We start from the raw sequence: 72,089 nt of genomic DNA, 5'->3' as shown, positions 1-72,089 counted from the left end.
TCACCCATTTATCCCCGTACGTCAAAATCATTTAGAGTAAAACAAACCTCTGTCCTCGATGCAACCACTCTTTGGTTTTTTTGACGAACTAAAACCAGAAACAAAGAACAGGGGGTGAGAAAGTGATAGTGTGGGTGGTCCGATGGTGATGATTAGGTCAGACTGCGAGATTGTATTTAGATGCCGACTTCATCTCTGCCTTCTTCTGGTCGAAAATACATCAGCCATGTTGTAGATTCATCTTGGAACCATCATAGTTACCAACATCTTCAACCTTCATCAATTGAATCAGATGACCATATCACCATCATCATTACACATCACTATTTGACCTTCACACCACCAATGATCATCATCATCATCTTGAGCATCGACCAACGATGTTGATTCAGAAGAAAGAAGGAGTTACAACTGATCTTGAGAGAACGGGACCATCAAATGAACTTAGAGTAAGAGGAAGGGGCTCCCATTTTTGGCGGGTGTGGATTTATTTTTGAGAATGGAAAGAATGGGACACAAGAAGAGAAGAGGGATTCAATTTCTTCTTGTTTCTTTGCTAAGATATGTACGACACAATCACACACATACACACAGGTTTTGTGATACCTTAGGTATTTTTCTCTTCACTAGTTTGTGTTTCTCTTGGTGTGTGCTTGTATTATGGTAATGATGAAATATAATGGAAATGGTGGAATGAGAGTTTTTTGAATTTGGGTATCTTCTTCCAAATTAGGGAAGATGGTGGGTGGGAGAGAGAGAGAGAGAGAGAGAGAGGTGGACCCCCTTATTTTTTATTGTTTAAATAAATAGAAAAGATATTAGATTTTAGAAAATGAAAGAAAAATAGAAAATAAACACCCCAAGGGTATTAAAGTCATTTCAGTTTACCGAGGGACCAAATCCGCAACGAACCTAGCTCAAAAGGACCATGAAGCCAAAAAAATCGAAGTTTGGACTAAACCTGTGAAAAAATACATACCATAGGGACCATTTTTGCAGTTTTTTCTAATTTAAAATAATAGTATTATATTCAAATTAGGGTTTCTAGAGTTTCCTAGTTCAGCTATAAATATGGCCTTAACCCTCCACATTTTCAGCCACTCCTTCTCTCAAAATAATAGACGAAAATCTCCTATCTCCTCAACGTAATGTAATTGCTAGGTTTTGGGTACAAACCATTAGATGCACGGGATTTCTGATGCTAGCTTCCAAGTCAATTCAAGAAGGATTTATTTGATTATTTATTATAATAATCAAGAAGGTATGTAAACCTTAAACCTTTTATGATTTTCGATTTTACTAGGTTTACATTAGGGTTCTTGATGTTCAATAGATTATAGCATTCAATAGTGAAAACATATATCCAATTAGGTTGCATGTGAACTTAAGAGTTAAGTTATTTTTCGCCACATGAATTTTTGTAACCTATAAAACCTATCACATATTTGATGGCAGCATAACGCTCGTCAAACAACTCGATCATAGCGGTCTTGATAGACCCAAACATCTTTGGGATCGCCTCCCTAACTTCCATAATCACCTGAGTAGTGATCACCTCACGGATCACTTCGTCACCCAAACATGTCCTCTCTGGGCCATCAGTACCTGATCTTGAATCTCTTGTAGTCACCATACTAAAAAATAAACTGGAACATGTCAGAAAATCACATTATATTCTAACACATCACTACTCTATCAGTCATTCCTCGGAACTCGTTACTTCCTCGATACGGGTATGGGTCATGTGCTTCGAGTAGTACGGGCACATACTACCTTCCACACCTACCCGTATTTGTCTCGGAGGATCACCAAAAATTTAATGGCCACCAGGCCCCAAGCAACTAGGATATGTCTACATACTATACACACTCACTCAAGAGTAGCTATCAATTCTTTACTTTTGCTAGCTCACTAATAACCATACTCAACTCATGAACCCTTCACTAACTCTACAGTCGCCTTGTATATGCTAATCATAGATAATGTTCGATTTGATAAAAAGTCAAATAACTGATTCTACTCTAAACCCACAACCAAAAAAGAAATAGGAAATAAGGCTAAATCAAGCATGCCCAGGCTATAAATCTTAGTTATATACAATCATGATGCATACACCAAGCCACTACAGTCATAATGTTAGATTCAAATAACATAACAGGAAATCCCCTATGCTATCAGGCATAATAAATCAGGAAATTTTATCATACAATTAAAGATCCCTATCCTATAAATTAGCATGCAGTTCTACATACATATATCACCAATATACATATAACAAGTGTGAGTATCTTGGGGAATAAATTTTCCTTGAGCTCCAGCCGATTGTAGACATCATATCCTCTCCTTTTATTATTTAAAAGTTATTTATGAAAAATCTTTTACAGATCCATAGTTTGAGTCTGGAATCACACAAGTGTTCATCTAATTCCCTCAAACCAGAGCTTTGATACCAACTTGTAATGTCCCAAAAACCAAGATAATTTTTTTTCATTTTTATAAGACATTTTCATAAAATCCATAGAATAAACAAACATTGTTACCAAAACAAAACCATAGAAATCGGAGTATCAAAATCATCTCTCAAAACATAAATCAATAGGAGGATGTGTACGATCACGCCTTCGCCTTGCCCTGATCATCTAAAATATCTAAAAACATATAAACCCACAACTATATGTTAAAGCTTAGTGAGTTCTCTAAAATACCCCCACACAACAATACACATACACTACATGCACACCAGGCCTACAACACAAGCTTGGACCAACTCCTGAGCCTAAATCATAAAGTTGGATCGCTCCTGAGCCTACAACATATAGTTGGACCGCTCCTAAGTTTGTTGACCTACAAAATAAAGTAGTACCACCTCAACCCAACCACACTATGTCGACATATGCACCAAAAAATAACAAGCAAGCACATGTAATCATAGCAGATCTACCAGTCTAATAGATCACTATAACATAACAATATCCTACATATAAGGACACATAATGAAGTATAATAGTATAGTGAGAAAACTCACTTCGTAAGCTATCAGATTTCCATACAGCCCAATAGAAAGCAAGAACTGGTACTACGAGTCACCTATTCATCAAATCGAGACAAATTCTCAATCTACGGCCCTAAATCCCCCAAGCTTACCCAAAACTCAACTTGGTCAAAAGTCAACGGTCAAAGTCAATGTAACATCCCAATTTTCAAGACCAAAAATTTCATTTTTAATTAAGTAGCTTATAAAATTGTTTACTAAAAACCATCATCGATATCATAACATCCCATAAATCAAATGTCATAAAACATGTCGTGGAATAATAATAGTGTCAGACAACAATCCTAAGAACATCATAGTGCGGAAACCGTGTGTGTGTGATGCACTGCTACCATGCCGGCTCCTTCCCATGAAGTCCTTGAAAGAATAATCTTCATTCCTTCGAATGAGAATTCTTCGATGCTCACGGACGAGGCTTTGACTCAGAAATTTTTGATACAATCTCCATGAGTCTCATCTACACCTGGATTCACTTTTCAATACAAAACAAAACTAAAAGAAAAATTAGTACACGAAATAAAACAGAAACAAAAATATTTTTGGACTTTTGATTTTCTTGAACAAAAAGTAAAACAGAAATAACACTATTTTATTTTTTTTTTGATTTTGAATATTCTGATTTTTTTTTAATTTTAATTCTCCCCCTAAATTTGTGCATAGAGGAAAACTATGAACAAATTTAAGAAAAATAAAATGATATCTAACTTTAAGAGTGGTTTGGGATCAAGGTTTTTAGACAGCCTTTATCCGTTTATCAGTACCTCTCCCTTCATGAATATATCTGGTCAATTTTCGGTATTGTGGTCCACTTAAACATGAGAGATTGTGACAAAATTAGGACATACTATAAGTGACAAGACAATGTGATCCTAAGTTCCTAGATAATATTCCTTAAGGATCATTCAGCTGACGACGACCAAAGATATTGTTGTCCACCTAAATTGAGCAGCGAGATCTACAGATAATCTGTATGTGTTCAATTTTAATTGTACTAGAACGTGTTTCCCGCTTCCTGATATGCTCCAGCTATTAAGGACTTCCAGAATACTCCTTACACCGGGTGAGCAGACAATTATTAAGAGAGAATATAGATTTAGAATGCATATGCTGTACATCCAGGTCGGATCTCTTCCAATCACGCAAAGGATGAAACATATGACTAACTGAGGTTTTTAGAGGGATTGAGAAGATAATGGTGCATATACAGTGTACCAGGTCGGATTTTGAGTCACACAAAGGAGACAGTATATGGCTAACAGACATAAAGAATTGCATAGAGAGAAGATGCAGAGAGATAGAATTGCATATGTTACAGTCCAGGTTGCATCTCTCGATCACTCAGAGGAGGCAACATATGACTAACAGACAGAAAGAAAGAAAATAACCTTCTACAGACCTAATTTATTGGAATTCTCCAGTCACCCATCCAACCGGAATTAAGGATAGAATCCGCACATCGAGGAAAAGTGAATCCACAATTTTAGATACGGGTTCATTAGTGTGACCGGTAGATTCTCATGTATGTCTCCCTGCTCAACCTATCCGAGTGTCGTATTGTCAGGCTAAACGGATCTAACTAGGTCAATGTTTGTCAAGTCCTTGAATTCATTAAGTTCAACTCTCCCTAGTAAAGTCCATTTAAAATCTTTTGAGCCTACCAGTGCATCGAACACAGAGCCTAGACAATTCAGATTCAGTCCCTTACACAGATTCAGATTGCCTGTTATCACATGATTATATCACTTCCCAAAACATCTCCCTCAAGCACATTCCATAACCAACATATTTTTGATTTTCTAATTTTCTAATGTTTCTGGATTTTTTAAAATTTTTTTGTTTTGTTTTTATTTCTCCCCCTAAATTTGTGCATAGGAGAGAAACGTAAGTAAATGTGCAAATTTAAACTATCCTAAAACAAAAATTGGTCTTTAAAACAAATCAGCTTAAGAAAAACTCAGGAGTATAGAGAAGAAAATTCAAACCGTAAGTCACCGATTGAATTTGCATCCAGAAGGTCTGAGAACAGCACGCGTAATCTCAAAATAGATCCAAAAATTCTTCACATTGTTAAGCACTAACCCCATGAGTGATCCCTTCCTTTCTTCCCTTCCCGCAAAAGGACACATACTCTCAAGCAAAGGTCAAAATGTTGCACAGTTGAGAGATGCCTCCTATCATGTGCCTGGAGCAGCCACTACCAACAAACTGAAGTCTGATGATATGCCTCCATAGCTGCTCCGACACAGAGCGAGATCAGTTGGTCTTTGGAACCCATCCCATTTTAAAACTGGGTCGACCTTTGTTATCCTTGCACGGTACTCTCTCCCATGACATATCTTGTTTATCACAAACAAAAGATGTAGAAATATTAGAGTCATTAGGTGCTTTGGGAGATTGAGCCTTTGGAATCCATCTATAGTCGGGTTTAACCCATTTCTTGCTCGATCCGATGGGTGCATCGGCACTTGATTTGGAACTTGAAGTCGGCTGCCGATATGACTTTGACCTAACCGGTCTTGGCTTCACAGGAGCATCTCTTGAACTAGACTTCTTGGCCGACATTTCCTTCTTGCCCTTGGGATTCAGATTTTTGGCCTTGTGGGTTTGATTATTGGCCTTCTGCGCATTCCAGTCACCATCGTCTGAACGTGACCTTGAGGGATTTCTGTTGGAGTGTCTCCCTTTTGGTGCGTTCTGCCACCCTTGTGCGTAGTAGGGAACATATGCGCGATTTAGACAGTTTTTGGCAATGTGTCCAGGTGTTCCAGAGTGAAAACATGTCTTTTTCTTCACTGTGAAGTTGTTTCTTCCTGCCCCTGGTGGCGTATCCATGCATTGTCTCTTGCGTTTCCCACACGCACAGTTACAACAGGCACTCTGCTTCACTAGAATTGGTGGCCTGTATTTCTAAACGGCAGGTTGATCTGAAGCAGCTGAGTTCGAAGCAACAGATTCAGAGTTCAAGGAGATGTTGGTTTGTTCAATGGTTTTCTCCTTGTTCTCATCTTCTGCTACTTTACTATCAGACACACTCTCTTCAGCTACTTGCTTGGATTGATTTAAGGATTGACCTGCAAGGGAAGTAGAAACGTTAGTATTTTCAACATTAATAAATCATCCTTAAACAAAACCAGATGGCTTGCCATAAACCATGAATGGTTTGTTGGCAATCTCCTCTTTAGACAAAGGTTGATACTGATATGTATGATTAAAAGGAGGAGATACATTATCATATCCTAAACCCTTTTTTTGGTTTTGTTTGAACTGCAGGCAATGGTCAATCATATTGGAAACTACTTCGCTTGATACATCAAATTTTCTAAAGTCAAAATCAGCAGTTTCAGATTTGCCCTTTAATGATTCAATTTCAGCCACTAGTTCAGTGTTATGTTTCATTATATAGTCATAATTTTCGCATTTATTACTATAGTCTTCTTGAAGCCTCCTAAAGTCTTTGGTTTTTGCTTCTAGTTCAGCCTTTAGGGGTTTCTGTCCTTTCCGGAGTTAATATCCTTCATATCTCAGGTCCTCAACTTCTCCTTTTAATAAATCAATTTGTTCCTGAAGAAATTTAATCGTAGTTTCACAAACTGGGGTACATGTAACTTCAGTGACCGGAATGTTTTCAGAACTCATTGTTTTTCTACACTTCAAAGCATCAAGTTCTTCAATTACATCAGCAAGACTAAGATGATTTAGATCTTTTGTCTTCTTGATGATAGCCACGTTCATATCCCATGATTTCGGAAGTGAATTCAGTAGCTTTTTGTTTATCTCAAACTTAGACAAGAAGATCCCAGCTATATTCATCTCAGTAGTAAGTGTAGTAAATCGTTGCAACTGAGTTTCGAGGGTTTCTCCAGGGATATAATTGAAAATGTTGAAATTTTGTCTTAACATATCCTGACGACTCTCTTTCATGTTTTCAACTCCCTTGTAGACCTTAAAAGCCATTAAAAAGCACAACTAGAATCTAAAATAAAACTTAAAAGTCAAATTTAAAAAGTCAAACTTGAAAAAGTCAAACTTGAAAGTCAAACCGAAAAGTTAAATTTAAAATTTTTTAAATAAAAACGAAAAAGTCAAAGTTTAAATTCAAGGGTCAAACTTGAAATAACAAAAAGTCAAAAAAATTAAAATATAATTTTTATTATTTTTATTTAATTTATTTATTATTATTATTATTATTATTATTATTATTATTATTATTATTATTATTATTTTAATTTTGATGAAAAAAGAATTTAAAATTAAAAGGAATTGAATTTTGGGTTAAAAGTGTCAAATTTGGAAAGTTGAAACCGAGAATAACGGGTTATAATTTAAATTTCGAAAGATTGTAACAAGTGATCAGGTAGCCGACTTGGATAAGGCGCTGGGTTGTTGAATCAGAGGTCTTGGGTTCGAACCCGGCACCACCAAATGCGCTTCTAATTTTTTATATGTGTGAAGCGAGGCGAGGAACTAGCTGCTACGAGGACCTGGTGCGAGGATGAGGTGTTGGCAGCAAACTCGGAGGCCGCAATCTCGGACAGCAAGCTCCGGGGCCATAAACCTCGGACCGTAAACCGAGAACAGTAAGCCCGGGCCGTAAACTCCGGACCATGAACCTCGGGCCGTGAACTCCGAAACCCTAGCCGCCGGCCGCAAACTCCGCCACACCCTCACAGGTTTCGACCAAAAACACTGATTTTCGACTTTGAAGCTCCAAAACTCGATCAAAAACCTTTTTTTATGAAAAACACGAAGAACAAACCCACCATATTTTTTCAGAGATCTATCCAAAAATGCAAAAATATTTCGAAAATAAGATCAAATAATGCTCAAAATCTGACAAAATTGACTGATACAACCAAACTCCGATACCAATTGTAAGTCCCTAATTTGCCTGTGTCTCAATCAGATCCGTTTGATGGTGTGCAATCCCAATCAAACAGATAATGTCATATCAAATAGAAGAGAAGGAGAAGAATAATAATATGAATCTCAATGTATTGATAAATAGAATGATGATCCGGATACAAGAGATTCACACACACTAACACACACTTGTTCTTCTCTCTATCTAGGCCGTACACTCCTTCTTGTTCATCAATCTCTACTCCTCACCCTAACACCTATATATATACAAGGGGAACATGGGCCGTAAATAAGTTTACGGCCGTAAACCTGTTTACGGCCATAAACACAACCGTAAGCACGTATGCGACCGTAAACACCAAGCCGTTTACGATCCAAGACACAAAAATACATTTTCCTAGAAAAGTAAAGTATAAACCATATTTTTGACCCAATAGTTGTGACTTCATTTGAGGCTTCCACACTATTGGGGCTAAGTTCTTAAGGCCAAATACATCAAGACCTCCAGCCACACAGAAAGGTATGTTACACTATCTAGTATTTTATGTAGTTTGTATGACAATTGCATGCTAGCTATAGGTTCAATACCTTGGAAACCATTTGCATGTATAATTAGTGAAAACATAGATCCAAGGTATTTAGGGTTGATTGTGCACCATAGGATGTTGTATTATACCAAAACCCAATAGTGGTATCAGAGCCTAAGTCTGTTTTCAATTATACTTGATGCAAACTGATTTTTCGAAGCCAAGAATCTGTTAGGACCTGAAACTCGACAAATTCTGGAGGAAAACTCAACGAGTTCATGTATTAGAGCATGAATTCGACGAGTTCCATGAAGAACTCGACGAGTTTGTCTCCTAGAATGCATATCTTTGTGCTTTTTGGCTGGAATTGGACTAGGAACATTACCAAAAGCTGTTTTTGGACTTGTAAACCTATTTTTGATGTGGTAATGTTCATACGAATCCAATTTCAAAGATAATTGTCAATAGATTCATGTTTTGTATTAGTTTAAAGTGTTATGCTAATTACATGAAAAAGTTTGATTCCAATTATCTTGTTCATATGAGTTGCTTAGATTAATAGAAAAGGTTGATTGATTATGTGTCTTTGATCCATTTTAGTCTAAGAATTGATTCTAAAATGTGTTTGTGTAACTTGTCCTCAAGTTACATGAAAAGTCACATTAAAGTTTCTTAAAACTCATAAAATTTGGCAATGGTTACAAAATGAAGAGTCTTGTCCTCATTAAATGGTTTTATGACTCCATAACTTGTCTTCAAGTTATGGAGGATCAAGAGTCACTTCATTAAATCATTAAAATGTGTAACCTTAATTAGTTCTATAAGTTACAAAGAAGAAGAGTTACAGTCTTTTACAGTTTAAAGTCTTCCATAACTTGTCCTCAAGTTATGGAACTTGAAGATTTTTTTTAATTAAAACTACTTTAAACACATAAGTTATGGAATTAATTAATTATGAATTGTTCAAAACTTATCCTCAAGTTTTGGAGGTTTTAAAGTTTCCCCCATGAATACTTTAGTTCCAAGTTATCCCTTAGAGTTTTAAAAGTTAAAATTCAACCCTTATACTATTATAATATTAATAGTTAATACTTATATATGTATAAGAACAAAATTAGTCTTACCGTTAGTAGGCCTCATTCACGAAGCCAGTCTATAAGGGGGGTATAAGGTTACTGCCTATAAAATGGTAGTTTAATGGGTGTCCACTCTCTCCCACCGCTTCCTTGACTGGTGGAGAGTCGTTAGCCGAACGGGTAGGAAAGGACTATAATTCTCCCTTCATTAAAAGTATAATGATAAATACTAGGTAACTAAACATTAATAAATTCCCAATCTTAGTTACTTAGGAAAATGTGAAATGGTGCTAACCCATGAAATTACACTTTGCACCTTTGTTAAGTCGGTAGTGGAGCGTGTGTGGTTAACCGGCACACTAACTTGGGACTGACAATGTGTCGCAAAGGGTGGCTTAAGTTTTATCATAGATCAGTGGAGCGTGTGTGATTAACCAGCACATCGATTAGGTGATAAAATTAAGGGTACCAAGTCAATTTGCATGGTTATTCACACCTTGTTTGTGATCCTTGGCATCCCAGTCACAAACTTGAGAGGGCACAATCGAGATTCAAACATGCCATTGAAAGTTAAATGTGTCTCAAAAGATCTAGGAGTTTCAAATCCAATTAAGACTTAATGAATAATTTCATTTTTCATGGTGGAAATTGGTAAATCGTCATTTACCTACCTTCAAATATTCTATAGCTTGGATTACAGCATCCCTCTTCCAAGTTATAAAATAGTTTGTTGAGTCCTAGCCTTAATATTTCATATTGGGTGTTATATTAAGGACTTTAAATCAACTAAATTGAATTTCTCCCTTATAGATGTCTAGTTTAGACAGCTATGGTCTTCCCAAATTTTTAGGAACAAGCTTCCTAATGAAGATGATATCCCAAAAGGCAATCAAGGTGAAAGACTAATCCCTTTATTGAGCACTAATGGGATTAGAAATCATACTTCATTTCCTCCACCTCCTTCAATTATTCTCCCTATCCCACAAGTTTCAAGACTTGAATAGTTCCAAGTCACTCAAACCCTATTGGAAATCAAAGTCTATATGTGCTTAAATCTTGGAGATTAAGTCACATATTGACAAGCCGGGAGAGTCAGGTGTCGAAGTCTCAAGGTAGCTGGCTGTTGACTTGGTCCTTTAGTCACTCCCTGATGACAGATCACGACATGACCCTTTAATGATCTTATCTATTTGTTTGGTGCTGCTGAATCAGCAATGATTTGGAACACTGGTAAAGAAAATTTGGTTAGAAGATCAACTTCCCAAAACTTCATGGACATCGACAATGGTGACACTGGAAATCCAAAAAAACTTTATCTTTCCAATTGAAAGGGATCGGCCATGGTCAAGTCGTTTGACCTAATGGTAAAGAGAAAGGCTAAGTCTGTGATAGTCCCGTATATCATTTCCAAAGATTCCATATGTTTCATTTTTGCCAATAGGAGGGGCATTGGTTGCGAAGCTGCCGAATTTACCTGAAACCTCATAAGGATGGTAAAGACAAAAGTTTGACTCTACTTCAGGTAAAGTCCGTTATCTAACTATATTAAGTATCTTTTGGAGATTCTTAATACATGATGTAATGTAATTACATTTTGATGTTTTTGAAGAATCAAAGGAAGCTTAAAGAAAAAGGTGTGTTGATTCTGATCACATGGTTCGATGACCAGAATTTTGAGCCGCTGCATAAGAGTTATGAAATATTGCTAGGAATAGATAACAACAAGTTTTCATATGAATTTGCATTGTAAGGATAAGTTTTTCCGCAAAGTTTTAAAATAAAAGAAAACTGGTTTTGATTTTATTTATTTTAAGTATCCTTACAATGGCATTTGTGAAGAAAAAAGAAAAGAAAAGAAAAAAATTGTTGTTTATATGCTCCCATTGATAAGCAATATTGGTAAATGGATTTGATTCTGTCATTTGTGGTAGTGTCGTAATTTACCAAATAAGGAAAGATTCTCATCACCCAAAGTTCAGTTGGATAGAAACTTGGAATCATGCAACTTGTATTGTATGATGAATGAGAATCTTTCATCTTTGGGAAATTAAGACTAATTCCTTGTTCACATGTATATGTGAGTCAAGTGAAGGACAAAAGGATCGGGTACACTTGGGTGTGCGCTGATCAGGTCCACCACAAAGACTATTCGTCATGATTTACTAAAGTTTAGTAAATATGGTTATGATTACAAGTTTAAGTGTAATTCTGAAACATTAGAAAGGTTTCAATGTATGACATAATGGATAAGAAGAATCAAATAAGGCAGGAAGACAAAAGTTTCTCCAATCTGAAGAGATGGGAGAATACTTGAGTATCTTGTTTTATGATTATCTTAGTGATTATGAAACCATATCACAATTGATCCTCTAAGGACACCTTAGTGCATTTGTTTGACTAAGGAGATGAATCATGAATTGTTGAAATGGTTAAATCAAAAGATAAATCGTACTTCATTCCAAAATCAAATCTTAGAGTAATACTCCAACAATGAGCCTGAAGTGACTTAATCTTTAGAAAGTTCATAACACTTGTCAAATGTAGAGTAAGATGTTTCCTATTCTTGTACATTTGAGATTGGTAAGTTGTGATGTTTTGGATAAAACAAAGACCAACTAAGACTAATTGTGAGAAGTGTTTAACTTGATAAGAATCCGCACTAACTCTTGAATATTTGTTTTGTCAAGGAATGGTTCTTGACAAAGAGAATCTTATATGTCAAGAGGACAGTGGGAGTATCGAGATAGTTTCAAGACTAATCAAGAGTTTTGTTAATCACTAGCCCACGACTTGAGGTCTGTAACCTATCGCGCTGACATATTCTTATTTCTGTGTCTATTCCAGTAAAAGTTGACTATGCTTGTGAGTTTTATGATTTCTCAATTGTTTGCATAACAACCCGGAAGCAATGGTGTGCATTTTGCTACCAGGTGGCAAGAAATTAAGATTGAACAAGTTCAGTCCATTTGAATTTGGTTTTGTCACTAACATTGTCTTGTGATTATGGTTGTGACAAATTCACATGGATAGGAACACTTACACCATAAAATCTAAGTGTCATAAGGTTTCTCTTTGATTCATGAAAATGATGGTAAGGAAACTCTTTCACTAAGTAGATTTTAGGAAGATAGCAAGTGTAATATTTGCATTCTCAAAGTCGTTAGTGGAGCGCGTGTGGTTAACCGGCATACTAACATAGACTTGTGAGAAATGGCAAAGGTCTAAACAATTGAGATTATGATTATGGCATCCCTTTTCATAGTTCTAAAATTGTTTAGACACACATGTAAGCTATCTAAGGAAAGTTGTATGATTTTGATAAAGTCTTATCAAAACAATCACGTATCAGAAATCTGAACTTTGGTAAGAAAGTCAATATAGTATTGATTTCAAGAAGTCCAACTGATTTCTGGATACATGTCAGAGCTAGTGGGAGTATAAGTGTTATGCTAATAATCATCATGTTGGTGGGAGCATGATTATTATGTTAAGTGTTGCAAGTTAGCAATGTTAATTATAGAAAACAAAAGTTTCAATTCGGGTTTGAAAAGTTGTTTTGCTATAATTAAGGGAGATGATTTTATAATTCATTCCAATTCTACAAGCTTAGATTGAGATTTTAATCAACTTTAGTCAAGGATATATATGAATGTTATGTTGGAATGGTTCAATATAAGGAAATTCTATATATGTTGCATTCTCAAAATTCAATTATTATTACGGAATACCTCTTCATAGTTCGAATTATGAGAACATGGCAAATAAAATTTTTTATAGCATGAATCGTGTCCCATATGCTTCGGATATAGGATCGATTGCATGTGCTATAATATTTATCCATTCTAAATTTTCCTAATGGTTAGGGCATTAAAAGGGGAAAAGGGATTAGAACTAGATATGACTAAAATGATTAAGCAATTGTCGAGGAGAATTTGAGGTTTATCAAAGATTGGTTACTCATGGACAAAGAAGTATAGAGTAAGAACCATATTGACATATTTTGAAAAGAGGCAACTCTTGTTCAAAAGTGATGGTCAAACTGGGAATATGGAATTGTTTCCATAGGTGGAAGTTATTCTTTGAATCTGTGTAAGATTAAAGAACTTAATGCAAAAAAGGACGTTCAAAGGAATGTACTTTGAATCTGAGACTTCATTTCCGTGGAATTGCTTTCCATTGGAATACCTTGTAATGTTTGTTGCCAAGTCTTTGTGACTTTTGTGCATATTCATTACAAGAGGATCATTGCATATAATTTTAGAATCTGACAAGATTACGGCAAATGATAAGAATTTGGTGTTCTTACATTTATTGTAAAGGGTTTGGGATTGTGAAGCGAGCATCATTGAAATGCTGTCAATCGATCTGTTTCAAAAAGAGAGGACCACATGTAAACATAGTGTGCATACTTGGAGTATGGCATAGCTATTGTTTGGACGAACATAGTGTGCATGCTTGGAGCATGACATGGCTATTGTTTCAATTCAAGTATTAAGTTGATTAATCGAAACATGAATAATGAGTAATCAATATGGTGCTTAGATAAAAGGGTTTTTATTTACACTCAAGAGTTTGGGGCCATATAGGATTAAGTATTATTCTTGTGTTTCACTTTGCATGTTTTGACTTCCAGAATAATTATTTTATTCAAACCATCCACAGTCGGTCATATGTTGGAAGTAGATATGAATCAAGACTGTCGTGTATCTGGCTTGTAAGATTTGTCTAAGGTGCATTAGACATAGCAATGGTTGCTACAACATTCATGAGTGCTCATAAGTTCTAAGTATTGGATTCAACCCATGCTCATTTGAATCGCTTCATGGATTTTATCACGAGTGAATCATGAAACGGTAATATCTTATTTTCTTCAAACCTAGAGATATGAGTTGTTACTATGAATTGGTTGTACATTGATTGCACGAAAACGCATTCGATAACTTGATGTTATAAAACGTGCCTTTGAGTGTGATTCAACAAGTAGTAGAACAAGCCATATGAGTCGAAGTTTATCCATTCCTTTTACCTTCGGGATAAAAGTGATATATGTGGGCCCCTCGATGATTTGGTGATGACAAAATGTAAGTGCTCGGCCGGGCCTGGACTGATTTGATTTTTTCAATTAGTCAGTCGTCATAAATCGGAAATCGAGAAACAACAAATGGACAGAGAGAATGATTAAAATCCATGTCTTAGTCCATATGATATATATAGAATGGAGGAATATATGATCCCTTATCTAATGGACATGTCATTGATTTGTTCAGAGTTCGACAACGGCTTTAAGAGCTACGACTGCTAGTCAGATTTTGGAGTCATACACAATAATACTTTTAGACTTATCCAAGTGGGAGACTGTTGGATTAGGTGTTTAAGCCCATAACTATTATTGGTATGTATTCGACCCGAGAGTAGCATGGTCCATTTGGGTTGCATATCATCAGGACAATTTGTTAGGATGGATTTTTGAGAGAAGAGGTTATATATGATTTATTAATATATTATAAGTTCTAATATATTAATATGAAATCATATGTTTTAATCAGTATTGATCAAGAATTAATTTGGAATTAATTTAGTGATAAAAAGAGACTAATTAAAACTATGGGGACTAATTATGGTAATTAGTTATATTTATATGTGTTGGGCTTATGATCCATGTTGGACCAAATTTATGTATGGATACATAAAGAGTTGGGCCACATGAACCATGGATCATAAACTCCATGGATATGGGTTTGGGTTATACCCATGACTCTTAGAATTCAACACATATAAATACATATGTTATGACCTAAAAACCGCCATTTTTTAGTGTGTGTGCATGTTCTTGGAGTTCATGAAGGTTTTAGAGTGCATGGAGATTCTCTCTCAAGTCCTACCTTTGTCCTTGATGTGTTGAGACTTCATTTGAGGCTTCCACACTATTAGGGCTAAGTTCTTAAGGCCAAATGCATCAAGACCTGCAGCCACACAAAAAGGTATGTTACACTATCTAGTATTTTATGTAGTCTGTATGAAAATTGCATGCTAGCTATAGGTTCAATACCTTGGAAAACATTTGCATGTATAATTAGTAAAAACATAGATCTAAGGTCTTTAGGGTTGTATGTGCACCATAGGATGTTGTATTATACCAAAACCCAACATTTACGTCCAAAATGTAAATCCAAGTCCTTTAAGACCTCGTAATCCATAAAGTCACAAACTTTATGTGCTTACATGCATGTTTGGGGTCAAAAAATGATTTTTGGTCCTTTAACAAGCTTTATGACCAACAAACACTTGCATGGTTGTGACTTAACCATCAAGGTCCGATTTTTATGACTCTTAACGCCTCTAAGAGCCCAAGAGGACAGCTCTTATGATCTGAAATCATCAATATGCAAGAAGCTTCAACAATGGAGTCCAAAAGTGACATTACACACTCATGTACACAAATCTAAGCATGCAATGGTCAGGTTTGGAACTTGATACCTCAAAAGAGTTAAAAATGATGCCAATCTCCTGGATCTATAAACTCCTCTTGAATGCTTGCCTCTTCCACAACCTCCTATTCTTCTAAGAACACCAAAATCACACAAAGACGCTATCAAATGGAAAAAATACACAAGAGTGGGTTAGGGTTTTCGAGGTGGCTGCTTGAGGGTGATAGGGAGACTGGTCCAAGGACATAAGGTCCTTTAAATAGGGATCAAACCCTAAAATTTAGGGTTTAGGACCTGCGCGCGTACGTTGGGCGTACGTGCATGGCCTCCCCACCCAATTCTCTTGAGTACGTTGAGCATACATGTCATGGTACGCCCCGCATAATGCCCTTCTCAGCCCAATTCTTGAAGCCCAATTATCCTGGCCCAAACCAAAACAATCCATTATTCAATAAGATAAATAATATTAATACATGGCAAATCCCGGATGTTACAGTCAAGGTCAAGAATCCAAGGTCTCATATTCGGTCGCCAAGGCGTGTTCAGGCTTCTGCCACATCGTGGTGACCTCAAGACAAAATAGCCGCAGGTTTGCTTCTCGTCACGTCGTGGAGGTCAGTAATCCACGCCGTGGGAGCTGCTCTAGCCAACTTAATTCATTAAGCACTTAATCCTTTCATCCACTTATTCATACTTTCTAGAAGAATTTCTTACACCTAAAGGATCATAAAATTTGATGCTTTATAGACATGCATGTCTTATGCAAGTCTTGAGCTCAAGTTAGGGAGCAAATGGTGAAAAAGATGTCAAAACCTCATGTATGAGTTCAAACTCTACCAAACTTCAGTTCTAACATCTCTAACCACAAAGGAACTCTTATAATCCATAAATTTGTCAACTTTATGGAATCCTAACACTCTAACTAGTCTAAACGTGGAGAATAATGCATGAAAGCCTAGATCTAGGCACATAGAATCGTAAAGCTTGGAGCTTGAATACTCACATAGGTCCAAAGTATGTTCTAGAAGATGATTATGAGGCTTGTAAGCTAGATCTATTCACCAAAAGCTCTTCTTTCTCCTTAAAGATACAAAAAACACCCCCACAATCTTCCCTTAAATAGGAGCACAAACCTCGAAATTAGGGCTTAGCATAAGATGGTCCCCACGTCGTGGCTAACATATTGTCACGTCGTGGCGCACACTCAAATTGTGTGTTTCCATCGGTTAACGTCACGTCGTGGTACTATCATCACCACATCGTGGCCATCGAAAATCCTTTCTTTTTGAACTTGAATGCCATAACAACAAAAGAAGTATATACCTAGAACTTGGTGTTACACCGAGAGAATCAACATACCAACAACCAACCATGCACTTTGATAAGTATTTTTAAATCGATGTATATACTTCGATGGAAAAAGATCACTATGAGGATTAAAGAGCTTTGGATAGAGACTCATTCAAAATAGGACAAACCCATAGACCATAACCTCCTCAAATTACAGCCCACCAAATGAATTTTGAAATCAGGACAGGATAAGACAGAACCAGATCCAGATGAATGCCATGTCGAGCTCCAAATCTAAATACATCACCACCTAAAATAGCAATTAACTATATATATTTAGTTACCTATAAATAGCAATCAAATTCGGGTCTTCGGTAATGGGATTTTCTTAAAGGGGAGATAAAAAAAAGGTCGTATCTAGTCAATTACTAGATAATCACAAAAGGAAAAGAGTAATCATATATATGAATATGTCCATTCGATTTTAATTAAATGATATATTATTATTCAAATATGTCTATTTCATTTAGATTACCCATATATGATTATCGAATAGTCATGTATGAACAAAAAATCACAAGATCTCTAATTTTTTAAATTCTCAAGTGGACTTTCCCCTATATTATGCCATATTTTTTTGGTTATTTTAAAAATCATTTTAAATCAAATTTGAACAAATGGCTTATTTAACTGCATAAATTCTGAGTTTTTAAACTATATATATAAGTATTTATAATTAAAAAAAAGTCACATGATGTCAACTTATGTATATCAACTTCATACATACTTATAAAGCTAGCATTTTTCCTTGAACCTCATGCATTTGAAACTCCCATAAAAATTTGCAAACACCTCATGCATTTTAAACTTCCTATTTTAATGAATACCACTCAAAAGTCTCTTAATAATGATTAACAATTCAAAGGTTTTATAACTTATATAATATATTTAATAAATAATTAATGGATACTCTACTATAAAAAGGTCAATCTTTTTGAGTAGACACACAAATACAAATCACATACAAAATTCAAAATGAAAACAAGTTTAAAGTTTTTTGTGTTGGTTTGAGGGCTTTGAACAATTTTTCGAGCCATGTTATTATGTTGAAGTTTTTAATTTGTAAGTTTGTTATTTACTAATTCTTTTTTATATTTTGTTGATTTAAGTATTCTTTTAAGAATATCATTGTATGTTGTGGTTGAAGTTTTAATGTAAATTAGATTAGATTCATGTTATCGATCATATGTTATGGAAGATGATATATAATATTTAGTTAACTATTGTATACATGTTTGTATGTTCATGTTGCTTCAAAACAATAATTAATTAAAAATCATGGATATGTCATATTATCCATATTATCCATGTAAGCTTTTTTAAAATGCAAATTGTCTATCTTATCACATTTAGCTATAAATAAATTGTATTTTAAATGAACATCATTATTGAAATTAGAAAATGATCGCATAAGTACAAATATAATTAATCCATAATAATAATTGTTAAAAATAATACTAAGTAGATAATTATATATAATTCTATTAATGAGGAATGTGGGTTGATGTCAATGAATATTATTGTTCAAAATAATAAAGATTATATATATATATATATATATATATATATATATATATATATTAGTGTAAAAATATTATCTCAATGTTAATGTCGATAACATAACCATTTTAAACATATATTTTTCAATATTTTAACAATATATTTTTAATCTTCGCTGTGCAACGCGCGAGAATTCGTCTAGTATAAGTGAAAGTTTACGTGGATTGACCAGTCACACACATTGGATAAAAAAACTAAAAGATACATGGCAACTCTAGATTATGCCTACCGACATACATCAAAATATTATGTTAGACTAAGAAGCCTAGTCAGATACATAAATATTGAGACTCTTAAAGAAAGTAATTTACCATCTTAAGTCTTACTATTTTCGTCTCGACGGAACGGGGGAGTCACCTATCATTATTTATCACAACTTATAGTAATGGCTTCATGTACACCAGAAAACATCCCAACATGAGAATAGTGCTTCGATGACATATTGGTGCTATAAAAGTTGATCAAATTCTTCAGGAGGCGAGTTGATCGGAGACCCATGCCGTTTCATGAATATATGTCTATTATTAAAAGTTCTTGAAAATTATTATTTTATATGAAATTAAAGGTATTACAATGTATAATATTATCTAAACGTAATCAAAATTTAGAATTTTATAACATGCTCCAAAACTAGTTTGAATAAATTAGAAGTTTTCTATATTAAATAATATTAAAATCATCATTTTTGAAAGTTAAAGGTTAACGTAATTCTAAATACATCGAAATATGTTGTTGATGGATTTTATTGAAAATATTATGGCTCAATATACTTATATATGGTTATAGTTTATTTCTTTTTATTAACACCGAAAGGAATAGAAAATATGTTAAGAAATGTAAATCATTCGGATTTCATGCATTGTGATTTTAAAAAAATAGAAGGGTAAATTCGGTATTTTACTTTATAAGATTATGAGCTGAAAAGATATCACATGACACCGAAATAATTCTTTTATTAGGTTGGTAGATGAAGATGAAGATGAAAATGAAGATATGATTATGATTTTAATAAATTCCAAGAAACTAGGTTATCAACTTAAATGTTCAATAGTCATGATATTTTATAAATAACTTATTTTTATGTTATTTCAAGTAAAATTTTGCGGTAGTGACATACATTGTAGCAAAAACAAATACTTTTAGTAAAATGAATAAAATCTACAAGTTCAATTACTATTTATAAAATCAAATGATAAAATGGTAATACATCATATTTGAATGTATTGTACCGTGTTGTTTAACCATTCTTATAAAAGACATGAACCAAGATGATATAAACCAATAAGCATGAGGCGTGTCACAAAAAAGAAATAAAAAAAGGTTTGTAAACGACTAAACGCATGACAACTAATTCTGTGTGGTTCCTTAAGAGAAAGTACCAAACAAGCACTCACGCCAACACTACCAAAAGTGTCTCATGATGAAACAAATAAATGATTGTGCAAATTTTGTAATACTCTGGTTGATATTTTATATTGAAGATTTATTAGTTGTATTTATATTGTTACTATAGGACTATAAGTTAACAATATATAATAGTTATAAGATAATTAATATTATTTTGCAACGATAGACAACCCCAAAAAAAAAAGTTAAGCAAATTCAAAACAATAAACATATTTTATATTATTAATATGTTCAGTGTCAATGTCGGAGGAACCGTATATGTTTTGCCTTCTAAATTCGAGATTTCAGTTATTAATCCGGACATAGACAAATATTACTAACTTGGTGAAATAGTCAACCATTCAATATATATATATATATATATATATATATATATATATATATATATATATATATATATATATATATATATATATATATATTAGTTTATAACCCGTGAGAACCACGGTTATAAAATTAATTAAACTATTATAGTGAGAACTTAAAATTATCAATCAATTATTTCAAATAAATTATTAAGTAAGAGATATTTTTTTAGTTATATAAAATTATAATTGTTAATTTAAATAAATATGTGAAATTACATCACTTTATAATTTGTATTAATTTTAATTTAATTTTTATTCTAATGTAATTAAATTAATGTAATTAGAGTGAGAAATTTAAATTTTAAAATTTAAAATTGAGAATTAATAGCTTGATAAATGACATGCATTAATGAAGAAGCCTAATAGGGTAACACATGACAAAAGTAGAATAAAATATGCATTAATTAGGAGGCTTAATAGGATGATACATGTCAAAAGGACATTAAAACTATTCTTTTATTAGAATAGGGATATATATATATATATATATATATATATATATATATATATATATATATATATATATATATATATATATATATATATATATATATATATAAAAGTTAAATTGAATAATAAGCATTGAGAATAAAAAAATTATTCTAAACCACATATTTATTTTTTTACCTTAAGATAATATTCACATGGAAATATAAATTTAAATATATTTAAATATAAATCCATAAACTATCATCTCATCATCAACCACCATCTCTGCCATCGGAGCTACCACACCTCACTACCGCCGATATATATATATATATATATATATATATATATATATATATATATATATATATATATATATATATATACCGGCGGTAGTGAGGTGTGGTAGCTCCGATGGCAGAGATGGTGGTTGATGATGAGATGATAGTTTATGGATTTATATTTAAATATATTTAAATTTATATTTCCATGTGAATATTATCTTACGGTAAAAAATAAATATGTGGTTTAGAATAATTTTTTTATTTTCAATACTTATTATTCAATTTAACTTTTATATATATATATATATATATATATATATATATATATATATATATATATATATATTGAATGGTTGACTATTCACCAAGTTAGTAGTATTTGTCTATGTCCGGATTAATAACCGAAATCTCGAATTTAGAAGGCAAAACATATACCAAATGGTTCCTCCGACATTGACATATTGAACATATTAATAATATAAAATATGTTTATTGTTTTGAATTTGCTTAACTGTTTTTTTTGGTGTAGTTACTTGTAACACCCCGAATCCTGGATAAGAAATTAAGAGTTATAATGCACTTTGGAGGAACTACTCGATGAGTTGGTTGGTCCCGACTCGTCGTGTAGGGGTTGAGCTGGCCACGCGGGTTATGAAACCTGCTCATCGAATCGAAGGGTTGGACTCGACAAGTTGAGTATGTATTGAGAAAACCCTAATTTTAGGACTTGCACCCTATTTAAAGGTCCTTAAGCCCTCATTTCTGCCTCCCTGACCATTTAGACACACTAAGAGAAACCCTAGACGAGCTGTAGCCGTTGTGAGAGAGAGAAAGGCTAAAGATCTTGTGTTCAAGTTCATTTTTAGAAGAGGGTTGAAGAGCAAGAAGGTTTGGAACGAGAAGAAGCTTTGGATCCAGTGTTCTTTTGGTGCTAGCTTTCAATTGGAGGTTAAAAAAAGCTTTCTCATTGATCATTCCTTTTGTTAGATCTCTTTCTCAAGACTTTTAGGGCTTTATCCTATCCATCTTTTGGTTTGGAGTTGTTGAGCTGGTCATGGAAGTTAAGACTACTGATCTGAGCTATATGAGTCCCTATAAGCACAAAGATTCGAGCATTATCAAGCTTTGGGCCCTATATGCCATGCATGAACGTAAAGGTTGCAACTTTACGTGATAATTTTGTTGGGTTTTGAGCATTCTAACACTCCTATGGTGTATATGCAACCCTATAAACCTTGGATCTATGTTTTCTCTATTATACATGCAAATAAGAACTTTCCAAGGCTTTAATCCTAACTAGCATATTATGAAGTTCTTATACTACAAAGTACTAGTTAGATGACATACCTTTTGATGTAGCTTGATGTCTTCAAGCTTTAAGAGCTTAGCCCCAATAGTGTGGAAGCCTCAAGTGGAATCACAAATCACCAAAACACCTTGGAAGACTTTAGAGAATATAGATACTTGGTTCTCTCTAGTGAAATTGGCTAGCCCTCTTAGTGTACCCACACTAGTGCCCATTTCACCAACCAAGGACATCCTTATATAGTGTGGAGGATTAGGGTTAAACCCTAATACCCATGACCTTTCATTTCTTAGGATCCATGGGTTAAACACTCCATGGACTATCCATGAAAGCTTAGCCCAACCTAAATGAACCTGGCCCATTCCATATATATATATAAGAGTCCATATTTAATTAGTTCATTTTGATCACTTAATTAATTCTAAATTAATTCTTGATCAATACTAATTAAATAATATGATTCCATATTAATATATTAGAACTTATAATATATTAATATTAATCATAAACATACTATTCTCAAAAGATTATCCATATAAATTGTGTCGGTGAAGTGCATCCCAAATGGACCATGCCGGGTCGGGTTAAGTACATACCAAATATAGTTATGGACTTAGACATTAATCCAACAGTCTCCCACTTGGATAAGTCTAAAACTATTATTGAGTATGACTTCAAAACCTAACTGGCAATTATAGCTCTTAAAGCCGTTGTCGAACTCTGATCTTGTCAACAAACTTGTCCATTAGATAAGGGATCATATATTCCTCCATTCTAGATATCATATGGACTCAGACATGGATTATAATCATTCTCTCTGTCCATTTGTTGTTTCCCGATTTCCGATTCATGATGATTGACTGATTGAACAAATCAAATCAGTCCTGGCTTGGCCAAGCACTCACATGTATCATCATTAAATCATCGAGGGGCTCACAGATATCGCTTTTATCCCGAAGGTAAAAGGAATGGATAAACTTTGACTCATATGGCTTGTTCTACTACTTGTTGAATCATACACAAAGGCACATTTTATAACACCGAGTTACCGAATGCGTTTTCGTGCAATCAATGTACAACTAACTCATAGTAACAACTCATATCTCTAGGTTTGAAGAATATAAGATATTATCGTCTCATGATCACTCGTGATAAAATCCATGAAGTGATTCCAATGAGCGCGGGTTGAATCCAATACTCAGAACTTATGAGCACTCATGAGTGTTGTAGCCCTTTGTCCAACACCTTAGACCTCTACAAGCTAACCCATGACAGTCTGGATTCATATCTACTTCCAACATATGACCGACTGTGGATGGTTTGAATAACTTAGTCATTCCAGAAGAATAACCTAGTTTATTCTAGAAGTCAAAACATGCAAAATGAAACACAAGAATAATTGAATCCAATATGGTCTCAGAACTTATGAATACAAATAAAACACCTTTTATTTATCACCATATGATTACACATTATTCATTGTATACTGTTTCAGCTATCAACTTTATTCTTGAATTTAAAACAATAGTTGTCCCATGCTCCAAGCATGTACACTATGTTTTCTAAACACTAGTCATGCCACACACCAAGTATGCATACTATGTTTGTCTATGATCTTTACTTTGTGAAATAGATCAATTGAGCATAACTCCAATGATCATCTTTTCACAGTCCCAAACCCTTACTGCAAATGCAAGAATTCCAAATTCATGCCATTTACTGAAATCTGTTAGATTCTAAACTTATATGCATTGATCCTCTTGTAATGATTATGCACAAATTCAACCAGACTTGGCAACAATCATTACAGAGTATTCCAACGGAGATCAACTCCTTGGAAACATCCTTCTTGCATTAAGTTTCCTAATCTTACAGATTGAATACTTTCTAACTTTTAACCATTTCCATATTCCATTTTGACTATCACTTCCGAACAAGAGTTGCCTCTTTTCAGACTATGTCAATATGGTCCTTCCAAAGTCAACACCATACTTCCAACTGTCCTTGAGCAACCAATCCTTGGTAAACCTTAGATTTTCCTCAAAAATTTCTTAATCATTTTAGTCATATCCAATTCTAGACCTTTTCCCTTCTTAATGCCCCAGACATTTGGAAAATTTTAGAAAGGATGAATATAGCACATGTAATCGATCCTATATCCGAAGCATATGGGACACGATTCATGATGTCTCACATAAAGACTAAAACAGTCTTTTGCTATAATATTTCCATTTCTATTTGCCAAGTTCTCATAATTCAGATTATGAAAAGGGATTCCGTAATCATAATCGAATTTTAGAACGCAAATAATGAACCCATACATAGAATTTCCTTATGTTGAGCCATTCCAACATGAAATTCATATATATATATATATATATATATATATATATATATATATATATATATATATATATATATATTCTTGACTAAATAGGATTAAGACCTCAATCTAAGCTTTTAGATTTGAGATGAAGTATAATTTCCTCTCCCTTAATTATAGCAAAACAACTTTTCCCAATTGAGACCTTTTGTTTTCTATAATTAACATTGCTAACTTGCAACCTTTATCATGCTCCCACTAACATGATGATTAATAGCATAAGACTTATGCTCCCACTAGCTTCGACATGTACCCAAGAATCAACTGGACTTCTAGAAATCAATACTTTATTGACTTTCTTACCAAAGTTTAGATTTCTGATACTAGATTGCCTTGATAAGAATTTATCAATATCATATACCTCTCTTAGATAGCTCACATGTGTGTCTAAACAATTTCAGAACTATGAAAAGGGATGTCGTAATCATAGTCTAAATTGTTTAGACCTTATGCCATTTCTCATAAGTCAATGTTAGTGTGCCGGTTAACCACGCACGCTCCACTAACGACTTTGAGAACTACAAATATCACAATTGTTATCTACTTAAAATCTACTTAGTGAAAGAGTTTCCTTACCATCATTTTCATGAATCGAAGAGAAACCTGATGAAACTTAGATTTTATGGTATATGTGTTCCCATCCATGTGAATTTGTCAACACCATAATCACACGACTAGGTTAGTGACAAATCCTAACTCATATGGATTGAACTTGTGCAATCTTATCTTCTTGCCACCTGACAGCTCAAGGGCCTGCCATTGCTTCCAAGTTGTTGTGCAACCAATTGAGAACTCTAAGAACTCATATGCAAAGCCAACTTTAACTGGAATGGGCACAGAATATGTCAACATGATAGGTTATAAACCTCAAGTTGTGTGTTGGTGACGAAATAGAGGTTTTTGTTCTTGATTACTTCTTGAACCCTTTCAGGATCTTTTAGACTCCCACTGTCTCCTTGACCTATAAGACTTTCTTGTCAAATATTCAAGAGATAGTGTGGATTATAATCAGGACATACACTTTCACAAAATTGGCCTAAGTTGGTCTTTGTTTTATCCAAAACATCACAACTTACCAATTTCAAATGTACAAGAGTAAGAAACTTTTACTCTTACATTTGACAAGTGTTTTAAACCTTCTTTAAGACATGTCACTCAAGTTACAATCTTGGAGTATGACTCTAAGAATTGTTTTGGAATGAAGTATAAGTCCTCTTCTTGATTTAACCATTTCAACAATTCAAGTTCCTCTTCTTAGTCATAAGAATGCACTAAGTTTTTCCTTAGAGAACTAATTTTGATATGGTTTCTTAATCATTAAGATGATCACAAACATGATACTAAAGTACTCTCCCATCTTTTTAGATTTGAGAAACTTTTATCTTTCTGCCTAAGTTGATTCTTCTTATTCGTTCTGCCTTACATTGGAACCTTTTCCAATGTCTTAGAGTTACACTTAAGCTTGTAAGTATAACCATATTTACTAAACTTAAGTAAATCATGACGAATAATCTTATCGATCTTTTGTGGTGGACTTGACCAGTGCACCAGAATGTGTACTCGATCCCTTAGTCCTTCACTTGACTCACACATCCATGTGAACAAGTAATTAGTCTTAATTTTCCAATACTTGAAAGTTCTCATTCATCATGCTATACAACTTGCATGATTCCAAGTTCCGGTCCAATTGAAACTTGGGTGATGAGAATCTTTCCTTATTTGGTAAATTTAGACACTACCACAAATGAAAGAATCAAATTCATATTTCCAATATTGCTATCAATGGAATCATATAAGCAACATCTTTTCCTTTTTCTACAAATGCCATTGTAAGGATATTTTAAAATAAACAAAATAAAACTTTTTTCTTTTATTTTTAAAACTTTGCGGAAAAACTAATCCTTACAATGCAAATGTATATGAAAACTTGTTGTCATCTATTCCTAAGCAATCTATCATAACTCTTAAGCACGTGCTCAAAATTCTGATCACTGAACCATGCGATCAAAATCCATCTTCGCGATCAGAATCATCATATACTTCCTTTAAGTTTCTTTACTTTTCTTTGATTCTTAAAACATCAACATGTGACCCAGCCACATCATGTAATAAGAATCTCCAAGTAGGAACTTAATAGAGTTAGACCATGGACTTTACCTGAAATCAAGTCAAACTTATTGACTTTATCATCCTTAGGTAAGTTTGGCAGATTCATAACCAAAGCCTCTTCCTTTGGCAATAGGAATATATGGATCCTTAGGTAATAGTACATGGGACTATCTCAGACTTAGCCTTTCTCTTTACCATTTGGTCAACCAAGTTGACTATGGTCAATCCCTTTCCATTGGGAAGAGAATGCATTTCTGGATTTCCTGTGTCACTATTGTCCCTGTCCATAAAGTTTTGGGAAGTTGATCTCCTAATCAAATTTGCTTTACTAGTACACTAAATCATTTCTGATTTAGCAGAACCAAGCAAATAGATAAGATCATTAAGGGTCTTGTCATAGTCTATCTCATAGGAGTCCCAAAGGAACTCACTATGTGTCTTAGAAAGTGATTGAACCACTAACTTTCTCAAGACTTTGACACCCAACTCTCTCGGCTTGTCAATATGTGACTACATCTCCAAGATGTGACCACACATAGACCTTTACTTGCCAATAGGGCTTGAGTGACCTTAAAATTTTCAAGAACTTGTGGGTTAGGGAGAATAATTGGAGGAGGTGAAAGAAGTGAAGTTCCAAGATATTTGGGAAGATCATAGATGTCTAAACCAGACATCTTTTGGGAGATATTCAAGATAGTTGATTTAAAGTCCTTAATATAACACCCAATATGAAATATTAAGGCTAGGACCTAACAAACTATTTTATAACTTGGAAGAGGGATGCCGTAATCCAAGCTATAGAATATTTGAAGGTAGGTGAATGACGATTCACCAATTTCCACCATGAAAACGAAATAATTAATTAGGTTTTAATTGGATTTGAAATTCCTAGATCTTTGAGATTCATTGAACTGTTCAATGGCATGTTTCAATCTCGAGTGTGCCCTTCAGGTTTTGTGACTGGGATGCCGAGGATCACAAAACAAGGTGTGAAGTAACCATGCAAATTACTGGGTACCCTTAAGTGTTTACCCCTCAATCGATGTGCCGGTTAACCACACACGCTCCATCGATACTATGATAAACATTAAGTTACCCTTTGCCTACCTTGTTAAATACGAGTTAGTGTGCCGGTTAACCACACACGCTCCACTAACCGACTTAAACAAAGTGCAAAGTGTAATTTCATGGATTAGCACCTTATTCACATTTTCCTAAGTAACTAAGATTGGGTATTATTAAGAGTTTAGTTACTTAGTATTTATCATTAATACTTTTAATGACGGGAGATTTATAGTCCTGTCAAACCCGTTCAGCTAACGACCCTCCACCAGTCAAGGAAGCGGTGGGTGAGAGTGGACACCCATTAAACTACCATTTTATAGGCAGTAACCTTATACCCCCCTTATAGACCGGCTTCGTGAATGAGGCCTACTAACAGTAAGACTGACTTTACTCTTATACATATATATATATATATATATATATATATATATAAATATTATTAACCTATAATATTATAAGGTATAAGGGTTGAATTTTAACTCTTTAAAATTCTAAGGGCTTAACTTGGAATTAAAGTATTCATAAAAGAAAACTTTTCAAATTCCAAAACTTGAGGGCAAGTTTTGAAACTATTCAAAACTCTTGGATTTTCATAACTTATGAGTTTTAATTAAAGTATTAAAACTTTTAATGAAGAGACTCTTGGACATCCATAACTTGAGGACAAGTTATGGAGCCATAAAAACTATTTATAAGAAAAGACTCTTCATTTTTTATAACCTAAGGCATTTTTATGAGTTTTTAAGATTCATAAATGTGACTTTTCTTATAACTTGAGGACAAGTTACAAAAACACATTTTATGAACAACTTTTAGATTAATTTGGATTGAAAACATCTAACACATATTTTTCATTAATCTAAAAATAACTCATAAAACAAGGAAACATAAAACTTTTGGTAATCCATAACTTATGGAGTTAAATGTTTGTTTTATGATGAAACTTTTCATGTTCCATAACTTAAGAATAAGTTATGGAATTCTTTAAAACATTAACACCAAATTTTTTTAACTCCATAAATACCTTGAATCAATTTTTTTTAAACCTTTTCATATCCATAACTTATGGAGGTTTCAAAAAACTCTTTAGATCAAACTTTTAAAATTAATAAAATAATCATATCATTTTATCCTTTACTAAATTTGACCTAATTCAAATCATATAACAAATGATTCAAATTTTACAAATAATTAGTTTTTCACAAAAAAAAAAGTAATTATCTTAAAATTTGACAAACGTCATGTTTTTTTTTCCCTTTTTTCAACTTTGAAAATAAAACATTTGCATCAATATAACAGAAAACAACCCATTTCTCTGATACCACTGTTGGGTTTTGAGCATTCTAACACTCCTATGGTGTACATGCAACCCTATAAACCTTGGATCTATGTTTTCTCTATTATAAATGCAAATAAGAACTTTCCAAGGCTTTAATCCTAACTAGCATATTATGAAGTTCTTATACTACAAAGTACTAGTTAGATGACATACCTTTTGATGTAGCTTGATGTCTTCAAGCTTTAAGAGCTTAGCCCCAATAGTGTGGAAGCCTCAAGTGGAATCACAAATCACCAAAACACCTTGGAAGACTTTAGAGAATATGGATACTTGGTTCTCTCTAGTGAAATTGGCTAGCCCTCTTAGTGTACCCATACTAGTGCCCATTTCACCAACCAAGGACATCCTTATATAGTGTGGAGGATTAGGGTTAAACCCTAATACCCATGACCTTTCATTTCTTAGGATCCATGGGTTAAACACTCCATGGACTATCCATGAAAGCTTAGCCCAACCTAAATGAACCTGGCCCATTCCATATATATATATATATATATATATATATATATATATATATATATATATATATATAAGAGTCAATATTTAATTAGTTCATTTTGATCACTTAATTAATTCTAAATTAATTCTTGATCAATACTAATTAAATAATATGATTCCATATTAATATATTAGAACTTATAATATATTAATATTAATCATAAACATACTATTCTCAAAAGATTATCCATATAAATTGTGTCGGTGAAGTGCATCCCAAATGGACCATGCCGGGTCGGGTTAAGTACATACCAAATATAGTTATGGACTTAGACATTAATCAAACAAATTTATCCTTAGGAGGCTAGATCCAGAGTATGAGACCTTATTTCTATCTAAAATCATTTGAATGAGGAAATGGACAGAATAGACTTGACGAGTTGGTCAGCAGACTAGACGACTCGGTTAGGGTTTACCCGATGGTTTGGGCGTGCGACAGACTTGACGAGTTGATGAGATAACTCGACGAGTTGAGAGGGTTTTTTCCCGTCTTTGGATTCAGAGTGGACTCGACGAGTTGATGAGACAACTCGATGAGTAGGTAGGGTTTTGCCTGATCTTTTGGATGTTGCATGGACTCGACGAGTTGCCTAGCAACTCGGCGAGTAGAGCCGAGTTTTCGCGATTTACTGAGTTCTGAAGGACTCAACGAGTTTATGAGCTGTACTCGGCGGGTTGAGTCAACATGGACTGTTGACTTGGGTGTGGACTTCTGTTGACTTTTTGAGTTGGATTAGTTTTGACTGTTGACTCACATTGACTTTACGGTTTCGGTCAACTGTGGATATTGGAGGCCATGGAGGGGCGGAGATTTGACTAGCAGCTTGAGTGCGGGATACTTTTCTTTACTCTGTGAGGTGAGTCTTCTCACTATACTTACCTTAAGTGGTAATTTGTGTGACCAGAGGGTCATGTGTGCTTATAATGAGTATTGTGATATTATGCATTATATCTTTGTGATTTATGCGGTATGTTGTTATATGCTTCTATTGAGTTAGGACTGGAGGATCGAAACTGCGTTGTGAGACCGAAGGGTCCTCACTAAGATACTAGGACTAGAGGATCTGGCCCAGGCTGTGGGACCGTAGGGTCTTCACTGAGACACATGACCAGAGGGTCCTTATCGATACATAGCCATGAGAGGCTAACTATTTGTGTGTGTGGTATTTTGGGGAACTCACTATACTTTGTGCTTACCGTGTTGTGTGATATGTGTCTCAGGTACTTTTTAGGATCGCGGGAAGGCACCGACTTGATTGTATAGATGAGATGGAGTTATGTTTTGAGGATCCTGGATTTTTATTTAACGATTATGGATGTGTGTTTTGATAAATTGATACTTTGGGGTTTTTATGAAATGTGTTAATGATAATTATGAGATTTTAAAATGAAAAATTTGTTCGAAAATTTATGGTGTTACAAGTTGGTATCAGAGCCTTGGTTTGAGGGATTCGGATGTACTCTCGGGTATGTTCGGACTCAAACTGAGGATTTAAGAAAATTTTTTAGAAAAGAAAGTACTTTCTAAAACGAGTAAGAGTTTAAAGAGAAAATGAGTTAGAGCAGTGTGTACAATCAGCCAGAGCCCGAACAGTGATTTTCCAAATTACCCTTACTTATTTGTGTTATGAGATGTAGATGAGATGTTAGGGATGCATGCTAGAGGATATGCTAGGTATTTCATATTTAGGTCTAGAGGTGCCTAATTTGTGATGTCTTAGCCTAGGGAATGCTATTGATTGACATTATCTGCTATTTGCTCTGTGTATGTGCGAAGTAAGAGTATCTAGCAAGAATCTTTTAGAGAGAGCTTTGAGTAGAGGAGTAGTCTAGGGGAGATACCTAGATGTGCATTTGAGGAATCTACTGAGAGAGTAAAAAGATACCTACGAGAGGTAAGGTTGCCTGAGTTCGGTAATGCCTTTTAGATTTGCGGAGAGAGCGAGTGGAGTTGTGTGCTAGAGGGGTTTTATGTGTTGGTGGAGGTGATTCAATGCCCGAATGTTGCTTGCTTTGTGCTTTGTGGAACTCTTGATGATGGGAGATGGCTACTAAGTGAATATGACGATATTCAGGAGGTAGATGGATGGCATCATGAGGTGTTCTTCAGCAGTTGATGGCAAAGAAGTGTGAGAACCTAGGAAGAGCCTAAGGAGATACCTTAGTCAGATGAGTACGCTGATAGAGGAGAGTATTCACTGGAGAGCGACCATGTGCAATGGAATTGGTGATCGAGAAGGTTGAGCAGCTATTTAGGAAACTTGGGACGATCCGTGTGGAAAGTATGGGTAGATGTGGAAAGTAGTATGGGCCCGTACTACTGAAAGCATAGGACCCATACTCGAAACAAGGAGGATCCCAGAGGTTCCAAATAGAAGGTAGTATGGAGATAACAAGGTTGGGTACCATGATTCATAGCAGAGTGTGTTGCAATATTTACCAGTTATCCGACGATGGGTATTCAGACTAGGAATGGATATGGTAAACTGTGGGGCCAGAGGGGCATGACGGTTGAGTTTCGATAGAGTGTACCTTGTGATGAGATTGAGTTTAGATCCCAAGGAGTTGATTAGTGGGCAGCCAGTTGGAGTCGCAGGACTTGAGGAAAAGTGGAGGTGATACGTTGAAGAGGATTACGGTCTGGGTTGAGTGATGGACCGATGGTTGATACGCTGCATTCTGTGATGAGAATTATACTATTCCGCTTCTCGAGTGAAGCAAACGAGATAACGAGTTTCCGGTTCCAGAGTTTGGAGGTAACCCCGAGGGGTAGCACATAATTGCGATATTTTCACCAGAGTAATTGTGGTATGTTCGCTGCGAGGTATTTCCTATATCGTGAGAGAGTCACCCGTAAGGACTGAGATGGATGAGCACAAGGAGATGTCTTAGTTAAGTAAGTCATACTTTTTAGTAGCAGTTCCAGGTGATCAAAAGGAGTATATCGGGGCGGTGGCCCTCACTGTCTACGTTGTGTATCGACTGTGTGAGTGAGGTCTCTTGCTTCTATGATGATCCATGCGATGTAATGTTGGTTGAGAGATCGGGGACGGGGTATGTGATAGTGCATTATTTCCAGATCGAGAGTCGTGACTAATTCGGGACAGTTTGGATTGAAGGCTTTTGAGCATTCTAACACTCCCAAGGTGTTCATGCAACCCTAGAAACCTTAGATCTATGTTTGTCTAAAATATATGAAAATTTTGATTTCTAAGATTCTTAATCCTATCTAGCATACATGGGGAACTTTAAACATAAAATATAGCTAGAAATACATACCTTGTAGTGATTTGGATTCCTTTAAACCTTGTGAGTCTAGCACCCGAAGTGTGATGCCTCAAATGTCTCACACAACACCAAATGCACATGGAATAAACTTTGAGAGATATGTAGAACACTTAGAAACTGGCTTGCCCTCTCTAGTTCTCTTAGATGCCGATTTTGGTGTGTAATATGAAGCTTATATAGTGTGTTATAATTAGGGTTACACCATGTAAACCCTAATTGGCATGACCTTTCATTTCCATGACCCATGGGTTCTATAACCACCATGAAGCATCCATGGAGCATCCTATGGGTTTTAGCCCAACTTGATGATCCATGGAGCTTTAGCCCACTATACAAGTATGAGTGATTTACACAATCAACCCATATATTTAATTAGTCACCTTTTGATCACTTAATTAATTCTAAATTAATTCTTGATCAATACTAATTAAATAATATTATTAATATATTAAAACTTATAATATTTTAATAAACCATAAATGTTATTTCTCTCATTTTAGTCTATCCAAATGCATGATGCCATGCAACCCAAATGGACCATGCTAAACCGGGTCAAGTACATACCAGAAATAGTTATGGACTTAGACACCTTATCCAACAGTCTCCCACTTGGATAATTCTAATAAGTATGACTGCAAGTATGACTTCAGGAACCGATCAAGAACCGTAGCTCGTTCAAGGTCTCTACGAACTGAGATACTGATGATACGCCATTTAAGATAAGTGATCATATAATTCTATGTTCTAGATATCAGCCGGACAAATACATAGAACAATGTCTTACTTATTATCCAACAGTTTGTTCCTCGATCTCTGATTTGTTTTACAAAGAACTTAATTAAACACATCAACTGAGTTATGACCGGGCCCGATACATGGGTCAAAACAAAATCATCGTCGGGCCTAGATATCGCTTCTAATCCAAAAAGGAACAAATAAACTTCGACTCGTATGCTTGTTCTACTACTTGTTGAATCACACACAAAAGTACATTTTATAACATCGAGTTACCAATGCGTTTTCGCACAATCAATATATAACCAACTCATAGGCAACAAGTCATATCTCTAGGTTTGAAGGCTTATATGATATTACCGTCTCACGATCACTCGAGATAAATTCCATGAAGTGATACCAATGAGCATGGGTTGAATCCAATACTCAGAACTTATGAGCACTCATGAGTGTTGTAGCCATGTCCAACAACTTAGACCTCTACAATCAACTCACGACAGTCTTGATTCATACCTACTTCCAACATATGACCGGCTGTGGAGAATTCGAATAATATGATATACCAAACATAATTATTCTGGAATTCAAAACTTGCAATAGAAATATAGTAAACGATTGAAAAAATATAGCAACACATTACTCATAAATAAACACAACTTTTATTCATCATCAAATGTCAACTACACTTTACAAATTTCAGAGCTATCTAACTACTAAAACTAATATCATCCTTCAGCCCTATGCGCCTCGCATGCTGGAGATGCTTAACCCTATCCAGTCCCTTCGTGGGGGGATCTGTCGGGTTCTCATCTGATGATACCCTCTTTGCCATGAGGTCTCCTTCTTCTATTCGATGTATAATGAAATGGTATTTTCTGTCGATGTGTTTAGATCTCCCATGATCCCTTGGTTGTTTTGTTAAGGAAACTGCACTTTCACTATCATAGAAAATTTACATAGGCTTCTTTATAGCTGGTACAACTCCAAGGTCTCCAATGAAGTTCTTTAGCCATATAGCCTCCTTTGCTGCCTCGCTTGCTGCTATATACTCTGATTCGCAAGTTGAATCATCCACTGTCTCCTGCTTGGAACTTTTCCAAGTAATTGCTCCTCTGTTTAAGGTAAAGACCCAGCCTGACTGAGAACAGAAGTTATCCCTATCAGTCTGGAAGTTAGCATCACTATACCCTACAATTCTCAAGTCATCACTCCCACCGAGGGTAAGGACCCAGTCCCTAGTCCTCCGCAGGTACTTGAGGATATTCTTTACCGCGGCTTAGTGAGCCTTTCCAAGATTCCCCTGATATCTGCAAACCATGCTCAAAGCAAAGGCTACATCAGGACGAGTACAAGTCATAGCATACATGATCAAGCCTATAGCAAAAGCATAAGGTACTCGACTCATTTCTGCTATCTCAGCCTCGGTACTCGGGCTATGAGTCTTACTCAATCTGGCGTTACTCTAGATGGGTAACTCTCCTTTCTTGGAATCATGCATGCTGAACCTCTTCATCACCTTATCCAAGTAGGTACTCTGACTAAGTCCAATTAGTCTTTTACTCCGGTCTCTCAGAATTATTATCCCTAGAATATAGGCAGCTTCTCCTAGGTCTTTCATAGCGAAACACTTCCCAAGCCAAGACTTCACTTCCTGCAAGGTTGGGATGTCATTTACTATAAGTAGCATGTCATCCACATACAGTACCTCAAAGCTAACTATACTCCCACTAGCCTTGGCATATACACAAGATTCATCTTCACTCCTCGAAAAGCCAAACTCTTTCACTTTCTCATTGAAACAAAGATTCCATCTGCGAGGTGCTTGTTTCAATCCATAGATGGATTTCTCAAGCTTATACACTCTATTAAGGTATTCTATACTGACAAAACCCTTTGGCTGACGCATGTAAACATCTTTAGCCAAACTTCCATTAAGGAAGGCGGTTTTGACATCCATTTGCCATATTTCATAATCATGAAGTGCAACAATGGCTAACAGAATCCTAATAGACTTAATCTTTGCTACTGGTGAAAAGGTCTCATCATAATCAACTCCCAGAGTTTGAGAAAATCCCTTAGCAACCAGCCGCGCCTCGTAGGTGTGTACATTACCATCTATATCGGTCTTCTTCTTGAAGATCCATTTGCACCCAACTGTCTTACGACCTGATACATTGTCAACCAAGTTCCAAACTTTATTGTCATACATGGACTGTATCTCGCTGTCCATTGCCTCTTTCCATTTAGCAGACTCGGGGCCTGCCATGGCTTCCGCATAGCTGTTAGGTTCGTCCAGACTAACCAATGTCTCATCACTGATAAGTGTCTCACCTTCCGCAGTAATATGGAAACCATAGTAATGCTCAGGTGCATTCCTAACTCCCGTGGAACGCCTTAGAGGTACAAACTTGTCAATTGGATCAACAGAGTTTCCTCCTTAGGTTGACTGCTAGGGTTTGAAGTTCCTTCACCACTTGACTCTTGACTTTCTTCAAGGTCAATTTGCCTCCCACACTTTCCTTGGCTTATGAATTCTCTCTCTCTCGAAAGACACCCCTCCTTGCTACAAAGACCACATTCTCACTGGGTCTGTAGAAGAGGTAACCAAAGCATTTTTGTGGGTAGCCGATGAAAATACACCTCTCACTTCGAGGTTCGAGCTTATCATGAGTCTCACGCCTCACGAAAGCCTCGCAACCCCAAATCTTGATGTGGTATAGACTAGGAACTTTTCCAGTCCACATCTCATGAGGAGTTTTGGCAACTTTCTTTGTAGGTACTAGATTAAGGATATAGGCGGCAGTCTCTAAGGCATACCCCCAAAATGAGATTGGTAGCGAAGCTTGACTCATCCTCGAACGAACCATGTCCAAAAAGGTTCGATTACGCCTCTCAGACACACCATTCAATTGTGGTGTCCTGGGAGGTGTCAATTGTGAGACAATCCTACATTCCCTAAGATGGTCGAGGAACTCTGTACTAAGATACTCACCACCACGATCGGATCGAAGCATCTTAATGTTCATGCCCAATTGATTCTCGACTTCTTGTTTAAACTCTTTAAACCTTTCAAAAGTCTTTGACTTATGCTTGATTAAGTAGACATATCCATATCTACTATAATTATCTGTAAAAGTCACATAATAACGATTAGGATCCGTTGTGGCAGTTTTGAAGGGTCAACACATATCTGTGTGCACTAGATCCAACAAACCTTCACCCCATGCACAAGAGCTAGTAGAGGGTGACTTTGTCATTTTTCCAAGTAAGCACGATTCACAACTATCATATGACCTTAGGTCAAATGACTCCAAGACTCCATCCTTTTGGAGTTGGCCTATGCGTTTCTTGCATACATGTCCAAGACGACAATGCCATAATAATGCTTTATCCAAGTTATTGTTAGAAGAAGTGTCAATAAACAACACATTATTTCCCTGGTTATCTACAACAGACATAGCTTCACACACACCATCACAAGGTAATGCTTTAAAATAAAGAACATTATTAAAGAAAGGATATATTCCACCAATTTCATTATCAAAAGAAAAGGTAAACCCTTGTTTGTACAAAGCATGAAAAGAAATAATATTTCTTGCCATTTCATGTGAGTAACAACATTTATTCAAATCTAATGTAAACCCACTACTTAGCAACAAAGAATAAACTCCAATCTTGGTGACAGGTGAAGCTTTCTTCTTTCCCATGATCACGTTTATCTTTCCATGCTCCACATTCTCACTTATTCTTAGTCTTTACAAATTAGAACATATGTGAATTCCACAACCTGTATCAATGACCAAAGAGTTAGAATAGGATGATTTATTAGACAATATTATGTAAATACCTACATGGGTGGGTTTTACTTCCCCATCCTTAATATCTTGCTAGTACTTTGGGCAGTTCCGCTTCCAATGCGACTTTTCATGGCAATAGAAGCATTTAACCTCTTTTGGGTCAGAAGAAGGAGTGACGAAACCTTTCTTGGATCCACTTGAAGAGGAGCCATCAAGGGTCTTACCCTTGGTACCCTTCGAAGGGCTCTTCCTCTTCTCCCCTCTACCATTCCCGATTGCCAGGACAGGAGCGGAGTTTGTAGTAGGAGTAGGACTGGTAACAACCGACTTACCTTCAAGACCTGATTCAGCGGTCTTTAGGAGTCCTTGAAGCTTGCTGAGGGTAACTTCCTCCTTGTTCATGTGGTATGTCATGCGGAATTGGTCATAACACGAGGGTAAGGAGTGAAAAATGATATCTATTGCCAACTACTCGGGGAAGTTCACATTAAGTTTCAGCAAACGGTCCACATACCTTCATCCGGGTTGTTATCATGGAGAAGATGATTTAATATCGCTCTTGAAGAGAACTCTGATGGTAGCGGTCCATCAAATCATGGTGCATCTCAAAAGGATAGTAGTCCTCATAGGACTTTTAGAGCTCGACTGTCATAGTGGCCAACATGATGCATGCCACTTTGGTAGCATCTCTTTCATGTGTCCAGAAGTCAGCGATCTCCTGAGGGGTAGCAGTGGACTCATCAATTTCCTTCAGCTCCTTATCGAGGACATATTCCTTTTCCTCATAGCGAGTAACCATCCTGATGTTCCGGATCCAATCCATAAAGTTGGAACCATCAAAGATGACTCTCCTATAAAGGTTCATGAGAGAAGGAGCCGGTAGGGTTAGAGCCAGAAACATCATTGTTGGTTGACATCTGAAAAGAAGAAAACAAGTTCAGATTAGATATAAAGATAGTCCTTACTAAAACACCCAAATGTAATATTAAGGCTAGGATCCAATCACAATATATTATAACTTAGAAGAGGGATGCCGTAATCTAAGCTATAACATATTTGAAAGGTAGGTGAATGACGATTCACCAATTTCCACCATGAAAACGAAATATAAATTATTAGGTTTTAATTGGTTTTAGAAACTCCTAGATTCTTTTGAGATTCAATGAACTTTTCAAAGGCATGTTTCAGTCACGAGTGTTCCCTCAGTTTTGTGACTGGGATGCCGAGGATCACAAAACGAGGTGTGAAGTAACCATGCAAATCACTTGGTACCCTTAATGTTTATCACTCAATCGATGTGCCGGTTAACCACACGCGCTCCACCGACCTATAATAAACCTTAAGTCACACTTTACCTACCTTGTTATGTCCAAGTTAGTGTGTCGGTTAACCACGCACGCTCCACTAACGACTTAAACAAAGTGTAAAGTGTAATTTCATGTATTAACACCTTACTCACATTTTCCTAAAGTAACTAAGAATAGGAATTTATAAAAACATGTAGTTACTTTATAATAATCATTATACTTTTAATGAGAATTTTAAGTCATTGTCCTACCTGTTCGGCTAACGACCTCCACCGATCAAGGAAGCGGTGGGTGAGAGTGGACACCCATTAACTTATGAGTTATTAAAATGAAGACTCTTCATTTTTTGTAACTTATGTGTTCTTTTAATGGATTTAATACAAAGTGACTTTTGGTTATCCATAACTTGAGGACAAGTTATGGACTCCATTAAAACACATAAAGATCATGAATTAAGCATTAAACAAGTAATTCCTATGATCTAACAAAAACTCATAAAAACATGAATATTCATATAGAAATTTCAAGAACATACGAACACATATAATCACGGAATTTTGATATTAGCCATTGTAAATGGATTACAATAATCATTACACCATCTAAAACAAGTTTTAAAACACCAAAACAGTTTAGGGTAATGTTTCTAGTCCATTTCCAGCAGCAAAAATTGAAAATCTGCACTCTTCATGCCCAACTCGTCGAGTGCAAGAACTGACTCGCCGAGTTGCTTGAAGAATCACTTGGACCCGTCGAGTCCCCCCACGGACTCGGCGAGTCCCCTGTGCAGACAACAAGAAATTCGACTTTTTTTCAGTATTTTGCATCAAGTATCAAACAAACAAGCCTAGGCTCTCATACCACTAAAGGGTTTTGAGCATTCTAACACTCCTAAGGTGTTCATGCAACCCTAGAAATTTTGGATCTATGTTTGTCTAAAATACATACAAAATTTGATTTCCAAGGTTCTTAACCCTATCTAGCATACATGGGGAACTTTAAACATAAAAGCTAGCCAGAAATACATACCTTGTAGTGATTTGGATTCCTTGAAACCTTGTGAGCCTAGCACCCCAAGTGTGATGCCTCAAATGTCTCACACAACACCAAATGCACTTGGAATAAACTTTGAGAGATATGTAGAACACTTAGAAATCGGCTTGCCCTCTCTAGTTCTCTTAGGTGCCGATTTTGGTGTCTAACATGAAGCTTATATAGTGTGTTACAATTAGGGTTACACCATGTAAACCCTAATTATCATGACCTTTCATTTCCATAACCCATGGGTTCTATAACCACCATGGAGCATCCTATCCATGGAGCTTTAGACCACTATACAAATATGAGTGATTTACACAATCAACCCATATATTTAATTAGTCACCTTTTGATCACTTAATTAATTCTAAATTAATTCTTGATCAATACTAAGTAAATAATATTATTAATATATTAGACCTTATAATATATTAATAAACCATAAGTGTTATTTCTATCATTTTAGTCTATCCAAATGCATGATGCCATGCAACCCAAATGGACCATGCTAAATCGGGTCAAGTACATACCAGAAATAGTTATGGACTTAGACACCTTATCCAACTGGGATATCCAATGGTGTGTCGGTATGAGATTTCGAGATTACTAGAGGCAGTCACGCAGGGAGGATTCCGAGAATTTCATCTGAGATTCAGGATATTTTGAGTTTCTTGGTCTTTATTGGGAAGATCATCGAGTGTTACTGTGTATGTTCCAAGAGTCAAGTGTGATGTACCTAGTGAAATAGTATGTGGAGTAGACTGTTGGTATGCTAATTGGTGATGGTTCGAACCCTGAGTGGGGGAGAACTGGGTTTTCTATTGAGAGGATCAACAATTTGTTCAAGTGCGGTTAGAGAACTGGTTATGGAGATCTATGGTACTGACACATGAGACTTGGGTTATTGGTGGATGAGACAAGGTGCAGAGCGAGATGATGCATGTTGTACGTGTTCTGGAAAGGATGAGTGCATCCACAACGAGTAACCGTTGGTCAGGGACCCTATTGTGGTTAGGAATTCTCTGATTTTGTAATGATTGAGTTCGAGGCGTTTGGCTCGTTGAGGTCCAGTTTCAACTGTTGAGAATTTCTAGTTCGATGTATAGGTTGTTATATGCGCTCCGGGAAGGGCAATAGTTGATTTGGCAACCAGCTTCAAAGTCGGTAATGAGTATTATCGCATAAGTTTTGAGCAGTAGAGGATGGGGTTTCAGATTGTCGTTAACATGTTTTAGACATTTTCGATTCCTCCATGTTTCAAATTGTGGGTTGGAGTATTTCGAGGTTACGAGTTGTGCAAGAGGAAGATCAGTGGTCAACGCACTACTATGGTTTCCATATTACTGCGGAAGGTAAGACACTTATCAGTGATGAGACACTGGTAAGTCTGGATGAACCTAATAACAATGCAGAAGCCATGGCAGGTTCCGAGTCTGCTAAATGGAAAGAGGCAATGGACAACGAGTTATAGTCCATGTATGAAAATCAAGTTTCGAACTTGGTTGACAATGTACCAGGTCGCAAGACAGTTGGGTGCAAATGGATCTTCAAAAAGAAGACTGACATGGATGGTAATGTACACACTTACAAGGCATGGTTGGTTGCAAAGGGTTTTTCTCAAACTCCGGGAGTTGATTATGATGAGACCTTTTCACCAGTAGCAAAGATTAAGTCTATTAGGGTCCTGTTAGCCATTGTTGCATTTCATGATTATGAAATACGGCAAATGGATGTCAAAACCGTCTTTCTCAATGGAAGTTTGGCTGAAGATGTTTACATGTGTCAGCCAGAGGGTTTTTTCAATACAGAATACCCTAATAGAGTGTGTAAGCTTGAGAAATCCATCTATGGATTAAAACAAGCACCTCGTAGATGGAATATTTGTTTCGATGAGAAAGTCAAAGAGTTTGGCCTTTCGAGGAGTGAATATGAATCTTGTGTATATGTCAAGGCTTGTGGGAGTATAGTCAGCTTTTTGGTACTGTATGTGGAACACATACTACTCATAGGAAATGACATCCCAACCTTGTCGTAGTAAGCAGTCGCGTAGACCTGCGATAGGGCCACCATTGGCACAGTTTCAATGCGTGAGAGTGCAGGAGCAAGCTGGGAGTACTTCAAGCATTCTATGACCGACGACATGTAGGAATCGTACGCCAGTGGGTTGAGATCAATGACCAGACATTGCTGAGGACGGATGGGGAGGATCTGAGAAGTAGCATGGACGGAAGAGGATTCTGCCATTGTTGAAGGTAGTTGAAGAAGAAGATGAACAGTGAAGCGCTTTGGAGGTTTTTGCTCTTTAGAAAATCCGGAAGCAGTAAAAAGGTAAATGCTGTTGTAGAATGCCTTTTATAGTGAGGGATTGGAGAGAGAAAAATCGTTTGATATCTTCTATGTAATGATCACGTAGGAGAGATAGTGTCAGATTCCTAGGATCACGCTACCCAACAAGCGCCGTTTCAGAGAGAGGAACCGTTTCCATTTCCACACGCGCCTTTAGTGCCAGAGTGATGACGCTTGGATATCGCACACACGTCCATAAGTGTCAGTAAAAGCGCGGCCGTTTCACATTCACACGCGCCCACTTTTTACTGTCGTTTGAAATTCAATCCTTTTAATCTCCCGCCGAGTCAACAATCTTTCGTCTTATCCCTTTTAAACGCCATTTTTGAATTAAATTGCCATGTGGATTGTTTTTGACCACAGCTCCATAGTTAACCACGAAAGTAGAATTCAGCCTGTAAATAATTAGCAACGGAATTTGGGAAAATCAAAGATTTTCGTGCAAAGAGTGTAAAAGAAAAAGAAATAAAGCAACTCTTTTAAGGATATTTTGTGATGCCAATAATGACACGAAACTGATGATCCCGGGCACGAATCTCTTCCTTCAAGGTCAAGAGAGACCTCAAAGTGTTAGTGTGGAATCCCGTTGAATTACGATCAAACACTTATTAATAAATGTTGAAAGGCTTCTTTTAATTAGGCTAAATAAGGGTGGTTTCGCTTTGATTCATCAATTCTATTGTTGATATAAGAAAGAAAGTGAACAAAATACTTGTGAGACCGGTGTAGCCTGTTGAACAAGTAGGTAGGAATTTATTTTGTATTGGCTTGGAGTAGTATAAAATCTCAGAAAAAGAATTAAAAACTGGATCCCAAGGGAAGAAATGTTATGGTATTTAACAATTTCATAGGAATCACACAAAAGAAAATTTGAGATTTCATTAGGGTACATTCATCAATCCTTTAGTGAAGGTTTGAACAATTTAATTGTTCACCGTCAATTCATTAGGTGTTGAATTTTGGGTTTCACTCAGCTCGTAGTGACACGAAACGAAGATCATAAACACAGATGTTGTGTAACCATAAACCTCAGTGGTAATTTCTAAGAGTCTCAAGGGTTACGTTGATGAACCGAATGAAGTGGAGAAGAGTGATGGAGATGGTGTAAGAAGATATAGTACCTCTACTGCGAAAATAAGGACCAAGCAGAAACTCTTAACTCATGTGAGAAAAGAGTGAGGTAGCTCACGATTAGAATAAATGGGTTAGCCTTATTGGGAAGACAAGGTTTGTGTATACTAGGTCATGAAGGCTATTATTCAAAATCTTATGAGGCTTGGGACACATACAACAGCATGCTTCTAGGGACACTAAGGTAGTTTAGCAAATATATTCCCACAAACGAACGAACACAAAAAAAATATAAGAATGAAAAAAAAAAAATTGGAGTTTTTGAGATTTAAAAAAAATAAAAGAAAAATAAGGAAAAAATAAGTAAGAAGGAAAAAATAAGACTTAAAAAAAACTTTAGAAAAACTTTGGAAAGAATATGAAAAACCGAACCCGAACGTTCGGTTGGTTTCGGTTGGAAAAAGTTGAAAAACCGAACCCGAGCGTTCGGTTGATTTCGGTTCTAGAAAATTTTGAAAAACCGAACCCGAACCTTCGGTTGGTTTCGGTTCCACAAAATTTTGAAAAACCGAACCCGAACCTTCGGTTGGTTTCGGTTCCACAAAATTTTGAAAAACCAAACCCGAACCTTCGGTAGGTTTCGGTTTTGTAAACTTTTGAGAAACCAAGGAATTTAGACATACAAGATAAAAATACTTTTAACACAAAGAAAAACAAAATTGTACATGAAATATATAACATAGAAAAACTACCTTTGAAGAGATAAGCGAGACACATGGTTTTAACCGAACGTTCGGTTGGTTTCGCTTCTTACATTTGAGATTGAGAGGTAGTATGAGGTACTGACTCTGATTCCATCATACCTAGCCCTTGTAATATTATGTTGAATGATGCTTCAGGAAGAGCTTTGGTAAAGACGTCAGCCAGTTGATCAGTGGTTCTTACGAAGTGAACTTCAACGTTTCCATCTTCCACGTGATCTTTGATGAAGTGATACCTCAGTGTTATGTGTTTGGTTTTAGAGTGTTGCACTGGGTTATGACAGATCCTAATTGCACTTTCTGAGTCACAATATAGTGGGATCTTCTTCATATTGAGTCCATAGTCTCGAAGTTGACTCTGGATCCAAATCACTTGTGATGTGCAGGATGCAGCGGCAATGTATTCCGCTTCGGCAGTAGACAACGACACACACGTTTGTTTCTTGGATTGCCAGCTGACCAACTTCCCGTCAAGGAATTGACAGCCACTAGTTGTGCTTTTCCTGTCGAGTCCACATCCTCCAAGGTCCGCATCAGAATAGGCTTGAACGAAGAAGCCTGAGTTGGAAGGATACCATAGACCTAAGGAGGCAGTTCGCTTTAGATAGCGTAAGACGTTCTTCACTGCAAGCATGTGAGGTTCGCGTGGGTTTGCCTGAAATCGAGCACAATAACACACAGAAAACATGATATCAGGCCTGCTAGCAGTTAGATACATCAGTGAGCCTATCATTTGACGATAGAGCGTGATATCGACAGCCGGTTTGTCTAGAGATGGGGTAAGCTTGGTGCCGAATGCCATTGGGACTTTGACTTTTGAGTCTCCCATCATGCCAAACTTCGCTAGGAGAGTCTTCGTGTAAGCTTCCTGATTAATAAAGATGCCTTCAGGTCCCTGTCTTATGTTTAAACCAAGGAAAAAGTTAATAGGACCCATTGAGCTCATTTCAAACTTAGTCTCCATCAGCTTTCTGAATTCAGCTGTTAAACTGGGATTCGTGGAGCCAAAGATGATGTCATCGACATAAATTTGAACTATCATAAGGTGGTTACCTTCCTTTTTGCGAAAGAAGGTTGGGTCAACCGAACCTTGTTTAAATTTAGACATCTTTAAAAATTTTGTAAGCGTTTCATACCAGAATATAGCAATGATTTGGATACTTTTCGTTCATGAATCCAGGAGGTTGCTCCACATACACAGTTTCTTCGAGTTCTCCATTGAGAAATGCACACTTGACGTCCATTTGGAAAACCTCAAAGTTTTTGTGAGCGGCATAAGCCAAAAATATTCTAACAGATTCTAGCCTAGCTACTGGAGCGAAAGTCTCTTCATAGTCTATCCCTTCCTCCTGACAGTATCCCTTTACCACCAGACGATCCTTGTTCCTTATGACATTACCTTCCTTGTCCAATTTGTTCCTAAAAACCCATTTGAGACCAACAATCGAAGCATCTGGAGGAGTTGGAATGAGGCGCCAGACTTTGTTCCTTTCAAACTCGTTCAGTTCGTCTTGCATTGCCTGAACCCAATCAGAGTGATCGAGGGCAGTGTTAACTGTCTTCGGTTCAACTTTTGATACAAATGAGTTAAACATACAAAACTCAACCTTTGAAAATAAGGATGTCTGTTTTGCCTTCAGTTGAGATCGGGTCAGAACCTTTTCAGATACATTACCAACTACTTGAGAGATAGGATGATCTCTGGTCTATTTGGTAAGGGGAGGGTAATTCGGATCAAAGGTTGGGTCTAATTCAGCATTGATCATTTCTTCTGGCTCAGATTGGCTATCGTAATCAAGCGTCATATCAATATGCTCCCCCTCAATTGATGAGTCTTGAGAAACATGAGGTTCAGGGGTTTCTTGTGGTGCTGGACTTTCAGAGGTTCAAGCACCTTCGGTTGGAGAGGTATCTTCGGTTGGAGAGGCACCTTCGGTTGGTGAAGGACCTTCGGTTGAAGTTGTAGAGCCTGGCTCCCCCTGGACTTGTGAACTTGGCTCCCCCTCGACATGAGAACTTGGCTCCCCCTCGACTGAAGCATTGTTGGATAGAGATTCATCAGTGGGCGATTCTCCTTCATGCATTCTTCTTGCAGCATCTTCGACAATTTGCTTCATATGATCAACTTTGTTGTCAGCTGCACCTGCTTCTGAGAGAGAAGCTTTTTCCGGTTCGTCAAAGAGTTCCAGAAATTTCTCGTATAAATTGGCGATCGAGACTGTGACTTGGCCAGTTTGAGGAAAGATTTCCCCGGCAGTGTCTTCTTTGGCCTGTAGCTTTTTGACATAGCTATCGTCAAAGGTCACGTAGTATGTCTCTTCAATCCTTCTCGAATGCTTGTTTAGGACCCTGTACGCCTTGGATGTGAGCGAGTAACCCAGAAAGATTCCCTCGTCGGCTTTGACATCAAACTTGTTGCGATGTTCTTTAGAGTTAAGGATGAAACACCTTGAGCCGAACACATGGAAAAATTTCACATTGGGCTTTCTGTTGTTTATTATCTCATATGGTGTGAGCGTGAATCACTTATTGAGATAAGACCTGTTCTGTGTAAAACAAGCAGCAGAAATAGCGTCAGCCCAAAAATAAAGAGGTAAGGAAGCGAAACTTAGCATAGTTCGGGCAGCTTCACACAAAGATCAGTTTCGTCTTTCGACTATTCCGTTCTGTTGTGGTGTGTAGGGAGCTGAGAAATTGTGACTAATTCCCTTTTCTGCAAGAAACTCTTGAAACTCCCTGTTCTTGAATTCAAGACCATTGTCGCTCCTAATGTTGCGAACAACCTTCTTGAGCTGCCCTTCAATCTGCTTGATGAACAATGTCAGCTTCTGAGTCGCTTCTGATTTGAGCTTTAGAAAGAACACCCATGTAAATCGTGAAAAGTCATTAACAATAACAAGAATATACTTGCTACCACCGATGCTTTCGATAGACGAAGGACCACACAAATCGATATGAAGTAATTCGAGTGGTTCAACAACTTTTGTGTTGATTACAGATGGGTGACTTTGACGACTCTGCTTCCCCATTTCGCATGCAGCACACAAATGCTCTCTATCGAACTTGAGCAATGGAAGACCCCTGACATGACCTCCAGTGACAAGTCGGTTGATATCTTTAAAATTGAGATGAGAGAGTCTTCGGTGCCACAACCAGCTTTCGTCGGTTTGAGCTTTTGATAACAGGCATAGGGCTGGGTTTCCTTTGATGGGTTTCATGTTTAGAGGAAACATTTCACCCTTTCGCTCTGACTTGAGAATCACTTTCTTTGTCTTTTTCTCTATGATTTCAGAGCCTTCATCATCGAATGAGACTTTGAGACCTGTACCTCCAACAAGCTGACATACACTGATGAGGTTGTGTTGGAGTCCTTCCACATAAGCCACCTTCCTTATAGTGAAGTCTCCATTTGATATCATTCCATATCCCTTTATGGTGCCGAAAGAGTTATTTCCAAACTTGACGTTGCCACCATTTGCAAGAGATCTATATTCCCTGAGCTCCTCTTTCCTCCCTGTCATGTGACGCGAGCAGCCACTATCGATGTACCATTCTTCGTCAAACTGCTCGTCACTTATAACCTGCAAAAATTAAGCAGATTTAGGAACCCAAAGTTTCTTGGGTCCATGTGAGCTTTTCATGGGAACGGGAATAGTAAGAGAGATGTCAACTAGATATGTTCGTTTTATGAGAGTTGTTTCATCTTTCTTTTTAACGGTAAAGACTTTTATTTTGTTAGGATTGGGTGAGTTCGGTTTGGACTCTGGTTTGGATTCATTGACCTTCTGCTTTCCCTTTTGTTCAGCTGACGAATGAGATTTTTGAGAACAAGCGGAATTAGCTTTAGAGCAAGATGGAGATGAATCGGTGGAATTAGAAGGACGAGAAGAATTAGAATGAGAGAGTTTGGATGGAGAGGACTTCCTGGCTGGAGACTCTAGGTGACCCTTTTGCTTTTGATCATTGGAGGGACTGACCTTAGAGTCTTGTTCTCTTTTGACTTCAGAACCGAGCCTCTGCGTTTGGTTGGAGTTGTTCTTGGAACCGAACCTGTGGTTTCGGTTGAAGTCTTTTTCAGAACCGAACCTTTGCCTTCGGTTGGTATTTTCTTGTGAACCGAACCTTTGCCTTCGGTTGGTATTTTCTTGTGAACCGAACCTTTGCCTTTGGTTGGTATTTTCTTGTGAACCGAACCTTTGCCTTCGGTTGTTGTGATATTCAGGCTTTCCTACAAGATTGTTTTCATACTTCAGATTCTTGTCTTGGTGTGAGTAGTATGCATTCTGGGAGTGCCAGAATTGTTTCCTTTCAGAAAGGTTTTTCCTGTATCTTTTGTTCCTTTCTATCTTTCTATTCCTCATCTGCTTAGGTTGATGATAAACATTCGCTTTCGTTTTCGTTGTCTCCTTGGCTGGTTCCTTTTGAACTTCAGAAGTTTTACTTTGAGCCAAGGGAGCAAAGGGAATGTCTGTTGAAGTTCCACTTTTAGCTGAGGGAGTAGAGGGTATGTCTTCTTTTGCCGAACGATCATCCTGCTGAGGAATATCTTTCGTACCACTGGTGCTTGGCTCATTGAAATTATCCGGCTTGTTCAAAGGTTCAGGGATGTATCTTCCTTTGCTCATCCAGGAGGTTCTTTCAGATAAGCCAACGGTTTCGTTTGCATTATCAATTGAAGCTTCCCAGAAGTACTCATCACAACCATCAGCATTGTCTTCGTTAACAATAGCTGTAAGTTCAGCTGTTTGATGTTCGGTTACTCCAGTCACCTTGTATACTTGATTCGGAGTGGTCCTGACCTTTTGATACACAACTGCTTTTTCAACTAATATCGGGGACTTTTGTTGGGACAATCGAGCGAACTCCACTGAATTTTCAGAAATAAGATTCTTGTGGTTTTCAGGTTCGCTTTTAACAAATTCTGAGCAGTCAACCGTGTCCTCTACAGAAAATTCACTCATGTTTTCGTCCTCGTCAAGCTCAGATGCATTTTCAACATCAATTTTGTTTTCTGAGCTTACGTTGGCGTTTAAAGAGTCAAATTTTTGCATGGTTTCGGTTCTCAGTTTAAGTTTGTCATTTTCATCCAAAAGATTTTTGAGCATGTACTTCTGGTCTTTGGATTTAATGAAGGATTCAATTTTGTCCAGTCCATACATGTAGGTCGGATTGACATCATCAGACGATATCACACTCTCACAATTGTAGGCTTCGGCATCGATTTCATCCTCCTTGAACTCTAGGAAGGGCAAAATCATGCGATGGATCTTTTGGCCTATTTCACAATCCAAGTGAAGCTGAGTAATATTAGAATATAAACGTTTAGCAATTAAACAAAACACATTCCGCTGTTTTAACAATTTTAAATTGTCTCTTTGCAAATAAATGTTTTCGTCTTTAACTTTAACTAATTCTGACTCCTTTAACTCGGTCCACATTCTCCGCTCCTCACTCTTCGACGCCACCCTGCTTAATTGATCAGTTAGGTTAGAATTGGTGACTCGAGTTTGAGTTAAGCTACTATCTAGATGAGAAATTCTTGTATTAACGTTTTTTTAGTTCTTTCTCATATAAGGATTGTGGTACTTTAGATGAAATGAAAACCAATTGTGCCTTCTTTATCAGTTCGTCAAGTTCATTGAATTGTTGGCTGAGTGGTTTGGCCGTAAAGCACATGTCCTCCTGTACCTTCGGTCCATCGCTTCCTCCATCGGTGTTGTATCCCCTCATTTGAGATACGTCAGTCACCATGAAGCATCTTCCTCCATTGCTTTCTTCCTTAGCCACATAAGCATTTCCATGGGAAGGCTTCCTCACTTCATCGTCTTCTGAGTCGGTAGACCAAACTTCTGTGCTACCGAACTCGTCATCATTAACCGAACCCTGCACAATAAGAGCATTAATAGAAGAGTTAGTGGTAGACTTCTTCTTTCTCAACTCATCCAGCCTCTTCTGCAACACAGCTTCCTCATCCTTTTCATCATCCTTTTCAGCCATCTTTTTAAGCACACAGTCTTTAGCATAGTGGTTTTTCCCACCACAGTAGTAACAGCTTACTCCGGAATCGCCATCCGCCTTCAGTTCCTTCTTGGGCTCCTCAGCCTTCGGTTCAATGTTCACCTTTTCAGAGCTGTAACTTCCCTGCCAGTTTCGGTTTTTGTTGCTGGGGAATCTCTTCTTTATGAACCTCTTAGGATTGGACACCATCATGGCATAATCCTCAGACGTGAGATCGTATTCCTCCAAGTTAAGCTCTTCATCCTCCATCACAGCTTTACTTTTAGATAGGAGGGCCAACGAACCAAGACTCGAAACGACGTTCTTCTCTTGCACCACAATCTTCTCTTGGGACTTTAGAATACCCACCAGTTTCGCCAAAGAGTATGATTTAAACTGCTCATGAGCTTTGACTGTGGAAACCACTGCTCTCCATTCAGACCTCAATCCGTTCAAGAAAGTAACCTTCTGTTCGATAAGCTTCCTTTCAATATCGTGTTTGATCATCTTGCTAAGAAGATGATTGAAGCGATCAAACGTCTGGGTCACCGTTTCTTCGGCCCCTTGCCTGAATTCACCAAACTCAGATAGAAGCAAGGTTTGGATAGAATGTTCAAGATCCTCGTCTGTAGAATACAGTTCACGAAGTCTATCCCAAACTTCCTTTGTCGTCGAACATGAGCTAACCAATCTAAATGTGTCGGACTGAAGGGCGAACCTGATCAACCTTAACGCCTTAATATTGCACTGGAATTTGTCTTTTTCATCTTGTGCAATATCCTTCACGTCCTTTAGCATATCATTGTACTCTTTTTGAGTCTTGATGATTCTGGACGTAGCAGAATGAGAAAACGGTCCATTGATGATGGCTTCCCATATGAGGTACCCATTATCCTCCGATCCAATTACGTAGTCTTCAAAATGATGCGCCCATACTTCATAGTCATGGGTGTATAGGATTGGAATCTTTGTCGTCGAACCGATGCTGTTGGAAATATTAATAGGGTTTGATTGCGTCGCGTCCATTATGATCGTAAACACCTGTTCAAAGATCAGACTTGTAATAAAGTAGATTAGGGCAAAACAATAAATATCAAGATACGTCAATAAAGAGATGACGGCTCAATAAATATCGATGATTGCGGAAAAACCCTAATGGAAATCTTTTTTTCACAGAAAAGATGTGTATCGATTACACAGCCTCCTGCTCTGATACCAATTGATGTGATTAAAACGACCTTTAATCTATGAAGATCGATTAGATCTTGAACAAGTATGTAAATATTAAAACTTTATGAACGCAATAAAAAGAACAAGACAAGATGGAATCAAACGAGTCGAATGATTTAAACAAAATCCTCAGAAGAGCTCGATTAAGAACATCAACTGTAGAGGATTCGAAGGTTACAAGAACGATTAAAGAAAAAGTGTAATGCTATATTTAAGCTCTAAAAACGTTAACCTAATATCCATGCAAGCATATTCTTATATATAAAACATAAAAGGCTCTCGGTTGGACAGGCCCAAACCGGAGTACAAAATAACTATACTATCGAGCCCAAAAGACGCAATCCCAAAATAATCTTCAGCCCAACAAACTTTATTGGAGACCTTGGAGTTGTACCAGCTATAAAGGAGCCTATGGAAATTTCCTATGATAGTGAAAGTGCAGTTGCCTTAGAGAAAGAACCAAGGGATCATGGGAGATCCAGACACATCGACAGAAAATACCATTTCATCAGATGTCGAATAGAAGAAGGAGTCCTCGTGGAAAAGAGGGTATCATCGGATGAGAACCCAACAGATCCCCTCATGAAGGGACTGAGTAGGGTTAAGCATCTCCAGCATGCGAGGCACATAGGGCTGATGGATGATATTAGTTTTAGTAGTTAGATAGCTTTGAAATTTGTAAAGTGTAATTGACATTTGATGATGAATAAAAGTTGTGTTTATTTATGAGTAAAGTGGTTCTATCTTTTGTCAATCATTTACTATATTTCTTTTACATGTTTTGACTTCCATAATATTTATGTTATGTATTACATATTATTCAAATTCTCCATAGTTGGTCAAATGTTGGAAGTAGGTATGAATCAAGACTGTCATGAGTTGGTTGTAGAGATCTAAGATGTTGGACATGGCTACAACACTCGTGATTGCTCATAAGTTCTGAGTATTGGACTCAACCCACGCTCACTGGTATCACTTCATGGAATTTATCTCGAGTGATCGTGAGATGATAATATCATAGAAGTCTTCAAACCTAGAGATATGACTTGTTGTTAATGAGTTGGTTATACATTGATTGTATCAAAAACGCATTGGTAACTCGATGTTATAAAACGTGCCTTTGTGTATGATTCAACAAGTAGTAGAACAAGAATATGAGCCAAAGTTTATCTATTCATTCTTGGATTAGAAGCGATATCTGGGCCCCTCGATGATTCTGTTTTGACCTATGTACCAGGCCCGGTCAGAACTAAATTGATGTGTTCAATTAAGTTCTTTGTCAAACAAATCGGAAATCGAGAAACAAACTGCTGGACAATAAGTAAGACATTGTTCCCTGTATTTTTCCGGCTGATATCTAGAACAGAGGATTATATGATCACTTATCTTAAATGGCGTATCATCATCATCTCAGTTCCGAGAGACCTTGAAAGAGCTGCGATTGCTGATCGGTTCCTGAAGTCATACTTGCAGTTATAGTTATTAGACTTATCGAAGTAGGAGACTATTGGATAAGGTGTCTAAGTCCATAACTATTTCTGGTATGTACTTGACCCGGTTTGGCATGGTCCATTTGGGTTGCATGGCATCATGCATTTGGATAGACTAAAATGAGAGAAATAACACTTATGGTTTATTAATATATTATAGTTCTAATATATTAATAATATTATTTAATTATTATTAATCAAGAATTAATTTAGAATTAATTAAGTGATTGTGTAAATTACTCATACTTGTATAGTGGTCTAATGCTCCCTGGATTATCAAGTTGGGCTAAAACCCATAGGATGCTCCATGGATGCTCCAAGGTGGTTATAGAACCCATGGGTCATGGAAATGAAAGGTCATGACAATTAGGGTTTACATGGTGTAACCTTAATTGTAACACACTATATAAGGACCCTTATGTTCACCAAAATCAGCACTTAAGCAAGAAAGAAGAGGGCTAGCCGATTTCAAGTAGTGTGACATTTCTCTCAAGTTTATTCCAAGTGCATTTGGTGTTGTGTGAGACATTTGAGGCATCACACTTGGGGTGCTAGGCTCTCAAGGTTTTTCAAGGAATCCAAACTACTAAAAGGTATGTTTTCTAGCTTACTTTTATGTTTAAAAGTTTCCCATGTATGCTAGATAGCATTATAAACCTTGGAAAATCAATTTTGCATGTATCTTAGTCAAACATAAATCCAAGGTTTCTAGGGTTGCATGAACACCTTAGGAGTGTTAGAATGCTCAAAACCCTTCAGTATTCACTAGTCAGAGCATGAAGCAGAGGAGTTCTTAGGCTTGGGTAGCCTATCAATTGAGTCTTTGGGAAATTGGAGGCTGGACCAGGGGCGAGACTGGGGTCTCCGTGATGGTCGGGAATCATTGTATCCTGATTGAAGAAGTGGTGTATGTATAGATTTGTGGATCACGGGGCATGAGTTGAGTATCAGATTGGAGATGAGTGGTTCCAATTCTTCTGTTGAATTAGACTCCCGAGCTTGAGATTGGCTCTATTTGTGTAAAGAGTTGGCAGGATGAGATTTCAGATCTTCGGATGGGTTTCATTTTTGAAAGGTAATGGGTTCCATCTGATGTTTTAGACCTATGTGGGTTAGTTCGTTGGTATGGGAAGGACCATGAGACACATGGAACTAGTGAGTGGTAGACGACAGAGTTCGGAGGTGAAATGACTTCAAATGGGGTTGTAGTATTCGTTCGAGGTAAATCAAACCTTGTGACTAGTGTTTCATATGTTGGGCATAGATAGTTATTGTGAGAAGGAAGTTTGTAAATTCGATTTATTGGTTGTGCAATGGGTAGCCTTTGGAGGTTCCACTGTTGGTTCGGGAGTTGACCTTGTGCTCAGTGTTGGAGGGGTATTTGAGAGGAAGTTCGAGCTTTTGAGTATAGGTGTCAGAGGATAGCTCCGAGCGGGCATGATCACTTTATTGTGTTTGAGGACGTAGTATAGAGGTTCATTTTTCAGATGGATTCTGATAGCAATACAGGTGGTGGGTCCTTTGTGAGATGTGACTCTTCTGTTCCTTTTGAGCAACGATCTGGATCAATTGGTATATCTGACATGAGTGATCGGTAGCTAATTATTGGTCAACGACCTGTTTCCATCAGTTGCATGAAGAAATTCAGAGTTGGCAGTGTGTTGTCGGGCTCTATTATTCGATGATCGAGTAACATGAAGATATCTTGCATGGGCGGTTTAGCAGGGAGACAGACCACTAGAGTTTCCAGGTTCTGGAGAGTCAGAACTGGTACACAACGGTAGAGGGGTATGTCCTGTTCTGGGATTGGGAGTTCCTGATTAGGTTCGGGTGTCTTGGAAGGGAGATTGTTGTATGATGTTTTGGTGGTGCTTCTTGGGTTATTAGGTTTGATCTATGTGTTGTCAATGAGTGATTTCAAGGGCGAAATCTAATTCAAGTGGGGGAGAATTTTAACACCCCGAATCCTGGATGAGAAATTAAGAGTTATAATGCACTTTGGAGGACCTACTCGACGAGTTGGTTGGTCTTGACTTGTCGTGTAGGGGCTGAGCTGGCCACACGGGTTATGAAGCCTACTCGTCGAATCGAAGGGCTAGACTCGACGAGTTGAGTCTGTATTGAGAAAACCCTAATTTTAGGACTTGCAACCTGTTTAAAGGCCCTTAAGCCCTCATTTCTGCCTCCCTGACCATTTAGACACACTGAGAGAAACCCTAGACGAGTTGTAGGCGTTGTGTGAGACAGAAAGGCTAAAGATCTTCTGTTCAAGTGCATTTTTAGAAGATGGTTGAAGAGAAAGAAGGTTTGGAATGAGAAGAAGCTTTGGATCAAGTGTTCTTTCGGTTCCATCTTTCAATTGGAGGTTAAAAAAAGCTATCTCATTGATCATTCCTTTTGTTAGATCTCTTTCTCGAGATTTTTAGGGCTTTATCCTATCCATCTTTTGGTTTGGAGTTGTTGAGTTGGTCATGGAAGTTGAGACTACAGATCTGAGCTATATGAGTCCCTATGAGCCCAAATATTCGAGCATTATCAAGCTTTGGGCAAGTGGTCAAGCACAAAGACATTATGGAGTTTGTTTTGGCATCTTGAGCCCTATATGCCATGCATGAACGTAAAGTTTGCAGCTAGACGTGATGATTTAGCCTTAGGAGGCTAGATCCAAAGTATGAGACCTTATTTATGTCCAAGATCATCTGAATGAGGAAATGGACTGAATAGACTCGACAAGTTGGTCAGCCGACTTGACGAGTCGGTTTGGGTTTACCCGATGGTTTGGATGCGCAACAGACTCGACGAGTTGATGAGACAACTAGACGAGTTGAGAGGGTTTTACCCGCCTTTGGATTAAGAGTGGACTCGACGAGCTGATGAGACAACTCAACGAGTAGGTAGGGTTTTTCCCGATCTTTTGGACGCCGCATGGACTCGACGAGTTGCCTAGCAACTCGGCGAGTAGAGCCAAGTTTTCTCGATTTATTGAGTTTTGAGGGACTCGACGAGTTCATGAGTTATACTCGGCGAGTTGAGTCAACATGGACTGTTGACTTGGGTGTGGACTTCCATTGACTTTTAGAGTTGGATCAGTTTTGACTGTTGACTCCCGTTGAATTTAGGGTTTTGGTTAACTGTGGATGTTGGAGGCCATGGAGGGACGGAGATTTGATCAGCAACTCGAGTGCGAGATACTTTGCTTTACTCTGCGAGGTGAGTCTTCTCACTATACTTACCTTGAGTGGTAATTTGTGTGACCGGAGGCTCTTGTGTGCTTATATTGAGTATTGTCATATTATGAATTGCGTCTTTGTGATTTATGTGGTATGTTGTTCTGTGCTTCTGTTGAGTTAGGACCGGAGCGTCCTCATTGAGATACCAGGACTAGAGGGTCCGACCCGAGCTGTGGGACCGAATGGTCTTCACTGAGACACATGACCAGAGGGTCCTTATCGAGAGATAGCCATGAGAGGTTAACTATTTGTGTGAGTGGTATTTTAGGCAACTCACTAAGCTTCGTGCTTACCGTGTTGTGTGATATGTGTTTCAGGTACTTCTCAGGATCGCGGGAAGGTGTCGACTTGATTGCACAGATGAGATGGAGTTATGTTTTGAGGATCTTGGATTTTTTTAACGATTATGGATGTGTGTTTTGATAAATTGATACTTTGGGATTTTTGTGAAATGTGTTAATGAGAATTATGAGATTTTAAAATGAAAAATTTGTTTGAAAATTTACGGTGTTACATTACTTTTTTTTGGATAAAAATAAACTTAGATATTGAAAAAAATTACAACAAAACGAAGTGAGTTTTTTTGGAAAATAATTTGTTTTTTCATACGTCAACATAGATCTTTATGGAAAGAGGACGGATAATCGTAAACAACAGTATTTTAATTTTTTTCGATAAAAAACATGGCCTAAAAAATTTAAATTAAAAAAAAATGGTTTTTCGGTAAAATGTGGGGTTTTTCGTATAATCCAGTGTATGTGCATCTAATGTACAAGTGCACATCCATTCCCGTGATCGTTGATCATTATGATTTTTAACGCTTATGATTAGTTCATTTATTCCTTGTTAGTAGTGGTTCTGTATTGAACATTACATTTTATATATATATATATATATATATATATATATATATATATATATATATATATATATATATATATATATATATATATATATATATATAGGTTCAGGTTCATTTGAGACCATTCTAATTTTGTGAAACCGTGAGACCAAATCTAAAAATAATTTTAAAATGAAAAATAAATGGAAAAATCCAAAAATTCTTTTTTTAAATATTATTTTCGGAATTTGAATTAACTAAAATAAATAAAAAAATTCCCGTTTTTTTTTCAAAAATACGTGAAATATTCTAATAGAATATTACACTGTACATATTCTAAAAAATAAGTTTAAAATCTAAAAATTCTTTTTTTAAATATTATTTTCGGAACTTGCATTAACTAAAAAAGTAAAAAATAAATAAAAAAAATCCCGTTTTTTTTTTTAAAATACGTGAAATATTCTAATAGAATATTACACTGTACATATTCTAAAAAACAATTTCAAAATGCAAAATAAATGGAAAAATCCAAAAATTCTTTTTTTGAAATATTATTTTCGGAATTTGAATTAACTAAAAAAATAAAAAAAAATAAGAAAATAAAAAAAAAATAAAAAAATTCGTCTCACGGTCTCACAAAATTAGACCGTCTCACATGAGCCTAACCCTATATGCATATATGCATATATATATATATATATATATATATATATATATATATATATATATATATATATATATATATATATATATAGTAAATTACACAAATGGTCCCTCTAGTTTAGGGTAATTTGCGCGTTTGCTTCCTAACTTTTCTTTTTAACTTGGACCGTCCCTATTGTTTACTTTTATTACGCGTTTGGTCCCTATCACCCTAAAAAAGACACTTTCGCCCTTAATATTAATTTTTAATTGTTTTATTTATTATATAAATTTATATTATAAATTTATTAAAATAATTATTTAACAAATTAAATCCATTACTACCCCAAGTCTCTTTCTTACGTCCAATGCCTCTTCACCTCAAGCACCATCTCTGGCACTCTACCAGATCTAGTACCTAAATGTGATCATGTTTTGTCGATTTTGCAGCCCAACACCCCTCAATTTTTTTAAATGATAACAGGTTTTGATATACGATTTGATCAAATACGTTTGGGTTTAGATTGAATTTTGGGAGAGCAAACATGTTTGCTTTTTGATTGATTTCTGGTTTTTAGGTTTTAATAATGGATTTGAGGATTAAATTTTTTATTTCATTAGGTTCTAGATAAATTTTCGAGAGAATAGGGAGATTATCCAGAATGGTGGTGGTCGTCGGTGGTGGATTGGGAGTGACCGGTGATGATGGTCGGAGGTGACGAGGTTGGTGGTGGAGGTGATCTTGTAGATGGGCAATAACTTTGAGGGTGTGGGGGTAGTAAGAGATTTATTTTGTTAAATAATATTTGAATAAATTAATAATATAAATAACTATATAATAAATAAAATAACTAAAAACTAATATTAAGGGCAAAATAGTCTTTTTAAGGATGGCAGGACCAAACGTGCAATAAAAGTAAACAGTAGGGATGGTCCGAGTTAAAAAGAAAAAGTTAAGGATCAAACACACAAATTAGCTTAAACCATAAGGATCATTCGTGTAATTTACTCAGATATATATATATATATATATATATATATATATATATATATATATATATATATATATATATATATATATAAATTTTTCCGGTGTCCCAACATACGCTAGAACGTTTAAGCGGTAGATTCGAGATGAGTGGTCCATACTAATTATTGCATTCCCAACCTTTTTTCCTTAAGTGAATCTCTAGCTCTCTCTCTCTCTCTCTCTGTCTATATATATATATATATATATATATATATATATATATATATATATATATATATATATATATATATATATATATATATATTATACCTTATAAAGCATCTTTGGTCAAACGCTGAATTTTAAGTCGTCCAAACCATAATGCAATATGTACAATACTTTGACGCATCGAAATCTTATCTGGTCAACCATTCATAAATCTAACTAATTTCCCAAAAAAAAATCTACGATGAACCACATTTTACCAAAAAAATAGGAAATGAATTGGTCAAAGTTGACCGAGTATTCCGTCGCTGTGGTCAAATTTAGTCTAATATTTTACTACTTATTTATATCTCCCATATTAAATGCTAATCTCTCATTTCCTCTCTCAAAATTCCGTCTCCTCAAACGAACATCATCGATTTCTTTGCCCAATTCGTTTATCCTTTCTCATCCCCATTTCTGTAATTCAAAAGGTAAAACCAAGATTACCCTCTCCCATCTACCCAAAACAACCATCAATCACTACTCAGTACTTCCGCCAACCTTCTTTTCTCAATTCACTACTAGAAAAACAGCCTTTTACGACGCTCGTTGCGCATCGTAAAACGCTCAGACGACGCGCAAATGCGCGTCAAGGAAGACCCTGTCATAACGAGAGACGACGCGCTTTTGCACGTCCTCTATAGACGACACGTATTTACGACGCGCATTTATGACACGTAAAGCGTATCATTAAAGCCGCTGTCATGAAAAGTCATGTCATAAATGAAGATGACACACATTGCACAAAAACTTAACCATCAAGTTGTAAAGTCCCAAAATTCAAGACTAAAAATTTCTTTTAATAAAACATTACTTTAAGCAAATTCATCATTTCAAAACATAAACAGAGTATTAGTTTCCAAAATACATGTTCGTTATCAGAGTAAACATTCCCAGGCTGTCTAAACTATGGTGTGTGCCATGCGATCACCCCGAGCTCTTCCCTCCGCTACCGGAAGTACCTGAAACCAAAACTGAAAACCGTAAGCACGAAGCTTAGTGAGTTCCCCACCCTACCACATACCATGCATAACCACATACTGCACAAACTGGGCCACACCCGCTATCCTGGGCCTCGCCCCCTACCTCGGGCCTCGCCCGCTACAACGGGCCTGCCGCTCCAGGCCCCGCCTGGCTTCGAGCCCCGCTCGGATACAGATCTATTTCACTTAGGCCTCGCCTGTCACAGGGCCTCGCCCACTAACATATAATAGCACATAAACATATCACATCACATCACATAAGCTCAACACATACTAACGGATCTTGTCCTAAGGCCTCACCTATCTCTGGGCCCCGCCCTTGTTCTGCTACTGATGAGTCATGGAACCCCGTCCATACTCCTGTTGATAGTGAGGTACGGGCCAAGCCCACCCTCATTCCTTCCCTAACTTGGGCCTCACCCCTGATCTGCTGCTACTGAGATGTGGAACACCATCCACACTCTGTTATTGGTAAGATACGGGACCTCGCCCACACTCACCTCCCTACCAGGCACATACAGGTATCACCAAACAACAAGTATAAACTATCACACAAACCATTCCTTGGGCACCCGCCCTCTATCATTGGACCTCGTCCCGTATATCATACTAGCATACTGTGCCTAGGGCTAACCCTCGGGTCTTCTACTCATAACTACATGGGCCGACATTATGGCCTTAGACCCATTCATACAAAGGGAAACTCACCTGCACTGGCTGAACTTGCTGATGGTCCCACTAGCCGCTACCCGGCAACTCTCTGAACTCCGGCTCCACCCGCTCCCTGAGCTACCAATAACAATGCAACACTGAGTCTAATTGACCCCCGAAAGACTACCAAGTCAACTCTGGTCAAAGTCAAAGTCCTGGTCAAAGTCAACCTTCCAGGTCAACCCAACTCGTCGAGTCACCCTACTGACTCGCCGAGTTCATAAGTTCAGAGTCCTTCCACTCGCGACTCTACTCGCCGAGTCAGTCCATGACTCGCCGAGTCTACCGATTTCCGAGTCCTGACCTGTCCAACTCTCCGAGTCTCCATTCGAATCACTGATTCGAGTCTAACCTCGAAGGGTTTGGGGTTCCGCGACCTGACTCGCCGAGTCCAAGAACAGACTCGCCGAGTACAAGGCAATCTTCATCCAACTCGCCAGGTTGTTCTTCCAACTCGCCGAGTTCATGCCCAACTTCATCCGGCTCGACGAGCTGTTCATCCCACTCGTCGAGTTCCTCCTCATCTTCAAGCTACTCGCCGAGTCCACTCAAAGGACTCGCCGAGTCCATCCGGTCCTTCATACATGCAGAGGACTTTTGAGTCATGCAGGGACTCAAATCTGTAGATCTACCCTTCCCAAGCCTATTCCTCACATAAAGTTGCAAACTTTACATGTAGAGAAGGAGATCTAGGCAAAATACACCATAAACTAGGGTTTAAGGCAAGGAGGCTCCATAATCAACTCAAGGGCTGCTACTTTATGCTTCTCAAGACCATAATATGCTTATATCTGAAGTAGCAACTTCAAATCTGGCTTCTAACTCAAAATAATAACATTATGGCTAAAAAGCCCCAACAACCACACATAGATCTAGGTGCAAAAAGGGTCCAGGAACTAGTTTATTACCTCCAAATGCTCAGAATGAACTCACAATCCCAGATCTATAGTCCCTTCTTGCTCCTCCAAGTTCCTTCTTCCTTCTCCAAGCTTTAATGCACCTTCCAAGGCAACAAATGGCTCAAAAAGAGGATATGGCGGCTAGGGTTTAATGTTCTGGGTGAAAGAGGCAGTAAAGGAACCCTATGGGAGAGAATGAGGCGTTTAAATAGGCTCCAAGTCCCGAATTTAGGGTTTTCCTTGCACAGACCAGACTCGCCGAGTCCACTTGGCCGACTCGCCGAGTTGGTCACTTACACCTCGACCCGGATCCCGCTCAGACTCGCCGAGTCCCTCCTTGGACTCGCCGAGTCGACCCCTAAACTTAGGGTTTTCTTTCCTTTCTTGGCCTTCAAAACTTTGGGTGTTACACAAGTAGTTTTGACTTTGTGCATCAAAAAAATGTACAAGTTTTACCAGTCATCTATCCTAAAAAATAAGCACAAAAACACAATTTTTTTACGCATTGCTTGATCTTTTAGTTGGTTAAAAGCATCTTCATTTTCATCAACAAATTCTATATTTTCATGGGCTAAAATATGTAGCTCACTACCAATAGAAACTCATAAATATACGAACTTGCAAGAAAGACTTTACTAGAGGCACAACTATGAGTCTAAAATCAAGTAAAGAGTAAGATACGTGAAGTATGATGACAGTCTTACGGGTATTGTTGTTATAGCAGCTAGAATTTGCTGTTTTGACTAATAGTAGTTTGTAGTTTGGGTTGAATGTGCTTGAATTTAAAGTAAAGCCACGCACCTGAGAGTTACCTTGTGAACATTACCAAGGAGGGCGGATGAAATACGCTCTATTCAGTATTCAGATAGACTACCCCCACCCCTAATAAAGGTTACTTCAGGGGATTATGTTAAGTTCACAAGTGAAACTGGGGAAAGAGGGTAGAACCTCAAGCTAATTTATTAAGACAAGTGGAAATTTTGGTTGGTGGCTATATAGAAATTTGAATTTTTGGGTAGTTAGTGACACGTAAATAAGATGTTTGTCATAAGTAAAAGAAGTATAAAGGATCATGTGGCTTGTGATGACGTAGGGTCCTAGGACCATGTGTAAGCCATATATGGCTTCTTTGTCTGAACAACCATAGTCAGAAGTCCACGCTTTACCTACCACAAAAAAAAAAAAAACAAAAACCATGACACAAGGGTATAATTGTAATTTTAACTAAATTAGTTTTAAAAAAGACAAGATTACTCACCGATTGTGAACTTGTGAAACCTGAGCATGTCCATTACACCAACATGAGCAAGTGCACATCCGAATAGATCGGGCCTCTGTCATAACCAAAAAAAATGTTTTATGAATAATAACAAAGAATAATTTATTAAAGATTTAAATATTTATTGAATTAGCATAATACCTGATTAATGCAAGCTCCAACAAGTAGGCCACCATTGCTTCCACCTTTAATTGCCAATTTGTTAGGGTTTGTATACCCTGAAGATGCAGGAGTGAGCTTAGATTCCGACTGCTGCATTCCAATTACAGTTCGCATGATTCTTGCATCAATTTTGCTGAGCTGTATCTTCAAAAAAGTAAGATGAAGTATAGATACTACACATAAATATAAAATATACATCTCCATAAATCGAACTAACCTCAATTGACGATTGTTCTTTCTGCTTCTGGATTGCAACTTCTATAAAAGAATCCACTTGATGCAGATAGTCATTTCACCAGATTCCGAGTCACATAGATGAGGATTCACAAACCCAAACTGGTTAACATTCAAAGATTCAGCTTCTTTTAAAACATTTGCCAAGGCATCATCACAACTCACCATAAGCTCTTCAAGTACTCAGAATGACATAATTGGTGTTGGATACAAATATTAAAAAGAGGGAGGATTGAAGGAAGAGAAATACGGACCTTAATATGGAGCCAGTGGTATCATTTTGGAGAGCCAGGTGAACAACACCAACCTAAGTAGAATTATGTAATTTCTCATGCAATATTCTAACAGGCAGGGAAAGCTGTCTGGGGACAGTGGGTGATTCTGGAGGATTGGAAGGATTTTTCAAAGCTCAATATTATAATAATGAGAAATGAAAGTAAGATGCTACAATAATTATACCTGTATTCGGACCCCTTGACTTCAAAGAAGGCTGAGAGGTGAGATTTTCCAGCAACTTTTCATCACTATGGTTCAACAACAATCTCCCACATACTTTTTTAAAAGTTGTAGAATTGTTCTAGATATACTCCTCTGTAGCTGCCTCCAACTTAAGCCAGACTGTGTGGTCCGTTTCATCCAACTGCATATCACAACGTTCATCAACTGTAAAAACAACAGAACGTATGCTATGAATTTAGCTATTTAAGTCATTCATGATATGTTGTAGCATTAATTTCAAACAATAAAAAGAATTTAACATAACATTATTTTCACCTGGATTGGAACAGAACAACAACCGATTGAAACAAGAGTGTCGATTTTTGCATCTGGCCATAGAAGTTGTGCTTCACGTATTGCAAATATTGTAGGGTTATTTGCCACAATAGCACAATCTTGCCACCTAAATACACCTAGACAAGATAGATGATATATAAATGAAAAATGTCAGCTTTTTTATATTTTTACAAATTACTCAACAAGATGTTACAATTATAAGCTCAGGGTTTAGAGTTTAGGGTTTATACCATCAGAGTAATCATCAAGATAATATGGTGCAGCAGATGATGCTCTTATAGCATCCCATAAATCATGTCTACAGCTTCCCAAGTAAGCACTCCTTTTATACCAAACTTGAGCACCAGTATTTGCAGTTGTTTAAAAATTGTCTGACATTGTCAAAGGAACTTCTTGTGTGCCAGCAGGGTACTAGATTTTAAATAGAAATAATGTAAATGATTGTTTATTTTCCATTAGGAAGCAAATTTAATTAATAATTAGTGGAAAATAAGTACCTGATAATTACGGAATATAAACGGCTGAGTTGGTGCCACGTTGACTAAAGTTGATACAACAAAAACTTTTGGAATCCTTTTTACTGATGAATCAATTAAAAGATCTCCATCTTCATCTGCACATATCTCTTTTAATAGCCTCTCAAATTGATCGGCACTGTGCTGGACAAAATAATAGAGCTCCTTTCATCTGCACATATATCTTTTAATGTCTAAAAGGAGAATCTAATCATAATATATAATCAAAGAAAAGGTAAAAGAGTCACCAAGATGTGCATGTATTATATATATATAGTATTTGGCACCTAGCAAAGACATAAACATAGATGAAACTACTTGGTTTCCATTATAGGTCACCAGAGTCACACCAACTGAGGGTCCATCTTTTGGAACTGCTCCTGCTGGGAAATGTATATGGATGTCTCGCCCTTCAAGCAGATTCCCTTCTCCTTCTCCACAACCCAGATTAAGCTTTGTTACCCTTGCTCTTACCTAATAATAAAATTAAGTAAATAAACAAACACACACTTATATAGATAGAAATTGAAGAGGAGATACCCAATTCAAAGCCAAAGAACAGTGTAACAGGTTGCCCAAAAACAACAAAAACCACATTGCTTACCAATTTTAAGAAATAATTTGTATAGAAATAGAAAACAGGAGATATTGAAGGAGCTCGTGCTGCATTTCAGCTTTGTGATACTTCTGAATCTGATTTATCTTTCATTGAAACCCCAATAAAAGAGGCTAATATGTTACAGCCTCAGTTACCGAACTTGATAGATATATTTCAACTTGCTGAAATTTGTTCAGAGATTAAATACTTCACAGTGGAGGACGAGAAAAAAAATAGATTATAATATTCACGTATATATAATTGGAAGATATATAGAAAATTCGAATAAGCATCAATCAAACCTGTAGTTGTTTTCGGGACAATAGGAGAAGAGGGAGAATATGAAATTGAGATCACATAGTCTTCTACGTGAAGATGAAATTGAGGTCAGGTGAGCATGAGATCGTCGATGAGGAGAAGTGAGCAAGGGGTTGTCGGAAGGTGAGGCCAGGTCGCCGGTTCGATGGTATAGAGCGCTGAGTGAGCGAGTGTTTTGAGTCTTAAAAAAGCCCTAGAATTAATATCAATAACAGTCCCTGTGATTTTTTTATTCAACCCTTTTATGTTCACCATATCCCTCTTCCTTCTGCCCTATTAGATGAAGAAAGGTGAAGTGAGATAGCAGTCGATGGTTCGATGGTTTGCAGGGAAGATGGTTTGAGGTGTAATGGCACAAGTTGATGCTTCTGGATATATTGATGGTGGTTGCTGTTACCGTAGAGATATCAATGGTACCACAGCTTAAAGTAGAGATATCAACGGTACCGTTCTTTGAAGCGGCGGCCATGAAGACTAAGGCCCTAGGGCTTTTTCTTGCTAGTTGGAAGAGGCGGGAGGGGGGTTTAATTTTTGGGATTCAATAGGCGGGTGAAATCCCGCCTTAAAAACGTGTGTTTCATTAAAATTATAAAGCGGCACATTTAGAGGACGCACATTTTATGAAAGGCACCCTCCACATTTATTTTTTTTTTCTTTTCTAACACTAATTTTAGGGAACGCACAAATACGTGCCCACTATCATTCAAATTTTGCAAAATTGACATTATTTTTTAGGGCACACACAAATGCGCGTCCTCTATCAGCGAGTGTCATTGTTTACGCATCATTAAAGGGTTGTTTTCTAGTAGTGATTTAATCCTTGACCCACTACTTCTCACCACCATTGACAATCGCCACGACCAGCGCACCACCTCACTATCGATGCTCGCCACCACCAGCATACCACCCAGCTCTCTTCCTTTCTTTGTAAAAGGTTTGATTTTTCTGTTTAATCATTGTATTCCATCGTAATCTATCTCTAATTTAAAATACATTATGTTTACAGAATGTAGCTTAACCGTTGGGGTTTAGATGGAATTAGTCGATGCCTCCTACCCAAAGCCAGTGTTTCTCTCCGTACACCAACATCGTAAAGCGATCACTACTGCCATCACATGATCAACTCACCTGTAGAAACCTTATCCTTTATCATTATCGAACCTCCTGAAACCCTAGCTGCCAACCTCCAAACACACTACCATCGGTGCAATGAGAAACCCTAGCCACGATAATATTCAAACTCGTTAATTGGAGAGCATCACAAACTCATTCACCTCTCTCGATGTAATATTCATGAATACCCCTAGCTTTGAGCTCCCAGAGCTCCCCCTGTTCCCTGACTATGAATGTTTTAAGCCTGAGACGGCGCTCCTCCATCTCTCTCTGTAAAGAAAATCCCTAAGTGCCGCCACCACATCTGATTCATATCCTCATGAAGACCCATCTCAAGATATATGAGAACGTCTTCCACTATCCTCATATGTCAATCTTTCTTATCCTTCATAGAAAAACCTAAGGTAAACTTTATTTTTATCTCTTAGTTACAAATCCCTAAAATTAAAAATCTCTAGATTACAAATCCCTAGTCTTCTTGGTTTTTTTCAGTGAATTTTGCAGGTTGTAGTGTATACATGAGCTTATTCTCAAGATTAAGAAATATTTTGTAGGTATCTCAAATTTGATAAAAACATATTTGATTTGATGTGTTTTTTTGTTTATCCTCTAATTTGCTCAAAAGAATATTTCTTTTTGTATTTTTGTTATCTCAGATTTGTTCATAGTAGAAACAAATGGTTAAATTCTTAAATTGTGTTCCATCTTCATTAAGGTATGTAAATGTATGCATATTGTGAAACCTAAACAAGTAAATGTAAAGGAAAACTTGAAAGGTGGTTTTAATATACCCTATGTTGAGATCAGATATGGAAATCACAATCTTCGTCTATGTTATCTCATCCAGGTAGCATAGCAGACTCCCCTTCTATATCTTTCTGGATTTTTTTTTGTTCTTTTGTTTATACATACAAAATTTTGGAGATTATTCGATCACTAATATCCAACCTGATGTATATTTTGACCTATACTTATATGGTCTCACATTAGCTAGGTCAAAAACCTCGTCATTTTACTTTGATTTCATTTAGAATATGGAGAGACTTTGAAGATTTAACCTTAGGTATCAACCTATATAATTCATATGCATGATTTCTTATTGTATTTTGTAGCATCCAGGATTTTCCAGGTATTATTATTATTCATCATAATTGAAGTGTGGAGTGGTTTGGTTTAGGCTTTGACCTTTGGGCCTTACTAGTGGGTTGAGGAAGCTGCATACGCGAGGTGTACATTGCCAAGTATGCCCGACGTACTCGTGGAAAGGAAGCATGGAGGCAAAGCATGTACGCCCAGCGTACCAGGCGTACGCCCCGCGTACGTGTGCAACTCTTTAAAACCTAAAATTTTGGGTTTACTCCCTATATAAAGAACATTACCCCTATTTTTTCAGCCTCCCTTCACCCTCATACAGCCTCCATGAAAACCCTAGTCTACTTTTGTGTGTTCTTGTGATTTGGGAGCTATTTGAGAGTATTTGGTGTCGTTTTGGTGCTTTGGAAGAGAAATGAACTTGAAGAAGGAGCAAGGATCCACCAAGAGCTTGTAGATCTAGAAGATTTGCACCATTTCTGACTTATTTGAGGTATCAAGTTCCAACCTTGGTCATTATATTCTTAGATTTGTTTATGGGGGTGTTTAAAGTTACTTTTGGACTCCATTGTTGAGGCTTCTTGCATCTTAATGATTTCAAAGCATAATAGTTGTCCTTTTGGGTTCTTAGAGGCACTAAGAGTCATAAAAATCGGACCTTGATGGTTAAGCCATAACCATGCAAGTGTTTGTGGGTCTTAAAGTTTGTTAAAAGGACCAAAATCATGTTTTGACCCTAACCTTGCATGCAAGCACATAAAGTTCGTGACTTTATGGTTTAGGAGGTCTTAAAGGACCTGGATCTGCATATTGGACGTAAAGACTTAATGGATTAAGTCATGAATGAAGTCCCAAAGAAGTTGGCCAGTACGCTTGGCGTACTCCTAGTATGACACGCCTACTTGGTCAACTCCCCATCCTGGTCAAGGCCAAGTACGCCGCGCGTACGCATGCAGAATGAATGTTTTGGGCTTTTGGGCCTTAAGAAAATGGGTATAGCCCTCAGATATGCTAGGCAACTATCCGGTTAAAATAGACCAAAGGGGAGGTCAACATCCAGATATGCTAGGCAACTATCCGACTGAAATAGACCGAAGGGGAGGCTAGCACCCAGATTTGCTAGGAAACTATCCGGTTGAAATAGACCAAAGGGGAGGCCGGCACCCAGATATGTCTGGCTAAATATGTTATTGTATGGCATGTGGTATGATGGGGAACTCACTAAGCTTTGTGCTTATAGTTTCAGTTTTGTTTCCAGGTACCTCTTCTTCGAAGGGGAAGGAGCTGGCTCGGTAGCAGCGCACCACACACATACATGATTCGGCATTACGAGATTCATGGGATTATACTGTGACATTGTTACTATTTTATGATATGGTTTTGAGACATGTGACTATGGTTTTATGAAATGATATGATTCGATGATGTTTTTTAATAAACAATTTTATAAGTTAATTAAAAACAAAATTTTTGCTCATGATTTTTGGGATGTTACAAGTTGGTATCAGAGCCTTGGTTTGAGGGATTCAGACACACCTGCGGGGCTGTCTGGACTCAAATCGAGGGTTTGAAAGATTTTTACAAGAAAATTGTTTTCTAAAATTAAAATAAAAAGGATTTGAGATAGAACAAGGTGTGTGATGCGTGCGACCAGCCGAGCTCAAGTAAGTATTCCCCAAGATACCCATACATGTTATGTTACGATATGATATGCTTATGAGAACTGCATGCTAGATTAGGGCTAAGGATCTAGGAAGATGTCGTATGTGCCTGTTATATGTGCTTATTGAATTACATGTTAGAACTGATTAGTCAATAATATGATTGCTGAATAGGACATGCTTGGTATGGTTACTCGATGCTCGAATGCTGCTTGCTTTGTGCTTTTAGGAGTTCTAGTTATCTTTAAGTAACTGGTAAACGAATACGTTAACTTATATATTTCAAGGGTTAAATAATTTCAGAAGGTTAGGTCTAGCCCTATTTCGCAACTCGTGTTTGAGTCCAACTGTTGTAGGGTAGGACCTCTCATTCGAAGAATTATCTGGTCTTAGTGATACGTAATGGTATTCACAAGCTAGTTAGGTAAAGGTAGCGGGGATTCCTTATGCAGTTGATGGCGGAGAGTAGGTCGAAGAGTTACTCTAGGGTAAGCCTAGGATAAGATTAGAGTAGTAAGCAAAAGTCAGGAAAGGGACTTGGTGAAGTCAAGGCAATCCTTGAGGAAAGTACGGATAGATGTGGAAGGTAGTATGGGCCCGTACTACTAAAGCCAGAGGATTCGTACTCGAGTCAAGGAGGGCCAAGCTAGAACAAGGAAAATTGTATTTTGTGGGATCTCTTGAGGTTGTGTATGACCCTGAAAGTTATTTGATTTTTTCAAAATGGTGATGATTATGCGTCATGGAGGAGGATCAGGTTCAGGATCAGGCTCAGGATAAGGTTTGGGATCAGGTGCTGAGCTAGTTGATGAGGGACTACGTGAGTTCATTGCTTCTGAGATCACTAGAGGCATCCTTGAGTCGACCCTGGTGATTTTTGGGTGGATCGAGGAGGGAATTATTGAGCTGATGGAGGATCGCCTCAGGGCATTTAGGAGTGACTGGGCAGTTAGCCAGTCAGGGGCGTGCACACTGTCCTTTAAGGACTTCAGGGGATGCGGTGCGCCAGACTTTTACGGGGTGAAGGACCCCATTGTTTCCAGGAGATGGATTGCAGACATGGAGTCTGCTCAGTTGACTAGCTCCTGCCCTGAGGGGTCGAAGGTCTGGTATGTTGTTGGATGCTTAAGGGACAAGGCTAGAGATTGGTGGGAGTCAGTTGGGGATTCCTTGGGAGCCTCAGCTGTTGAGGCGATGACCTGGTCGGACTTTGTGACCAGGTTTAGGGCTAATTTTGTGCCGACTGTGGAGCTTCAGCAGCTGGCCAGGGAGTTTCTTGATATGACACAGACGACTGAGACGGTGGCGGAGATTACCGCCAAATTCAGAGAGAATGCTTTATTGGTACCCCATTTGCAGGAGATGAGGAGATGCGGAAGACCCGCTACCATGATATGTTGAGGGCTGATATCCGGGAGCATGTCAGCTACTCAGCATGCCCGACCCTAGATTCCATGATTATGAGGGCGAGGGTGAGGGAGAGGGAGATTGATATAGAGCACCTCCGGAAGAGGAAGGCGGAGACTGAGCGGGTGACTGGGGTTTCGGGGAAGAAACCCAAGGGATTCGACGTTGGGTCGAAGGGCCAGCAGGGTCGGGGCCGCTGTGGGAAATGCGGCAAATCGCATGAGGGAGTATGCAGGACTGGGGGATCGGGATTCTTCAAGTGCGGTAAGACGAGTCACTTTAGCAAGGATTGTACAACCCCAACCACCACCATTCCGACATCGGAGTTGTTGTGTTTTCACTACAACGAGCGAGGGCATAAAAAGGCCAACTGCTCGAGATTGACAGCAGCAGCGCCAGCTCCAGCGACCCCGCAGATCACTGATGGCCGGCAGGGCAAGTCGGAGGCTCCAATGGTAAGGAGCCGAGCCTTCCAGTTGACAATCGAGGAGGTCCACGCCACACCCGATGTGGTGACGGGTATGATTTCTTCTCCCTAGCTTTTATTATATGTTGTTTACGATATTTATGTGCTATGTTATGTGTCTTGTTTAGGATCGTTCCATGTGAACGATATTCCAGTTCAGGTGTTGTTTGATTCGGGTGTTACCCGATCATTTGTTGCTCTTGCACTTAGCAAGAGTTTCCCTGAGTCTTCGGACATGTTGGATTGCCCTCTACAGGTCGAGATTGTTGACGACCGATCAGTTCAAGCATCGGAGGTTTTCAGAGATTGTGTTTTGAGGCTGTTCGAGGAGCGCTATCTGGTAGATTTGGTTCCCGTAGCATTGCGTGGGAACAAGGTCATCATCGATATGGATTGGTTGAGCCCTAATGGGGCTATGATCGACTGCGCGCAGTAGTTGGTATGTGTCAGGACCCCAAGTGGGGGTGAACCGGTGATTCAGGGCGAGAGACCACAACATGGACCAGTCCTATGCTCAACAGCGAGGGTTAGGCGCTACCTTCAGCAGGGTTGCGCCGGATATGTCGCCTATTTCATGGATACCCGGGAGGCGGGTAAGGTGACGGTGAGCGATGTACCGGTGGTGTGAGAGTACTCGGATGTATTCCTAGAGGAGCTGCCTGGGATACCTCCGGAGAGACAGGTGGAGTTCAGGATCAACCTGGTCCCTGGTGCGGCCCCGATAGCCAAGGCACCGTATCGGTTGGCTCCTCCCGAGATGCAGGAGTTGTCTACACAGCTACAGGAGCTGTTAGACAGAGGATTT

This window comes from Lactuca serriola, chromosome 1, assembly GCF_051521515.1.
Source record: "Lactuca serriola cultivar US96UC23 chromosome 1, Lser_US96UC23_V15, whole genome shotgun sequence".
NCBI classification, from domain to species: Eukaryota; Viridiplantae; Streptophyta; class Magnoliopsida; order Asterales; family Asteraceae; genus Lactuca; species Lactuca serriola.
The sequence above is the reverse complement of the archived record's forward strand: the minus strand, read 5'-3'. Positions refer to the sequence as shown.